This window comes from Arvicanthis niloticus, chromosome 11 (assembly GCF_011762505.2).
Source record: "Arvicanthis niloticus isolate mArvNil1 chromosome 11, mArvNil1.pat.X, whole genome shotgun sequence".
Taxonomy (NCBI): Eukaryota; Metazoa; Chordata; class Mammalia; order Rodentia; family Muridae; genus Arvicanthis; species Arvicanthis niloticus.
In genome coordinates, this window is record NC_047668.1 from 7,070,557 (window position 1) to 7,142,645 (window position 72,089).

Here is a 72,089-nt window from a genome sequence, read left to right on the forward strand (position 1 = left end):
TATGAAACACCCCCTTCCTTTTTTAATTTAAATCTAGCTTTTTTGGTATTGTGTGTTGAAATGTAGGGATGAAGATTGTTTAGAAGTTGAGCAGTACTGAGGGGTTCAAAGACACTTGTTCCAACATTCCAAATTATGGCAATATGTGTGGTAAAGTCACATTTCTTCCAAGTAAGCCATGCATTATTATGCTGTGCAAATAATGTTTACTAATAGAATGTGTAGACTAAAGAATGGTGGAGATGCTATGACCATGTTGTGCATTCCAAGGACAGCTGGAGTGGACCTCACCAATGAGAGGGGCTATGTGTACTTTAGTCTACAGAACTGGTGGGGATAACAGTTCATGTCTTTGAAGGCCAGAGTTTCCATCATGAGTCTACAGTGATTTACATGGAACATGGAACTGTATACTTGATCCTCTCTCTCTCTCTCTCTCTCTCTCTCTCTCTCTCTCTCTCTCTTTCTCTCTCTCTCTCTCTGTCCTTCTTCTTCCTGCTTTAGGAATGAGGATGTTTAGTTTGTGTCTGTAGCATTTAAATAATGTAAGATGATTTTAATCTCATAATAATTCACAGTTAAGAGGCAGTATGGATTCTCAGAAGATATTTGGAATTTCCACTTTTATTTTGATTATTCATTTTCTGCATATGTGTGTGTGCTTATATGAGTTTGTGTATATCAGCTGCATGCCTGATGCCCAAAAGGACTGTAAAACATTAGGTTTCCTGAAACTGGAGTTAAGGACAGATGTAAGCTTCCACATAAATTCATGAGTCCAGCAGTAACTGTTTTTATCCACTGAACCATCTTATCAGCCCTGAACTTTCAACTCTTAAACAGAGTTAGAATTACTAAAATTATAGGAAAATTTCAAGTTGGACTGAATGCATTTTTGTATTTGATATACCTATGAATCTTTGGCTATAATGTAGTAGTTTACAGTTCAAAACTGGTAAAATTTAATATCATGTTGACAAGGAGTCAGCTTAAGTTTAATATCAACTTGAGATTATCAACTTGAGAGATTCAGAATTACTAAATAGACAAGCCTTTAGATCTTTATGTGAGAGACTGAATTGGGTTAATTAGAAGGAGAAGGAGACCCACTCTAAGTGTCTGGCACAATAATGGGCTGAGAAACAGTACTCTCTCATTATGACTTCAGGTACAATGTGACCCTTGTTTCTGCTTCTGTGACATCCTTCTTAGAAAAGATTGTACCTCAAAATATGAGACAAAATAAACCTTTTCTCTGTGAAGTTGCTTTTGTCACTTATCATAGAAAAGAAAAATATAATTACATGCACCAATTATTAATCATATATTTATTTAAGCATAAGGAGGTTCAGTATCTTGGCAATTTTTTATAGTTCCACAGAAAACATAAATTCTTTATTTGGTATGCTCACTAATCTTTTTTGGAACTTAGAAATATGACAGTTGTACTTTTGTTATTTTTTTTGTTGAGTTGTGTGTTGCTTTTATGGTATATCTATGTGATTCTTCGTGTCTGTAGCAAATTACATTTGCAATAGAAATGCACAAGGGATCACATTTAAAAAAATTTTATTGGTTATTTTTTTCTTCTTTATTTTGCATACTTATTAATTTCAGAACAAAATAAAACAAACAAAAAGACCACAATACACAACACTCAACCCTGCTATTCTGTGGGAGGGGAATCTTCCTGCCTTAAGGCACAAGGACAGGATAGAGGAGATTCTTGTAGACATGAGCCAGGTGGGTCAGGGCCAGTCAAGGGTATCTCCCTTACCAGTTTCCTCTCTGAGAACTCCCTCATCCTACCTCCTTTCCCTGTCTCTACAAGGGTGCTTTCCTATCCACACACCCACTCCTACCACAAGGGATCACTTTTATTCCCATGTCTTTCCCAGTATTTGTCATTTTTTTTCTGTAATAGTCATTCTGACTATTCACTATGATAGTCCACTGTAGTTTTGATATGTGTTTTCAGAATATCAGATAATATTTATTTTTTTAATGTTTTAAATGCTCCAAAGGCTAGTTTATACCCCAAAATTTCTAAACATGAAAACTTGAGAGATTATATTGACTGAGAGCCTGGTTGCTTTTGTATAGGACCTGAGTTTGGTTCCTACCAACAACAAGGTGTCACACAACCATCTGTAACCACACCCATACCATGTATTCATGTGGTATACATACAATCAGACAAAGCATTATTCCACATTAAACTATCTAAAGATAAATTCAAGGAAAATAAAACAGTCCCAAAAGCAATCACAAATTTGGAACCTGAAGCAAAGTTCAATACTGACAACTTGTGAGACAGAGAGGTCTACCTCATAGGACTACTTATAACATTTTTAATTTTTTTATTTTAATTTACTGTTTTACATTCCATATTTTATTCTTCCACCTCTCCAGTCCCCTCCCACTCACTGACTGTCTCACATCACATACCTCTTTCTCACCACCCTGTCTCCACAAGGATGTCCCCACCCCCACCCCCACCCCCAACCCCCCCATCCCCAGCCCACCAGACCTCTAAACCCCCTGGGGTTTCCAGTCTCTTGAGGGTTAGGTGCAACATCTCTGATTGAACACAGACCCAGCAGTCCTTTTCTGTATATGTGTTGGGGGCCTCATATCAGCTGATGGGAGAGGGGAACCTGATCTGGTATTGGATGAGGGAAAAGGACTGAAGCGCTGAGGGCCAGCAGAAAGAATAGAAATGGGCAACCTCGGGAGCTAGGAGGTTGGGGGAACCCTCCAGAATATATCAGAGACCTGGGAGGTAAGAGACTCTCAGGACTCAATGGGGGAGAGCTTTGATGAAATGCCTGACAGTAGGAAGATGAAACTTATAGAGCCACCTCTAGCAGGAAGACAGGGCATCAAATGAGGGAGGGGGTTGCCATCCCACAGTTAAAACTCTGACCCATAATTATTCCTGTCTGAAAGAAATACGGGGATGAAAATGGAGAGGAGCCTGAGGAAAAGAAGGTCCAGGGACAGGCCCAAAGTGGGATCTAGCCTAAGTAGTGGGGAGATCTCAAGGCCTGACACTATTACTGAGGCTATGAAGTGCTCACAAAAAGGGGCCTATCATGACCGCCGTCTGAAACAGGGCAGCTCTGAACAAGCAGCTGAAAGAGTCAGATGTAGATATTTGCACCCAACCAATTTGACAGAAGCTGCTGACCCTTGTGGTTGAATTAGGGAAAGGTTGAAAGAAGCTGAGTAGGAGGGTGACCCTGTAGGAGGACCCGTAGTTTCAATTAATCTGTACTTCTGAGATCTCTTAAACACTGGGCCACAGTCTCTTAAACACATCACACTAATAACATTTTTATAGTCTAGAACATTACTTTGTAATGTAGACTCTGATGGGCTTGTGATAATGAGAGATAGGACCGAATTTACATAGATTGAATAGCTCTAGACCTAAAATTTGATTCCAAACATCCTAAAGTTCACAGGGGATGGTGATGTAGCACACTTTGAGCAAATCTGCCTAGATTGTGGCCACCTCATTTCAGGGATAAAAGTTTTTAACATCATAGACATACTACATCATGCAGAATATTTATACTTATGTTGAAGAAAATAAAAAGAACAAAAGAAGAAGAAAAAGACAAAGAAACGACCATGTTCTTAAAACCACTGTGGTAGAACAAAATCTTGCTATTTCCTGTGGATGAAGAATGTGATATTCATAAATATAATCTTGTTTCTTTCTGATCATCTGAGCCGTTTTTTCTTTAATGATTGTGTGTAACTGTGCTTCTTGTGCTCTTTTTCCCCTTCATGTTTTTTTGTTTTGTTTTGTTTTGTTTTATTTATTTGGTTGTTTGTTTCGTAGAATTTAGTTGCCAAATTGTTTTCTAATGATAGGGAGAAAGACAAGTGTGGATTTTGAGGAAGTGGTGAGGTTGAGAGGATTTGGGAGGATTTGGGTGAGGGAAAATCAGGATAAAAGTATATTGTATGAAAATATATGTTCCAATAATATAAAAAAAATACATTTTAAAGCATAGAGAAAGGGGGCTTAAATATCTTTTTATTCTTTGCATCAATGTCAATGTGAAACAAGGTGTTTTAGAATTATAAAACACTTAATAACATTTACTTAACCCAGTAGATGATGTAAGAGTTGAGGAGTATCATGAGATACAAATAAACTAATTAAAAATAAGATAAAGAGTTTATCTTCAAGTGGTTAATAACCATATGAAAAGGTGGTTATTATAGGTAGAAAATAAAAATCAAAACATCAAGTAGATAATATTTATTCATTTGATAGGTGTAATTACAATGATTGAAAATAAGTATTTGTCAAAATGTGAAGTTGAAAACACTTATGGAATACAAAATACAAATACTTTTAGAAAATTGTTCAGTATTTTGCTTTTAAAAAGATAGAATTTCTATATGAATTTTTAATTCCAGAAATCTTCCTTAGGAGAGGTGTGAGGATCAAACAATCACTGCAAAATACAATTTACACACAAAAAACATAAAATCAATACAGAATGCAATATATATAAATGACATTCAAGTTTTATAAAGACAGTTAAAATAAAGAACACAAATGTGTATACATTCAATAATTACCATAATAATTAATAAACAATTAACTAATGAAAATTACCTATGTTAGGGATTGTCCTTTTTACCTATAAGAATATGTTGAAACTTTCAATTAAGGTACTCGAGAATGTGACTTTATTTAAATGTATCAATTATTTTTCAGTGTGGCTAAGTAATGATAAGGCCACTAAAATATAGGAGAGACTTGAGCATCATATAAACACAAAAATACTCAAGGACAAAGTCACATGATCTTCAGTAGAGATGAGGATAATTCCTTGAGATCAGGAAAGCCATGGCCCTGTGGCCTAGAATCTAGTAAGTAGAAAAAGTGCGACCCAAAGTTGTGGAGGGATCGCAGCCTTTAATACAAATTTTAACTCTCATAAAAGTGAGACTATATTTTTATTTTAAGCCACTCCATTTTTCCCACACACATGCCTAGGAAACTAATATACTATACAAAGGAATGAACTTAACCACAAAAAGACAAATAGTGACAATTCCAAAAATGCATTATGCATGACTCCACTGATACAAATTTTCTCCGTAAGACAAATTCTGTGTTTACAGATACAAGAGTTGTATGCAGCGTGATATGAGGAGGAATGGGAAATGATTTGGTGATGATAGGTGTACGATTTTCTATTGGAATGTTGAGAATATTCAGTAATTAGTTCATTAGTTAATGGTCATGGTTGTATACCTGGGGAAATATTAAGGCCTGTGAAAATTTAAGTAACACTATTGTGGTATAGAAATCTAATCTCGATTTAAAACAAAAAAATGGTTGGAGTATGTGTGTATGTGAGTTATGAGTGTGCAAGAACACCCTCCCCATTCCTCAGATGTGCTGTGGTTTTCAAGTTTGCTTGAATTTATCTTGGGGGAAGTAGAATCCTGGACAAAGTGCTAGGTGAAGAAAAATTTTCAAAAAAAAAAAAAAATGGCCATGGACTTGTCTGAACAACAGGAGGAAAAGGTTTAAGTGAGGGAAAACCTGGTTCCAGGAGCCTGCCCTCTAAAACAGCAGGTGGGATATGTGGGAACACTCATATTCCAATAGAAAAGCACATCTATGCTTTGATGTCATTGGTCTTCCTCCTTATAGAAGCTCTGTCACATCTGTGGACAAAGCAGTGCAGGCTGTGACCAATGGAGAAATTCTGGGTATCATCTGTATGGACTTAGTAGTTATGTTGTGAAACAGGAGCCAGACATTCTACAGCACAGATGGATCATGGACCTTCAGAACTGAGCCTACCACTGATGTTTCTGAGGACAGTACTTATACACTCTGGCCCTTCTAAACAAAGGTATTATGCACATTTTCACAGGCCAAGTTCAGGCATCAGCCAACAGTCAGGTAATGATGTTTCAGAGTGTGTGCTGCAGAAAACCTTTACCTGAAGAGTCTTGGCAATGCTTCAGGAGACCTTGGCTGTGACATCAAATTCTCTGTGGCATATGATCCTTTTATACCCCTTGAGGGTAAGTACTGTAGGCAATGACTACTAGTTTGGTAGCTCCCCATGGCAATGACTATCAGTGTAGTAGCTCCCCATGCAGAGTCCATCCAGGACCTGAACTTTATGAGCTGTGTCTGAGAGGCAATGACCCTTCTAAGCAGATCACAAGGATCTAGACCACCATTCCAGAAAATTACTGATCTCTCTCACTCTCTAGTATATGGAGGACCAAGAGAACAGTGTCTGATTCAATGCAACATGCCCAGCTTCCCACAGAAGTTACTTCTTATCCATGATGGCATGTTTCTTTCTCTGTCGTTGCCCTGGTCTATCTTTCTGTCTCTCTGTCCCTGTCTCTGTCATCTTCTCATTCTGTCTCTCTCTCTCTCTCTCTCTCTCTCTCTCTCTCTCTCTCTCTCTCTCTCTCTCTCTCCTGGTGTATTGGTATTTTGATGAGAATTTGCCATTCTAAGACATTTGTGACCCACTAGGTAGGAGTATTTGGGAGATTTAGGAGTTGTGGTAACCCTATACAATGTATGTCACTGTGGAAGGCTTTAAGACATTAACAACTCTATTTATTCATTCACTTTCTGTTCTTCCTGATTGCAATTTAAGATGGAAGTTCTGGGATGGCTGCACCAGCTGGCATTCCTGCCTATTACCAGGATTCTGAGATGAGAGTGTAATAGACTTTTATATCTGTGGAACTATAAAGCTGAATACATCTCTTCTTTCAATAAGAAGTCTTAGTCATGATGTTTTGTCATAGCAATGGTGAAATAGCTAATATCTCTTTCATGCCTATAAGAATGTAAACAAGATAGAGGATACTCATGATCCTTCTTGCATTCTCATGTAAAGGAAGCTCAGGCCAAAGACTAACTTCATATCTCGAGAAAATTTGAACTCCTATCTTGACCAATATGGAAACACTTAGAAGCCAACTCTGAATTTAACTGGGTCCCAGGCCAGTTCCCAATGAACAGACAAGGCAGCAAGTAGCATCTTGGATTTTGCTGCAGAATAAGCAGAAGGAAGCAGTTGAGGACCAGGCCCAGGGTACAGCTCTCAAGATATCACTTATCATTTAAATAGTTCAAGGAGGACAACTGCTAGCAATGGGACCAATGCTGCTACCCACTCAACCCAGAAGTACCTGCAGACTCTTTCAAAGCTTCCTCATAAACTTTCTAGACACCCATAAGCACATCTCCCTGGGTGGACTGAAGCAATCTTTCACAGATTTATGTGGACTGAGCTAATTAAGAGATGGGACATTGACTAAATGCAGACCTGGCAGTTCTATGCTGTATATGTGTTGGGGGCCTCATATCAACTGGTGTACTGTGGTCCAGTGTTTGAGAGATCTCAGGGATCCAGGTTAATTGAAATTGTTGGTCCTCCTATAGGGTCGCCCTCTTCATATGCTTCTTCCAGCTTTCTCCTAATTCAAATACAGTGGTCAGCAGCTTCTGTTCATTAGTTGGATGAAAATATCTGTATCTGACTGTTTCTGCTGTTTGTTGGGTCTTTCAGAGGGCAGTCATAATAGGTCCTTTTTTGTGAGCACTTCATAGCCTCAGTAATAATGTCAGGTCTTGGGGCCTCCCCTTGAGCATCTAACCCTCAAGAGACTGGAGGCCCCAGGGAGTTTAGAGGTCTGGTGGGGTCAGGGGTAGCGGTAGGGACATCCTCATGGAGACAGGGGTTCAGGGAAGAGGTATGGGATGTGAAACAGTCAGAGGGTGGACAGGGGTCTAAAATTTGTTATTTAAAATTAATTAATTAACTAAAGAAAAAGAGATGAGACTCAAAAACAATACATTCTCTCAAGTGTTTAACATAAAGGTTTCATTATGGAGATCAAAGTTTGTAGGCTTTTAACCTTCAGATCTCTTACTTATTTAGAGTACATATACAAAATTTCATCTCAAGAGAACATCTTTTCATACTTTTATACCATTCAACACTCTTGTTAGTGTTTACACTGAGTTGAGATTTGATTCAAGAAAAATGATTCTATTTTGTATAAACTATGTGAATACGGACAAATTTTTGTTCTTCAATTAGAAACTGAGGCTTTATTATATTAGGTGCTGTTATATGTAAAATACTCTTTCATCTATAAATAAAGCTGCAACTGACATAATAAATTTTGGGTTGGTTAGTTGGTTGATTGATTGGTTGCTTGCTTGCTTTGTTTATTGTTTATTGTTGGTTTGCTTGGTAAACTTCATTTTGTATTGTTTTTCTTCCTTCTATGTAAAAGTCCTTGAAGTCACCTTCTCACGCTTAATTAAAATAGGCTTTAAGAACTGGGGAGTTTTTCAGTTAAGGATGATTGGCAGTTAAAGATGATTGCTTCTGTTGCAGAAGATCCAACTTCAGATCCCATGTTGGGCCACTCACAAGTTGGGTAACTCAAGCCCCAAGTAATCAGACATGTCCTTCTGGCTTCAACAGGCATCTGCAAACATGGAGATTCCACTAACGCCCATACACAAAAATTACAACAAAATTTAAAAATTAAAAATTATAAAAGATGTACTGAATTATCCCACGTTTGTAAATGATGAGATTCTGTAGTCTTTCAATTGGATCTTATTAATGATCCAACTCTCATCTTCTCAGACTTCACATTAGGTTTCCTTAAAAAAATGTAATTCCCTTATAACAAAAATCGTAAGATTTTACTTCTGAAGGCAGCTCTTTTTTTTTTCATAATTGAAAATTTTATTTCACATACAGCTTTTCTCATTACCAGCAAGATGAAGCTTTCCAGCTGTGGCTCCAGTTTTGAAAAATCCCACAGCAGCTCAGAATCTTTTTTTAATTAGAAGTAAGACCTGATATTGGTAGGGTTGATATTTTTATTTAGTTTATTGTTCTTAAATATGCTTACCAAACTGTATAGCACCTTTAAAATATTAATATGGCACATCTGAGTTCAAGAAAAAGAAACTTCTATACCTCAAGTGGTTATTTTTAGAATAAATATACATTTCCATAGAAAGCTGAGTTCAACTTTAGGAAATTTTATGTAGAAACATGATTGTAGAAATTAGTGGGTAGAGGGTCATTAACTCTCAACTGAAAGTACTTCAGGGTCTTTCTGGTGACTCCTCAGTTCTCTGCTTCTATATTCAGCCACAGATCCCATACTTGCTTCAAAAAGAGTACATCTTTTCTATATAATTCACAAACCTCTTAAAATATTACATTTTGCATTTATAGCCCATCATTTTTTGTTAATCTCTTTTCAATAGGAGCAATAATATAATTGGCTTCACTCCTAGCTCACACAATGCACTGTTGTGTTTATATATGTGCATAGACATACACATGCACACAAGCATGCACATATACACATAAACACATGTACACAAGTGCAGAAACACAAATGCATGCACACATAGACTCATCCATCTGTACAGGCATGCATTCACATACACATGCACACACATGAATACCCATATATGCAAATACACAGAAAGACCCACATATACCAATATCTAGTAGAGGCCCTAGATGCTCAGAAACCCTCTCAACTGCTATACTTCTCCCTGCTCAACTGCTCCCTTCTCAACTGCTATACTTTGCTGGTTTTACTAAAAGTAAACCAGCAGTTTACTTTTAGTAAAACCAGCAAACCATGAATTATGAGTTAAGTAATCCATAGAAGACAATTTAAACACAATCTCTTTAACCTGGTGGTATAAGAACTGCTTTCCTTGGTATATCATGACAAAACATTTATTTCTTGTTGCAAATAGTTTTGACAATGTGCATATAAAAGTGTTCAAATATTGAAATGAGATACCTTGAAACCCATCTTCCATTCACTCATTAGGAAAAGTCAATGTTGTATCTCAAATTTTCCTTAGGGATGCTGTTTTAAAGTTCTGTAGAGTAAGGATCCTTAAGCATCATTGATGTCCTAGTAATACTTGGGTAGGTAACTAAAAGTAATGATGGCTAAGCTGATTCCAAACCTACTAACTAGCACCTCTTAGGGTGTAGCAAGGTATTGATATATTTTTAGAGCTCTCCTAATGATATTGATCGACAAACTTTTAGCTATCAATTTCCTTAATTTGCAGATAATGGCTATGTTTTACATAGCTTATAATGATTTATTCATTCTTCTTTTCAGTGGCCAAACAAAACACTACAAGGTAGCATAAATACAAATGTAAAAAGAAAAATAAATTTAAGTACTCAATTTATTCAATTTTAATACTAACATGCAAATGCCCTGTTTAGTCATCAGCCCTAGGCTTGGAATAAAATAATAAATAAAAATGAAAAAGTTAAAATCTAAGAATCAATAGAGTTTCTTAAATCTACCAGTGAATATTTAAATGTACATCATGACTCAAAATTGCAGAAAAAGAAGTGCATTCAGGAAGAGAGTGCTGAAATCAGACCTAATTACCAAGAGCAGAAAATTTAAAACGGACAAACTGATGAAAGCATTTACATGATGAGTGATGGGCAGCAGAAGCTTGCATCAAAATTAAGAGTGGGAATGGACTAAGGGCTGTAACCTGTGCTTTCATCTACATTCACTGCATTAACCTACTATGTTGTCAATTAATTATATAATGCTAGAAAATCCTATTCTGCCTATACATGTAGAGGGTGAGAATAATGAGCAACTTTCTGTGTGTGCATTCTACTCATTAGGCTTGCTGATAGTTTAAAGGCACTTAGCAACTGTGAAACCTAAAATAAGCCCTGACTACTTGTAGCAATGTGTATCACTACACCATGACCCTATTGCTATCTTACTCTTGTAAGGAATGAATAGACATCATCAATGAGATAAGTTCTGAAGGAAATGCATTATGAATAGTGAGGTCAGAGAAAAAGTAGCAGATAAGGGGGAAAAGACAAAACAAAACGAAATGGTATAGAATGAGAAGGAAGCTGAAACTGCATTGCAAAGGCCAAATCTCCTAAAACAACTCCATTAACAGATTCAAACTTACTGACTATATTCTTATTCAAAATGTTCATCAAATATCTTCTAACTAAGGAAACATTACAAATGAAAGACTTATAAGGTTCAGAATCAACATGGAGGCACCTGTGGGAGAGAGTAAAAGTCAAAGAAAGACATCGACAGAATTAGAAGGAATTAAAACTCATAGTAGTCCAAGGTTAGTCTTAAACATATTCTACATATACTAAGATGAGTATAAATTATAAATAAGAAGGCACATTTATGTTATTTATGTTCTGAATCCATAACTTCTAATTTTCAAACAAAAATTACAAAACATGTCATATAATAGAGCAACAAGAAAAATGATATTTATGATGTTCATGTTCTAAAGCATTGGACAGAAAAAATAAAATATAAGTAATATATAAAGAATTGTATGAGGAGAGAAAACCTGTACTACTAGAAGAATAATATAAACATAGAATAATATAAACTTCCCAAGTACACTGGGAAGAACAAAAAATAAATAACAGTAGTCTGAACCAAGAAATGAATATATAAAAAATTTTCAACAATTATGAAAAGAAACAAAAAGAAATAAACACCACACTCACTACATCTCATTAGCTGCTGTGCTCTGAAGCCCAGGCCCTTCACCTTACCTGGGCAGCACAGTAGAGCTGATCCTAGTGACAGAGGTATCAATGAGCTGGCCTAAGACTCATTGACTGTGGGAGAGTTGACCCCAACACTCACCTGCTGTGAGGTGGTGTAGGAGATGACCCCTTCACCAACTGAGGCAGTCATGAGAGATGGTACATACAATATCCTGAGAGTGGAAGATCTGGCTCTGCTCCTCATTTGATGCATCATTGGGAGAGTGGCCTAGCACCTCAAGTGAGCAGCACACTAGAGATAGCTTTGATGGCATGGGTGCAGGTGAGGCAGCCCAGAGGGCTAGAGAGTTGGGTAGGTGATGTTGTCCCTTACTGGCTCCAGTGTTGGGTGAGCTATCTGGATTAAAATCTGAAGAGCTCTGTTGGTGAAAGTTTGGAAATCTGCAGGGTTGACTAACTATGCTACCACCCAGGCCCTGATCTATAGCTTTGAGTTGGTGCACTGCAACACCTATCTCATCTCTGAACTGCTAGAGCATTTGAATGGGCCAGACCTACAGATCCAAAGCTGCAGCTTCTAGGACAAGAAGTCTTCTATACTTTGCTATGTTTGTTTGTTTGTATTTATTTATTTTGGGAGAGAGGTTGTGTTGGGGGCCGACTTTTAGCAGAAAGCGGCTATCAGCTTTGCAGCCATCTTGAGCCATATACCCTGACAAGAGACTTGAATTACAATAGCCTACAACAGCTGAGAACACTCCGATAATCTTGGTTTAGATACCTTGAGATTAAAGGTGCGTGAGATTAAAGGTGTGTGAGATTAAAGGTGTGTGACTTAGAAGTATAGAGATCAGAGTTAGAGACAAGACCTAAGGGCATGATTAAAGGTGTAACTTAGAGGCGTGGCTTAGAAGTCAGACTATAGAAGACAGAACCGGAGATCAGAGAATATATAGACGAAGATCAGAGAATACAAGGGATCATCAGAGACGAATCTCAGACATTAGGTAGAATCTGCCCTCACCCTCGCTCTTGCTGGAACCTCTACCCACAGACCGGAGTTGCAGCTTGGGCCGGGATACAGTGGCCGCCCAAACGTGGGTCAGCTCAGGCCTCAACATTTTGCCTGGGCTGCAACATTTATTTTGGCCGCCCCAACTTGGGGCTAGTGCGGTCCCCAACAAGGTTGTAACAGTAGAGGAAGAATACAAAGGGACAGGAAGGTGAGTGGCATTGGGGTGGATAATGTGAAATTCACAGTCAATAGGAAATAAAAATAAATAAATGCCAGAAAGCATACAAATGAACTGCCAGACAGATAGACACACAGGCACTCACTAAGGCATACCCACTGAAATTTCAGAAAAAATGTTGACCATGTTTAATATCAAAAGGTGAAATATATGTAATCTATAAATATTATCCTTTACCAAATACATTTGAGGTGATAGAAAACTGAAATAAAATTACTCATAATATTAAGTAAGGAATGTAGAGATAAAAATATACATCTGTGATAAAAGGCATTTCTCTTACCCATAATTAATCTAGAGTAAACTCTCCACTTCAATGCTGGCATTATATGATGAACAGATAAGATAAAAGAAAGTTGTTTTACAACAGAAAATATCTATTGGGAATTTGGAGCTATCAATTCCTCCCAGTAGAGATGCAACACCATGATAGTAGTTGAAATGAGACGTTAGTTTAGAATTTTAACTTTAAGACCAACACTATTTTTATGTTGAGATACTATCATTCCTTTTTAAATTTTAAAATCAGCCTGTCTTATAGCAGATCTCTTCCTAATATATAAAAAGTACATACTATGGCTCTCCTACCTATAATCTTCTTTACTGTATTTATTACAACATGTGCACTTGCCTTGTTTCATCCTTTCCCCAAACTCTTTTCTTTCATACCCTCTGTGTCCTTGAAATTAGTATTGGCATCAGGAAAGAGATAAAATGTAAGCATTTTAAATATTTAATAAACACCAACAAAAACATAACAAGAAGAAAGAAAACAATACAAATTGCCATAAGGTAAAATTCTGATAAACTAATATGTGGATTTTGCAAATAGGTGCAAAATCATTGGAGAATGAGAAATAAGAGCAACAGTTTAATTCATGTCAAGTTTCTACTCAGGTGAACTTTAAAAGTTTAGAATTAGATGTTGTATAAATTTGCAGAGCATATAAACGTGTTTAATGCCACTGAATTTTACAGTTAATATTGCTTTTGAGTACATGCTTAAGGATGGTATAGTTAAGTATTGAGCTAGATGATTCCAAAATTTCTGAGGAATCACCATATTGGTTTTCATAGTGACTGTACAAGTTTACACTCCCACCAGCAATGGATGAGTGCACCCTTGTCCACATTCTTATCAGTATGAGCTGTCACTTGTGTTATTGATCTTACCCATCCTGATAGTTGTCAAGTGTTATCTCAAAATTGTTTTGATTTGTATTTTCTGATGGCTTAGGATGTTGATTTTGTGTGTGTGTGTGTGTGTGTGTGTGTGTGTGTGTGTGTATGTTTCTCGGCCACATGAGATTCTTCTGTTGAAAATTCTCTGTGTAAACCTCTACCTCATTTTTATTTGTATTATTTGTATTGTTTGTTCTGTTGGTGTTTAGTTCCTGTGTTCTTTATATACTTTAGATGTCACCACTCTGTCACGTTAGGAGTTGGTGAATATCTTTTCCCATTCTGTAGGCTGTTGTTTTGTCCTATGGATGGATTCCTTTACTATACAGAAGATTTTCAGTTTCATGTGATCCCATTTATTGATTGACACTCTTAGTGTCTGAATTATTGGTCTGTTCAAGAAATTGTCTCCTTCAGTAATGCATTCAAGGCTAGTCCCCAATTATCTATCTTTTATTAAGTTCAGTGCTTCTGGTTTTAGGTTATGATCTTTGATCCACTTGGACTTGAGTTCTTTGCAGGGCAATAGATATGGATCTATTAGCAATTTTTTCTACTAGATAACATCAAGTTAGATCAGCACCATTGTTGAAGATGCTTTCTTTTTCCCCACCCTTTATTTCTGGCTTCTTTATCAAAACTCAGGTGACCATAAATATGTTGACGTACACCTGGAGTTTTAATTAAGTTCCATAGATCAGCTTGTCTCTTTTTATGTCAATACCATGTAGTTTTTATTTCTATAGCTTTGCTTAACTATCTCTGTTATTTTATTTTATTTGTATTTCTATATCTTGGGCATATATTCAAAAGATCCCTCATACTATCACAAGGAAACTTACTCAACTATGTTCATAGCTGCTTTAGTCATAATAGCCAGGCTCTGTAAACAACCTAGATGTCCTTCAACCTAAGATGGATAAAGATAATATGAGGCATTTACACAATGTATTACATAATCTTTAAAAACAATGACAACATGACTTTTGCAAATGGATGAAATCAGAAAAATTTACCCTGAGGAAGGTTACCTAGACACCAAACAACAAACATGCTATGTACTCATTTATAAATGAACATTAGAAAGTATAACTATGCCATAGTCCATAGATCCAGAGAAGCTAAGTAACAGAAAGAGCTCTATTGGGTGCACATGATCTCTATAGGAAGGTAAAATAGTATACATTTTACTGGTGGACTTAGTGGTTGTAGGGTTGGGAGTACAAGTGTCCAGGAACAAAATGAGGGGCATGGTGAAGAGACAGAATACTGCAAGAGACAACAACAATTGTGGAATATTGTAGAAAACTAAAGCAGTGGAAACTCCCTTAAATCTAAGATTTACCCAAACAAAGTCTCCTAGCAATTTGGGTATACAGAGCCAGAACTGGCAATCTTCTATAATCAGGCACGACTCCCATTGATTAATCTAACTTGAGGCCCACAAAAAGAGAAGGACCCTACACCTGATACCATGTTTTGTGACTTCAGACAAACTGAGATTAACTGCTTCATCCCTGTGCCCCAAGTTGCCTCTGCCATGTTGGGTGTACAATGAAAGCTAAAAACTGTGGACAATGTAAGCCATTTATTGTGGGAAGCGGCTCCACTCTCACCATTACAAAGTGGCACTTGGCATAGGCATTGCTTGAGAGAAAAGACAACTCCATATATGGAGTTGTATGTGCTGAGAGGTGTGGTTACCCGATCACCCCACCTTGCATCATTGAGAGTGGCCAATTAGCAGTGACTTCGTGGCAGTTGCTGATAGGATCAAGACAATGCTTATAAGGGGCTGCAGGAGCTGGGGAGAGGAGAAGACAAGAGAAGGAAAGGAGAGAGAGAAGAAGCTCACTGTACAGGGATAGCTGAATAAACCGCTTGAAGAAGAACACAGTTGCCGTTGCCTTATTCCGCTGGTTGGACATGAGTAGCGACAATTTATCCCTTAAGTGATTTGTATTTGTTTGATTAATTAGTTTTTTTGTTACAAACATTTAACAAATGCAAACCTAGAATATCTTACCGTGTCTGAAAGCAAGCTAATGTTAAGATAATAATATAAAAGATTATGATGTTGTTTGTTAAAACAGAAAAGCCAGCAAAGTCTGTATTTGGAGCAATTTTAATAGCAAAGTCAATGAATGGAGTGTTAGATTATATCCAAATGTAACACCGTATTTATAATGGCATACAAGATTTACTAAATCCGTAAGTGGAATGGAATAAATATGTACAGAAAGAGTCTGAAGGACTTCATAGGCAATGGACACTCGAGGGAGTGCAGACAAGGACTTCTATCAAAGAATACAGAATGGAAACAGGGTGTAGCTTGAAATAATTCCCAGAGAAAAACCTGGTGTGCACATTTCATCAAGGTGATAAAAGTAAATACAGCTGGCACATCTGATAAACTCCAAAGAGGTTCAGGCTTTATTTCTCTCTGAGAAGACATTCTTCTCCTCAGATTATACCTATATACACGAGGATGATGGAAATAGCAAATACATTCTACATACATATCCTTATTTCTTCTCCAAAGGGTAAAGGGGATGAACAATGTAAAGCTCATAGAGCATGAAGAATAAACAAAATGCAAAGTTCTAAATAGGATCTTAGAAAAGATGTACCACAGATAGAAACAGAAATATGATAATAAATATACTCCAAGGAAACGATCACGTTAATGCTTGCCATCAGTTTTGTTTTACTGGCTGTGGCAAATTTATCCGAAGGTTTGTGAGGGGTGACTAGACATGAGTTTTACAGAAACTCTCTGATTACTTCTGTTGTATGTCTGTGGTTCACATGCAGTTCTGTCACATAGAGGTTACAAGATTTTTCAATTGTTCATTTACTGGTAATTCAAGAAGTAACTCTTCAGAGGTTCTTCTCGTGAATACAAATCTACTGCTAATCGTTATTTGTGATTAAAGGCTTGTGAAAATACACGTGATTGTTCTGGGTTCTTGATCACCATAGATGTGAATTTGTAGAGAACAAGATATTATTTTTAAGACTGATGCCACAAGACTGACACTGTGTGGATGGCCAGGCACTAGAGGCTTGATAGCCCAGAGACCTAAGATAAAAACAAACACTATTGGCAAAACAATAAAATCTAAAAATTTCCTAATGATATTTTCTGTACTCAGAGATTCGAGTCTAGCATGATCTTCATCTGAGAGGCTTCATACAACAATGATAGGAGCAGATGCAGGGACCTGGAATCCCAGTGCTCTTGGAATCCCACCAGAGAGGGGCAGGAAGAACTGTGTGATGCAGATTAGTTAAGGATACTACAAGAACATAGCTCACAGAATCAACTAACCAGGGCTCATACGGACTCACAGAGACTGACCTGGTAATCATGGAGCCTGTATCAGTCCAATCTTTATCTTCCGCATATATGCTGTGGTCATTCATGCAGCTCGGTGTACTTTCTGGACTCCTAAAGGAGGGAACAGAGATTTTCTCTGACTCTTTTGCCTGCTTTTGGGACCCTTTTTGTTCCTATTGGGTTGTCTTATCCAGCATTGATATGAGGATATGTGCCTAGTCTTATTGTGACTTGTTATGTCATTTCTGGTTGGTATATGTGGGAGGTCAGCATTTGTCAGAAGGAAATGAATTAACAGTGGATCTGGGTAATAGTTGGGAGAGGGTCACAGAGGAGAGTAGAGGGTGAAACCTGCATTCAGGATATAGTTCAAGAGAGAAGAAAGAACAACAGGAAGCAAATACTAAATACACATTTAATGAATATTGTTTTAGATAACATCATGTGAAACACAAAAGACATTAGCAGTAACTAAAATTGTCTTTGATTTTGTTAATAGTATTGTTTATTTATTATGTTTCACAAATCGGTAAATTGAATGAATGAAATTGTCAATAATCATCAGATAAATACTCTATATTTTACTCCAACCCATGGTTTGGATATATGAGGCTATCTACATTGTCATTATTTTTTAATATCAGATGATTCATTCCATTAACATATAGTTATAAAACAGAAATAATAACACTTGTTCCCTATAATAATGTGCTTTTTGAATCTAAGTGAAGAATGGGAATTAAAGATTAAGACAGAGGATAAAACTGATGACTTACTGTAATATATTGACCAGTGTCACACTTGGAAAATTATTCTTTTTATGTTTTTCTCTCTTTCTTTGTTTCTTTGTTTGTTTGTTTCTTTCTTTTTTCTTTTTTCTTTCTTTTTCTCTCTTTCTTTTTTTTTTAAATTCTAGCTTCTTTTTTCTTTTTTTTTTAAGGAAAAACTCTGCAGTCAGGTCCTTTATTTCTCTTTTGTACACTAGGCCATGAATTCTTATGGAATGGGCTCCAGCAACTCAGGCTCTTTCCCGTCAGTCCTCACAAAGTGTGCTTCTCTGGGTGGTTCAGGCTGGCACCTCAGCTGAATCCAGGTGCCCTTCTCTTTGGCTTCCTTCTTCTTCTGGTCATTCTCCTTCCCCCGCTTCAGGAAGCTGTCTCTGCTCTTCGAGGGCTTGATGTGCTCAGTCCGCATACTGATGCTCTTGGCCAGAACCTCGCCCTCAACTTGCTTGTTTACAATGATGCCCACGGCATGCTGGGTGACATTGTAGACTTCTGTTTTTGCCATGGTAACACTTGTGGGGCATTCCTTTTTGAACATTCCTTTGATGTCTACAATGTCACCCTTCTTGTAGATTCGCATGTACGTCGCCAAAGGAACAACTCCACGTTTCCTAAAAGGCCTAGAAAACATATACCGAGTGCCTCTCCTCTTTCCCTTTGTGTTCGTCATTTTGGCGAGTTAACTGGAAGATGGCTGCAGAGGCCTCTAGCTTATCTTTAATCACCAAATTTATGTTTACAAACAACCTTAGAGGAGTTCAGGTGACTAAGATTTTGAAGGACAATTACATGTTCCAGTTCTTTTTCCTGTAACTATTAAGGCACATTGCCTCTGACGCAAAACTTAAAGTCATAGATCGCCACACTTATATTTACATAGAGCCTCGAGCAGACATGCTTTTCTCCTTCAGCTGAAGGGAGTAAATGGATGCTTGAGTGTTAAGGCAGTGCCAATTCCAAACTAGCAGACCATCTAAGTTAAGGCCTTATGTCTGTTCTGAAACTCATCACAGGAGAGCACAACCACTGTTTAGCTCCTGGGCGTGTTCATCTGCTGGCTGTGTATTTCAACCAACCAAAAACCAGGAAGAATGAAAAGGCAGCCATAGGTAAACCATTGGTCTTCAGATGAAGTGCAAGTATTTTATTGTTTGGTAGACTACAGTTTTCTGGAAATATATCTGCAGTACTTTAAATGATTTTTAAAACTATTATTGCTTACGTTATACCAAAGCCTAGTATTCATAGAATTAGCATGGCTGGTCAAGGGCAGATATGTTCAGTATTGTCTGCAATATCCATGTATTCTCCAGACAACGATTTTCCCATTTAATACCTCTTTTTATAGCCTTGTCCCAATTAGCCAATATTAGATTACTAAATTCAAATGTCTGTTACCATAGATTAATTTCATCCACCCTCCCTAATATAACCTTGTAGAATGTGCTATTTAAAGTTTGGTTTTATCAACCCACCTATGCTCATATTTGTGTAGTTGGGTCTTTGCTTTAACTCACAGGATGCCAACAGTAAGTTGATTAAGAAATTCATATATATTTAGCAAATGTTAATGGTCTCTGCTACAAATTTCCATGGCACAATGAGGCAGAATTCTAAACTATTCCTTAACAAATTTTTCTAAGTAAAATTACTTGGGGTAATACATCTGTATTCTAAAATATTAGTACCATCAAAATGTTTTAATTTTTCTAATCATTTTAAATTATTTATGGTTTTGCATTTCCATGTCCACAAATATTGTCTCCAAAGCTTTTGTTTAATTTCTGCCATTGCAGAGATCTGCAAATTCATATCTCCAGCTAATTCCCTCCTGTGCTGAAAACTGTAGATTTCAACATTTGAGATACCTTCACCCAAACCAAAATGTGTCTCCAACCCAGCATAACTATCAATAATTAAATAATTTTCTTTATCTTTATTTTGTAAAATGATGCTGCTAAATTCGTATTCAAATATCACATTTCAATTTTACTGGCATTGTGTTCTGATTGTTTCTTTTTACTTTCTTTATTGAATGACTGCCAGGTTCACCTCATTTACGTAACCTTATTGCCATTAAGTTTTCTCATTCCCATTTTCTCTACACTGGTTCTTAAATAACTCTTTCCTGAACTATTGTAATAATCTTTTGTTTGATCTTTAATTAATTTTTCACAATACAATCAAATTAGCTATAGTAAATATGACCTTATCTGTTTTTACCGTAATCTCAGACTTAAATAAATTTCAAAAATTTGGACTTTTGAAAGAGTATAGTTATCTCCTTTATATTTGTCCCACTTTGTACTGGACTTGAGTCAAGACTCACCTTCTGTAATACCTCTGATTCCTTGTTGAGATCATATTCATGTTGTTTCTATGCATTTATGATTCAGAATCACTACCTATTTACATTCAGTATTTACTAAACTAACTCAAAACTTATTCTTCAAATGTCATTATATTTATATTAAGCCTAAACGCTCATTTTATTCCTCCACATTACAATCAAACATTTTCATTTATTTCATTAATTCTTCCAAGGTTATTAATCAGATTCAAAAATATTTCTTTTAATGAGAAACACAATTAAACTTAAAATTCATTTTTTAAAATTATTTAATTATATCTTAGATTTGTGGCTATGCAGTCTCTGATTTACAATTCTACAGTATAGTGTTCACATTTGATGAAGTGATACTATATATTAAACAGCACTAAATATACACACTCGAACAGTTTTTCATACAAACACGTACAAACAGATGTATGAGTAATTAAAAATTATCTTTGTGGTATATATATATATATATATATACACACACACACACATATATATATACATGTATATACATATACACATATATATATAATACAAAGGGGATAGTATCTTTATATATGGAACATTTATTCTCTCTTATTTTAAAACCTTTGGGCATATATTTAGCAGACATCATTTCCCATTGGGAATTCACCATGAATTTTATAAAATCTTATTGTTATGTTCTCAATTCCATTGAAGAATTGGTCTGGGATCCTTTTTTCTCAAATCCATCCACCTTTCATAACTACCCTACTTTGTGTCTGCATTTATGTTTTTTTTTTAATTCATCAAGTAAAAACTGTGTTGACAGATTTTTGTGTGTTTGATATTTCACTGGGATTTGTTCAATCCACTAAATGCCATAAAGATAATACATAAATTATATTTATATCTGTATAAATACATCATATAAATTTTATATGAAAATAAACAAGTATTACACACATATAAGTATAGTTTATTACTTTCAAAGACCTGTCAATTATTCACACATAAAAAGAATTATTGTATTTGAATTAGACAACGTTAAAGCACTGCATGTGATCAACAATTTTGATAATCAAAAATTTTTTGTATTGCTTATTGTAAGTGAAAAGAAAAGTACAATATAAAGGTTATCTTTTAAAACACCTTAAAGATATAATAATGGAAAATTTGGAACTGCAATATATTTCTACAAGTCAGGTGCTAGTATTAAATATGGTCTGAATTCTGCTTGGTTATTATGAATTTTCAAAATATTTATGATGCTATATAATAATTCATTTCTATGAATTTTGGTTGGATTTTAATATGTTACAGTATGTACAAATGTGAGATATAGTTTCCAGAAAGATTCATGCTTGATGCTATAAATGATACTAGGGAAGAAACATGATATCAATTTTATCCAGCTATGAACTTTGAGAACAACAATAATGACTGACCACTCTGGTAAGATCAACTGATGTAATAGGACCATGGATGTCATTGAAATAACCAACTACCTTTTGAATGAACTCAATGCTTTCTCCACAAGGTGAAACTCATATTTAACATCATTACCAGACCAAGAACTTGTAGCTACAAATGTCATAGGTCCTTGAAGAGAGCCTATAACTATTACTCTGCTAAATGAACAAAATATTAAACAAAAATCCTAATGGCTTATTTTTAAACACATAGATAACTATGTTTTTCTATGTTTAACCCTCATCAGAAGAACTTTTTGTCCCTCGATGATGATTAACACAGAAAATTACAAAGGTCAAGTTGCAATCAATAAGAGGCTTAATAATACTCAGCACTAAGGAGGGCATCTATAGTACACCCTTTTTTCCCCAAGGCTCAGTGATCACTTAAATAAAAAGGTGGAGAGGTTTTAATAATCAGAAATTGCAGTAGGATATTTGCACATACAATTTCACAGCATTTGTAATATCATGCACTAGACCTGTGCAAATTCAAGCAACACAAAATTTCTGTATGAATAAGAATGGCAGGCATCAATGCCCACCTCCACCTGGTGGGAATTTATTTACAAATTATTGGGAATTGATAACTGCTGGAAGAGGGTAATCTTTGCTTTAAGGTCTTTAGTAAATTACAAGCTCCAATGAAAAATTACACATCTAAAAAATATGTCAGCACAACTGTACTTGAATGTCAGACAGAAAGTAGGTTATGTAGGGAATGTGGGAATCTTGACAAAAATAGATTCCAGGAAATTCTTCAACCGAATTGATAAAATAATGAATATATTAAAGATGATTCATGATGAGTTACTACTGAGAAATGATGTTTTATAAATGTACACCTGAAGATATTAAAACCAAATAAATACGCTATATCTAAAGACATTTCCCTTTTTTGTAGTTTTACAGAACTGGTCTTTTATAGACTATTGATAAAGTTATATTTCTATAGAGTATATTAAAAGATATTAAAATAATATATGGTAAAGCATATACTATGGTATATAGGAAATGCACTCAACTTTTAATCACAAATAAGATGGTTATAAGAAATACATATCAATACCATCCACCATGTTCCATCAATATTTATTGCAATTCAAAACCACAATGGATGAACGGAAGAGCTAGTGTTCACTGATTAGCAGAAAAGACATAAATGGTTTGGAGAATTGAAGAGAGGTGACACAAAAGGACAAAGTGAGTAGAGCAATACTGTGAGAGCTGTTAAATTCTTCCCTAGACAGGCTGTCACTTTCTCTACCCGGAAGTAGTGACCCCAGCATGGAAAGCTGAGAGTCAATAAGTTCCAGTCTGATTACTAAGAGTAAAAGTAACTCTAAAGAAATGGAAGCTCAGCGTTTTACAGCAGAAAATTTCAACTTGACACCGAAAGACCATTATTATTGTCAATTGACAAAAAATAGAGTTCACAGCAGTAGGTGTCCTTGAAGACTTGAGAAACCAATGAAAACGGGGAGAGTTAGGAGAAAAGGTATTTCTAGAGGAAGAATGATAGCAGTGTGCTTTTGCCTTATGACTTCATAAAACTTTCACGTTAGACTTGCAAGATGATTGGGGAGCAGATATCTAAGTATCCTTAGTGTGCTCTGAGAGACAGATGTTTCTTACTATCTAGATGAGATGTGTTTTCAATGTTGCCATAGAACTTGCAGAAAAGCCAGCATTATAGACTAACAGGAGATACAGTATAAATGTTCGGTATGAGTATGGCAGTTTCTGCTAGTTTCCATTTTTACAGAAATGATCGATAATGAGAATAACAATATGCTATGGTTGTTACATAGAAAGTTTTAACAGAGGTTTTCTTCCTAAAGATGACTTTTCAGAGTATAACAGTGACTCCACTGCATGTAATCATCATGCCCAGGTTTCAGGCTGATTACTTAATGTACAAAGTGCCTACATTTATGTTTGGGAATAGTACTAAAACAACCTCACACATGATTTTGTATATGTTAAAAAAAAATGGAGTACAAAATAGTATACATAGTACAGTTTTCCAAACAGTTTTCTTAGAGTAAGCACAGATGCAGAGCCGTTTTAATGAATTAGTAAACAAGTGTCTTTTTAACTCAAACAATAGATCAAACACACTAGACTATACACTAGGTAAGTTGGAGGTAAGGGAATATACATATACATATGCGTACACATACCTCACTAGTCAACCTGTTTCTGCAAACCTTAATTACCCTTATCTACCTCAGGAGGTTTGCCAACATTCAGTAGTTTCCTATGTGTTTTCCAGTCTCTTTGAGTCTTAATTTGTATCCTTTCATTTTTGTTTGTTTCTGTATTCTAAAAATTTCCCCCTTGTGCTTGTTTGATGAATGGAAAAAATCAAAGATTTCTATTGTATTTCATTAGCAATAAATTTAGTAGTAATATATGTCTTAGCTTTTCTTGTTATGAAACTATGACAAAATGAGAAAAGCGTTACAGATTATAGCCTAATATGAAAATAAGTCAGATCAGGAATGTGGAAGTAGCAACTAAAGTATAGACCTTATACTTTATAAGAGCTTATAATTTATAGACTTACTTGCTCCATAAGGCTAGCTCAGTTACCTTTCTTGCAACATGTACTCACTTGCCCAGTGTGGGATACTCACAGTGTGTGGGACCCTGACACATCAATATTAATAAAGCATAATTCTATAGGAATTTGACAGCAAGCAATCTTGTGAAGAATTTTTCTCCATTGATGTTCTTCTTCCAAATGGCTCTCGCCTGTTTCAGGTTGGCTAGACACTAGCTAAGAAAATATATACATAACACTTAGAAATTAAGATGCAAAGTTGACAAGTAGTAGGCAAATGTCATCCACATTCCCAACCTATTGGCTATAAATCTATCACATTATTTTATAAAATTCTTTTTATATTTCAAAATGATTTTTTATTTGTTAATTTTTTGTGTATTTGGAGAGGGAATTTACTGCAGTGCACTTGTATATTTCAGAAGACAACCAGTGAGAGTACCCTTTGAGCCTTTTCACAAGCACCACTACTACAACTTAACAAGAGAAGGATATTGTTGTCTCCTGAGAGGCTCTGCCAGAGTCTAGCAAATACTGAGGCATATGCTAGCAGTCAACCATTGGACTGAACAAGAGGACCCCAATGGAGGAGTTAGAGAAAGAACTGAAGGAGCTGAAGGGGTTTGCAACCCTATAGAAAGGACAACAATATCAACCAACCAGACCCTCAAGAGCTCCCAGGGATTAAACCACCAACCAAAGAGTACAATTGGTGGGACCCATGGCTCCTGCTGCATATATAGCAGAGGATGGCCTTGTCTGACATCAATGAGAAGAGAGGCTTCTGGTCCTGTGAAGGCTCAATGTCCCAGTATAAAGAAATGCCAGGGCAGTGATCTGGGAGTGGGTAGATGAGGGAGCACCCTCAAAGAAGCAGGGGAAGGGTGGGATGGGATAGGAGATTTCAGAGGGGATACCATGAAAGGGAATAACATTTGAAATGTAAATAAATAAAATATCCAGTAAGAAAAGGTAGTAAAAACAAAAATAAATATTGAGCTTTATAGTGTGAAGCATTTAGTGACATATTCAGAACAGTACACAAGTTATAATAGAAAGTTATAAATAAGATTTGTGGTCAATAATTAATTTAAAAACCAGCAAAATATGCCTGGCAGTGGTGGTGCACCCCTTTAATCCCAGCACTTGGGAGGCAGAGGCAGGCAGATTTCTGAGTTCGAGGCCAGCCTGGTCTACAGAGTGAGTTCCAGGACAGCCAGGGCTACACAGAGAAACCCTGTCTCGAAAAAACAAACAAACAAACAAACAAACAAAATCAGCAAAATAGACTATAACAATCATAAACCAATTAAGTGTTAAGAATACCACTACTTTAATAAACAAATTGTTGACCATTTCAGAATTTCATAGGAAGAAAGCATTAGCATCTGTGGGTTTTTTTATGAAGATAAACAAAATCAACTACTTTAAATCTAAAACTGTAACATATTGACCTTCTTAAAAATACTGAAAAGTACATTCATGAGTGCAAGAATATAATATTAAAAACAAAATTATGTTAATATATCTAAAATAGTCCTGGAGAAAACATTGATTGTGATAGGTTCTCTAAAAGAATATTTTACCTCCAACATCACAAAATGGCAGGTGCTGCTTTACAACCAATTCCCTAAGGTATTGTAATGCATTGCTGCAGGTTTGTGTGATTTTACTACATGAGGCAGGGGTATGAATCTAAACAGGGATGCTAAGTGAGGTTACAGTTGCCCTGCCAACTAAATGTTCCACTGGCATTATAGAATATTTTATTAGATTTGCTTTTCCTGAAAAAAAAAAGTATTATAATCATATTGTTACTGCAAGTTCTAACTCTTGTCCCCAAAAATACTGACAGTGAAACAACATCAGGACATGAATGGTTTCTAAAACTACAGAGAAAATAAATGAATTATAGTAGCAACAGTACTAAGATCTTGACATACATTGAGCATAAGATTAAAGTTTGAGCTGGGGATTTGCAGAGGATCTCAGGTAATCTAAGTTGATTTCACTCTAATTATGTAGCTGAGAATGACCTTGAACTCTGAATTTTCCTGCTTCCATCTTTCAAGTGCTGGGAGAAGAATCCAGTGTTGTGAAAAGAAAAGGAGAGAAAATACTGTGTTTATACAAAGCATAAGTACTTCCATTAATATGATTCTGAAATTCTCAGAAATTCATGAGTTAGGATGGGAACAACATATGAAGGACCATCCCTTGAAACATATTCATAGAGATAGCTGTATGTGAACTGAGCAGGTGCAAAACATATATATGAATATATGTTTTTATATATGAATATATATGAATACATATATATTAATTTATATATATTTATATATAATACATATAACATATGTATTTATATATATTATATTATAATATAATAAATACATATAATATATGTATCTATATATGTTTTTATGTATATATGTGACCTGATGTTTCTCCTTTCCCATCTTCTTAATGTGCTATAAATCAAGAACAGACAGTGATGCTTGTATCTACTAGCATTACTACACCAATTTAGGAGTTATCTGCACTGATTTAACAAAAATCATAATCTACAGGGAAAGAAATCATTAGAAAGGTGTGTGTAATGACTAGATAATCTGACTAATAGATAATAATAGAGAATCTGACTTTCACAATAATACTGAATGAAATAACAACCAGGTCAAACCCACTGGTTCTAGTATATCATCAACTTAAAGGAAACACATCAGGAAAAATAATGTTTCAGTGCATGTAACAATTTTACAGGAGATCCATACACACCATACCCAAATTAGAACATATCTTACCTAAGTGCATAGAGCACCTTGTTTTACAAACTGAATAAAAAAAGAGCACTTAACATTAATGATTATAAAGAAGTTTAATTCAATCATCCAAAAAATAATTCAAATGATTCAATGCTGTAACTTGTTTAAAACATTCATTGAATTACTTACATGAACTCTGGCTTCTATGTTCTTTCAGACATGAGATCATACATGTTTTTTAAAGATCTTATCAAATCCTTACCAAATTTTTAAAAATAAAACTATGAACAAAAACTGTTTTAGCTTAATCATTTAATGTTAAATTACTGTAACTACGTAATTTCTCACATACACTGATAGAGGATCTGTATCTAAGTGTTTTTAGCCAAGATTTTGGGTTTTTACATATGAAAATTAATATATTTCCAAATTTTACAGTTATTTTATCTTATTCATTGGCCTATTTAAAAAAAACCTAGAAACAATTTTAGTGAGCTGTTTCTGGAAAACAGATGAAGAAAGCAAATTTTGTATATTACATCTGATATCTTTGTTGGGAAGTCATTTGTAACAATATGCAAAGGTTGAGGCATTAAGTTAAAATGTTTGATTACCAATAACTTTTTGAAGTAATAATGCAGAAATCACAAAGAAAACTTCAAATTTTAATATCTTTTAAAAATTATTTTATTCTGTGTTCTAACTGCAGAACTATAATAAATAGTAATTAACTGTGATAATTAGAATAAAATTTACAATTAAATAATTTTACTATCAGAATCTATCAATACAAAGTGGCCAGTCATAATATATTAGAGCATTTCAACAGAAAGACATCTGAATTTTGTAGTTGTTGTTGGTAGTTGGTTGGTTGGTTTTTGTCTGTTTTTTAAAGAGACAAAAGAAAGTGAGGAATTGTAAGAGCAGACAGGTAAGGGGTGTTGGGAGGACATGATGCAGAAGAAACCATGATCAAAACATATTTATGAAAAAATAAACTTTATTTTCAAGTAAAAAGAAAAGAAAAAATCCAGGTTTTCCTTAGGCTTGACAACAAATACCTGCCCTTGATGTGCTGTCTCACCAACCTGGCTTGTTCTTAATATGTATTACTGTGTAAGTTTTATTTTTTGTATCTAGAATAATGTTGATTATATGTTTTTATCACAGGATGTACAGTTTCAATGTTCACTGTGGGGAGCCAACAGAAAGTGGCTATCATCCTTGCAGCCATCTTGAGTCATATATCCTGATAAGAGACTTGATTACATCAGCCTACAACAGCTGAGCACACTCTGATAACATCTTGTTTTAGATACCCAGGATTTTCCCTTGGATGTGTGAGACTTAAAGGTGTGTGACTTAAGGGCGTGACTTAGAGATCAGATTTAGAGACAAGACCTAAGGGCATGATTAAAGGTGTGACTTAGAGGCGTGGCTTAGAAGTGAGACATATAAAAGGCAAGAGGCAGACAGAAGAGTGTAACAGAGAATCAGACACTTCAGAGAGTACAACTTGGAACTAGAAATTAGGTTAGAGAGAACAACTTGGAGTTAGTTATTAGACATTAGGCACTTTGCACTTGGAAGAAGAAACTTGGAACTTGGAGGCACTAGGGATTAGGAACTAAGGACTAGGAACTCAAGACTTGAGACTTGGAGAGAAGAAGAGAGACTGAAGAATAAATGGGATTGAATCACACTCTGTCTGGTCTCCATTCCTTGAGTCCGTCCTCACTCTCTCTCTTGCTAAACCCTGACCAGCAGACTGGAGCTGCTTGGGGCAGTGTGGGCTAACAAGTTAGTCCCCAAGGCTTTTGGCAACATTGATAGAGCAGCTCTCAACATTTCTGGCCCCCCAAGTGTGGGACAGCTCGGGCCGCGACAGTTCACTAGACAGTGTATCTGTTCTACCTGAAATACACATTTATATTATTCTGTTTTGTCTTAAACTGATTAATTTCCTTTTCTGACAAAGGTAGTAATTACTGCTTTATAAGTGTTCTGTTTCCTTTTTTCTCTATTTGTCTTCAACTACTCTCTATAAAAAACAATTATATTATCAATATAATATCAAATGTGAATATTGAAGAAAAATTTACTACAATGTATTTTATATAATATATCTATATATATATGTGTCAAGGTATGTTCCTCAATATACTATATTTCTATTTCACAAAGCACATAAATCCTAATGAACAGAAAATAAACAAAGGGGAAGAAGTGTCTAATTAACTTTCAAAATTTGTGATTTTTTGTTTTGATGTGACTATTTTAACCATTGATTTGCCTTTGTTTATCAACCACTAATAACATGTGTGATATGTAAATAACTTTCTTATGTCCTTCAGCTTATCTGATACTCTGTGACATTGATATATCTACTTTGTCATTGATTGGATTCATTTGCCAATATTACACTCCTTTGTGTGACAAAATTATGTTCTTTCTGTGTCTCTGTGTCTCGGTATTGCTATGTCTCTGTCTCTTTGTCTCTTTCTCTACCTCTCCAAATCTCTGTGTCTGTGTCTATCTCTGTTTCTCTCTGTGTGTTTTTCTCTCCCTTCCCCTCCACTCCCTCCTCCATCTTAATTGGAATTTTTATATCTTCCCAGGTAGGGCATGAATTGCATGGTATCTCAGTTCCTGAGGAATCTGTCATCCGGCCTATGCCATTATGTCCTGACATGGTAAATCCTACCCATTTATCTTGCTTTTTTTCAATATTGATATGGATATTGTGGTTATTTTGTCTTTTATTTGAGTTTGAACTCAGTTTACACTCACTCATAAAATATATATCTAAATATTTTAATGGCATTACATTGATCTATAAATCAAACTGTCAAAAATTATATCTTTGTAATATAAACTCTTTTTTATAAATAGACTATTGATATGACTACTCATTTAGAAATTATAAGATTTATTTCAAATATGCCTTTTAGTTTTCTTAATGTCTATTGTAGATATTTTAAAAATCATAACGAGGTAATTCACTTATGATGTTGCTTAGTGTCAGTAGTAATGGGATATGAGTAAAAAATTCTACTCATTAATTTCTAATTTATGGGAAAGTAACCAATAATGTATGCTATTATTTTAGTCTGCTTACACTATGTATGCTCATACTTAATTCAAGAGAAATTTTAAATTTGTTTTGTTACATATACACTGTAGATACACATGCAAACAATTCACAAACAGAAGCAGCTTTATTTCTTCCAGAATATGTGTCCATTATATTTTCTCTACTATTCAATTAGATAAAATTTCCAGTACCACTTTTTAAAGCAGTTGTGAAAGGTTAACACTTTTCCTTTTTGCTAATATAAGGTTTTGAAAAGTTTTTTTCTTTGCTAACAATTATGTTTACAGCCAAGCATGGCATCCCATACTTATTATAACAGTGCTCAAAAGGTAAAGATAGACAGATAAGCAGTTGTAGGTCAGCCACAGCTTTATAGGAAAGTTGAGAAGAACCTGAGTTTTATTAGACCTTGTTTCAAAAAAATAATTATATTTTATATGTATTCTGAAGAATATATATATATGTATATATATATATATATATATATATATATATATATATATATATATATCTGAAAGAAAACATCTAACATTTGTCTTTCTAGACCATAGTTACTTCTTGCTGAATAATTGTTTGCAGCTCTGTAGATATACTTATCATTAATTTTATTTTTCTTAACTGCTGAGTTATGTTCCATTTTGTAGTTGTATTATTTCTTCATTTCCTATACACTAGTTGATGGACTTATAGAAAGTTTATATTTCCTAGTTGTTGACTAAAATAGTGATAGACATGGATGGTCAGGTACCTCTATAGAAGTACTTTGGTATACGTCCATGAGTCTTCTAGGTTTATTATGGGCTACATCTGTCATTATCATTTTGAGGAACCTCATGACTGAACTCTAATCCAGTTTCCACTCCTACTTGCAATGAGTAAATGTTCCTCTTTCACCACATCTATGCCGGCATATTTAATACTTTATTTTCATTTTTTCATTCTTATCCCCCTCATCCCAGGGTGCAAGAATCTCTGAATAAGATGGGGTAGAAAGATTGGAAGAGCCTAATATGGTGGATTTCTACAAGTAAACAGTATTTCCAGGGGTGTATTACACATGAACACAGCCATTGTGATAGCATGCACAGGACATGGGCAAAGTTAAGCCAAACAAAAACCCATCCAGCAATGGAAGATGAGAACTGAAGGGAGAGTGTAAGCCACTCTATTTTAAGGATGACTACTTGGGACACAGTAGAAGGCCACACATCCAAGAGTATAAAGGCAGTAATAACTGTAGTTTATCAATTGTACTTTAAATCAAAGATGAGGGTGAAGTGATACATCTGACAGGAATCAGGGAATTTTGGGATAACATATATTTTATGAATTTCTCAATGTACTAGTGTAAGAATATAAAAAATGAATAAAAAAATAAACTCCCCTCCTCCCAAAAAAGATAATCATGCTTGTATCATACTGGTCTGCTGCTGCCTGCTCTGCCCCACTCTTGGGGGCCAAAATGTCGGGGACCGCTCTATCAATGTTGAAACCCACACTGCCCAAAACCTTGGGGGCTAAATTGTTAGAGCCCCGACTGCTGCAGGCTGCTCAGGTCCACGGGTCGGGATTCAGCAAGAGAGAGAGTGAGGATGGACTCGAAGAATGGAGACCAGACAGAGTGTGATTCAATCCCGTTTATTCTTCAGTCTCTCTTCTCTCTTTCCAGGTCCCTAGTTCCTAGTACCAAGTCTCAGGTCCTAATTCCTACTTCCTCTGTAATAAATCTAAAGTCCTAATCTCTGTTCCAAGTTACTAGTCTCTTTCCCATTCCAAGTTCTCTTCCAAATGTCTTTCTAATTTCTTCTGTCTGCCTCTCTCCTTTTATATGTCTCACTTCTAATCCACACCTTTAAGTCACGCCTTTAAGTCACACCCTTAGGTCTTATCTCTGAATCACACCTTTAAGTGTCACAAACCCAAGGGAAAATCCTGGGTATCTAAAACAAGATGTTATCAAAGTGTGCTCAGCTGTTGTAGGCTGTTGTAAACAAGTCTCTTGTCAGGGTATATGGCTCAAGATGGCTGCAAGGATGATAGCCTCCTTCTGTCGGCTCCCACATTGGTCTACATGAGAAATTTAAAAAAAAAAAAAAATGAGAGTAGAAAATAAACCACAAGCAAACAAGAAAAAACAAATCAAATACAAAATTACACTGTTATCATTTTCTGTTGTTAATAATGATTTTTTCTTTTTTTATATGTTTTATCACTCCATGAATTCCATTCTCACTGTAATTAACAGTTTTCTTTAAGTTTCACTTCTTACATCATGATTCTGTCAGATGCTTCATCTACCTATGTCAACATGATTACAAAAAAAGAAAAAAAACTCCTCTTCAGCATGTTCTGGGATGGATTGTACTTACTCATTTCAAATGTGGAACTGCTTTTGTTTGGCATTTCTGTGCTCTATAAATGCTTTTCAGCATGAAAACCATGTATTTGTTTGGTTTTTATTTGAATTTAATTACCAGAATACAAATGTTGGCAGTAACATAATTAATTATTTTATTGTATTTTACTAATAAGACTGTTTCTACTAATTAGTTTTATTTATTTACATTCTAAATGTTGCCCCTATTCTCTGTCTCCACTCATAGAAATCTTCTCCGTTTCTCTATTTTTCTTCACCTCTGAGAGGGTGACCCTCCCCCCCCCCCCCCCGCCACCAAGATATCCCCCTTCCCTGGAGCATCATGTCTACAGGATTAGGCACATCATTTCTACTGAGCCCAAACAAAGCAGACTTCTAAGACATATGTGCCTAGGGCCTTGGACCAGCCTTTTATGCTCTTTGGTTGGTGGCTCAGTCTCAAATAGCTCTGATGGTTCAGGGTCTTTGACCATGTTGGTTCTTCTATGGGGTTGCCATCCCATTTACTTCCTTCAGTCCTTCCCGTAAATCCTTCATAGGGGTCCATAACTGTGGGGAACTGACAGAAGGTGGCTATCATCCATCTTGAGCCATGTACCCTGATAAGAGATGTGATTACAATAGCCTGCAACAGCTGAGCACACTCTGATAACATCTTGTTTTAGATGCCCAGGATCTTCCTTTGGATGTGTGAGACTTAAAGCTGTGATTTAGAGCCGAGAGTTAAGGGCATGACTAAGAGATCAGATTTAGAGATAAGACCTAAGGGTGTGACTTAAGGGCATGGCTTAGAAGTGAGATATATCAAAGTCTCGAGAGGCCGACAGAAGAAAGCAACAGATTATTAGGCACTTGGAAGTACAACTTGGAACTAGGAATTAGGTTACACAGTACAACTTGAAGTTAGTTATTAGGCATTAGGTATTAGGCACTTGCCACTTGGAGGAAGAACTTGGAATTAGACATTAGCCACTTAGCACTTGGAAGAAGAAACTTGGAACTTGGAGGCACTAGGGACTAGGAACTAGGGACTAGGAACTCAAGACTTGGGACTTGGACTAGGAAGAGAGACTGAAGAATAAACGGGATTGAATCACAGTCTGTCTGGTCTCCATTCTTCAAGTCCTTCCTCACTCTCTCTCTTGCTGAATCCAACCCGTGGACTGGAGCAGCTTGGGGCAGTGCGGACTCTAACAGTTTAGCCCCTAAGGCTTTTGGCAGTGTGGTTTCCAACATTGACAGAGCGGTTCTCAACATTTTGGCACACAAACTTGGGGCAGCTTGGGCCACAACACATAAAGTCAGTCCAATACTTGGCTGTGTTTGCAATTGTGTCAGTCAACTGTTGGTAGGCCCTGTCAGAGGACAGCCATGCTAGTCTCCTGTTGCAAGGAATAATAGCATCAGTAATAGTGTAAAATATTTGCATCTATCCATGGGGCAGTCATTGGTCAGCCATTTTTCTCTCTACTCCATTTTTGTCCTTGCGTTTCTTTTAGACTAGAGCAATTTTGTGTCAAAAATTTTGTAGATGGAGTGTTTTCCTCATTCCTCCACTGGGAGCCCTGCCTGGCTATTGTAGGTTATCTTTTCAGGTCCCATATCCCCAGTACTAGGCATTTCAGCTAAGGTCACCAACATTGAATCCTGAGAACTTCCTGTATACCAGGTCTCAAAGCCTTTGTAGAAGTTCCCCCCATTGTCACCTCTAGCAATTAATAACACATATCTCCTATTATAGTAACATACATTATAAGGAAGAAAGAAAACAGAAGTAAAAGCAGGGTAAAGAGAAAAGAGTGAAAAAAATATTGTTTATATTCAAGAAAAGTCTCATACATGCAATAACCTTACACTAAACTCAAAAATTATCCATTTCTTAGAAGGAACTTTCCCTACCTTGTCTTTGATTTTAGATATTGAAAACAATACCTCCAGTTCATGATTATGCCTGCCTAATGTTCAGATTGACATATTTTTTTCTCTTAACATTTACAGAATGGTTTGTGTTTTTGGAAATAATGAAGACATTTGCATCTATGAGAACAACAGTGTCTCCTCATAATGTCAGAAACTATACCCATAAACACTCACCAACGCTAAACATATACCTAAACATAATCTGGACAAGGACAATAACAGTGGACATAAAAAGTGGGCAGGAATATCTCACAAGACCAGGACTACATACAAAGACTTAAGGCAAGCAAAGAAATGCTGAGAGCAGTATACATATTTTTTTCCAGAGAAGAACACACCTAGTGGTTATCCAATACAAAATGGCATCACTAAAATATGCATAAAAGTACATGTATTTCTAGATATAATCAGCTCAGTCTGTATACTGTTACATGTGCATGTGTATGTGTATATATATATATATATACATACACATGCACATATATCACACATATATATGTACATATACATGTACATATGTACATACACATATATATACATATATGTATGTGTATATATATATATATATATGTATACATGAGAACAGAGGCTATACATTTCTTTTTTATTATGTTTTAAATTTATTTATTTATTTATTTATTTATTTATTTATTTATTTATTTTAACTCCAAATTTTACTCCCCTACCGGTCCATTCTCCAATTGTTCAACATCCCATACCTCTTCCCTGCCCCTGGTCTCCATTAGGATGTCCCCACCCTTTCACCCCCCCCCCCCCATTCTACCAGACCTCTAAAGTACCTGGGGCCTCCAGTCCCTTGAAGGTGAGGTGCATCTTCTCTGACTGAACACAGACCCAGCAGTCCTCTGCTGTATATGTATTGGGGGCCTCTTATCAGCTGGTATATGCTGCCTGGTTGGTGGTCCAGTGTTTGAGAGATTTCTGGAGTCCAGGTTGGTCCTCATACATGGTTGCCCTTCTCCTTAGCTTCTTCCAGCTTTTCCCTAATTCAACCACAGAGGTCAGAAGCTTTTGTTCATTGCTTGAGTGCAAATATCTGCATCTGACTCTTTAAGCTGCTTGTTGGGTGTTTTGAAGGGCAATCATGATAGGCCCCTTTTTTGTGAGTGTGCCATAGTCTCAGTAATAGTATAAGGCCTTAGGACTTCCCATTGAGCTGGATCCCCCTGTGGGTCTGTTGCTAAATTTTTTTTTCCTCAGGCTCCTCTCTATTTCCATCCCTGCAGTTTTTTCAGACAAGAACAATTATGGATTAGAAATGTAATTGTGAGATGACCACCCCCTTCCTTGCTTGATGCCCTGTCTTTCTGCTGGAAGTGGGGTCTATAACTTCACTCTCTCTACTGCTAAACATTTTATTTAAGGTCTCTCCCTTAAAGTCCTGAGAATATCTCACTTCCCAGGTCTCTGGTGCATTCTGGAGGGTTTCCCAACCTCCTGCCTCTCAAGGTTGCCTATTTCCATTCATTCTGTTGGCCCTCATGGCTTCATTCCTTTTCCCTTACCCAATACCAGATCAAGTTCCCTTCTTCCCCAACCCCTCATCCACTTTCTCTCCCTTGTCCCTTCCTGACTCCCCACTTGTTATTGCTTTTTTTTCTCCCTCTCAAGTGGTACTGAGGCATCCTCATTTGGGCCCTTCAGCTTGTTGATGTTTTTTAGTTCTGTGGACTCTATCTTGTATATTCTGTACTTATTTATTAGCAAATAACCACTTATTAGTGAGTACATATCATGCATGTCCTTTTGGGTTTGAGTTACCTTACTCAGGATATTTTCTAGTTCTATCCATTTGACTGCAAAACTCAGGATGTCCTCATTCTTAATAACTGAGTAGTATTCCATTGTGTAAATGAACCACATTTTCTGTATCCATTCTTCTGTCACGGGACATCTGGATTGTTTTCAGCTTTTGGCTATCAAAAACAAGACTGCTATAAACATAGTGGAACATTTGCCCCTGTTGTATAGTGGGGTGTCTTGTCTTTTGGGTATATTGGCAAAAGTGGTATTGCTGGGACTTCAGGTAAATTTATTTCCAGTTTTCTGAGAAACCTCCAGATTGATTTCCATAATAGTTTTACCAGTTTGCAATTCTACCAGCAATGGAGGAGTGTTCCTGTTTCTCCACATCCTCAACGCATGTGCTATCACCTGAGGTTTTGATCTTAGACATTCTGATTCATGTAAGGAGGAATCTCAGGGTCATTTGGATTTGCATTTTTCTTATCACTAAGGACTTTGAATATTTTTAAGTGTTTCTTAGTCATTAGATATTCTTCTGTTATGAAGTCTCTATTTAAACCAGATACACTGGATCTAATAGAAGAGAAAGTGGGAAAGGGCCTTGAACTCATTGGCACAGGAGGAAATTTTCTAACCAGAAATCCAATGGCACATGCTTTAATATCAAAATTAATAAATGTTGATGTTGTTGAAGGAGAGCTTTAACACAATGGGCAGGAATAAATGTAGTCCCAGGACAAAAAGGGCTAGCTTAATCAAGCTATATATGCCATTTTTGAAGCTTAACCAAAATAGAAATACTGACCTCAGGCCATATGTAATTTTATCTGTTGTATCTACTGCATCTGGACCCCCCAGACAGAGCTATTAAAGTAACATGCTGGCAAACCAAGAATAGGTAAGATTCTGCATGGAGCCTTACCAACCTAAGACATAAGTGCACTGCTTTTGATAATGCATATTCCATGATGGGTAAGAAGGCATATTTGGCATAACAATCTAAGACAGGCTCAGTCTTGTTAATGAAATAAAAAACAGGGAGAGGCAGAGAGCCTTTGGGGCTACTTGGCAAGAATCTGACATGGGCCAAGGAGAAGAAAATGGGCTACAGGCAGGAATATGACATTGGTCAAGGATAAGAAAGTAGGCCTCCCCCAGGAATCTGACATTATGCTAGAAAAAAATAAGTAATTTCAGGTAGAAATCTAAATCTTAGGCTAGAACAAAGAAGTAATCTCAGGCAGGAACCTAAATATTAGGCTAGAACAAAGAAGCAATTTCAGACGGGAATCTAAATTTTAGTCTAGAAAAAGGAAGTAGGATTCAGACATGAAAATGACCTTGGGCTAGCACAGGGAAGTAGGCTCAGATACTTTGGTCCTTCTGATAAGCCCTTAGAAACAGTGATCATTGGAGAGTTCATGTAATTTAGTGTAATGCGTTTCTTTTTCTTTGACTATTTGTGTTTATTGTATTGCTTGTTACTTGACTATTTGCATCCACTGTTTGGTTAGAGCCTCAACCTAGAACTGACCTTAATACATGCATGTAATAAAAATGGTATAAAAATGTAAAGGTGGAGTAGAATGGGATAGGGGGTTCTAGGGAGAAAAAAATGGAGAAACAGGATGGCATCTGTATTGTAAATAAATAAAGTATCCAATAAAAATTAATAAATTGTAGAAAAATATAATTTGTAAATAAATTGGAAAAATAATTAATAAATGGGACCTAATGAAACTCAAAAGCTTCTGTAAGGAAAAAAAAATAGCCAATAAAACAAAATCAACAACCTACATATTTGGAAAAGTTCTTCACTAATACCACATCCAATAGAGGGCTAATATCTAAAATATATAAAGAACTCAAGAAGCTGACCACCAAAAAACCAAACAACTCAACATTTTTAAATTTTTTTGTTTTTGTTTTTTACACTTAAGCTTTTATTCCCCTTCCAGTCCACCCTCTGACTGTTCCACATTCCATACCCGCTTCCCCCTGTCTCCACCCCACCAGACATCCCCATTCCCTGTGGTCTACAGTCTCTTGAGGGTTAGGTACATATTCTCCGACTATATCCAGACCCGGCAGTCCTTTGTTGTATATTTGTTAGGTGGGTCATATGAGCTGGTGTATGCTGCCTGGTTGGTGGTCCAGTGTTTGAGAAATCTTGGGGGTCCAGATTAATTGAGACTGCTAGTCCTCCTATGTGGGAAACAGCTCTTCTCTCACCATTCCAAGGTGGCGTTTGGCATAGGCATTGTTGGATATTTCAGGAGCAGTCATGATATTGATTGGATTCAAATGAACTAGTTTGGAATAAGTAGTGACTCTTCACAGGAAAAGTAACAAACCAAAACCAACTGAGAGAAATTCAAACAACTAAAAAGAGTCAGTATATTTGTGTTTCTTTCAGTTTAAGGAAATATTTTTAATTTACATTTTCTTATTCCAAAACATATATGTTAACACAAATCCAAAATGTATGTCTATTGATTGTTCATTTCATTAGTTAAAAAGAAGGCTTAAAATATGAAGCAGATAATTTAAACATTGTTTTGATGTGTAACACAGAAGAGAAAGGTGTTTTAATTTTATTACTCATAGGACAGTGTGTTCTTATCCTCAAATCTGGAGCTGCCCAGAATGGATTTCTGTTTGAGGGACTTGTATCTATGACTGGTTCACATAAGATTGGGGTCAATGATTTGTACAGTTATCAAAGGTATTTGCCTTAGTGATTAAATGAGGAAGCAATTCCTGTTTTCAGTCATCTCCTCCTTAAAAATAAAGTAGTACATTTACTAGAGGCACTTAAGTGTCCTGTGTGACTACAGTGAATACCTCTCATAGCAAAATGTGTAAAGGAATCAAAAAAAATGCATTTTAAACCTAAATCTATCATTTAAAATTGTGCTACATTGTGCTAAACATGAAGTGTTTCTTTATTCTTGTTTTATATATAAAATGAAGATCAGTACATCCATATTTTTCTATCACCAGAAAATTCCACAAAATATTTAAAAGACCTAATTAGGTTGTCTAAATCACTAAAATAAGTTTGACTTTTAATTGAACTTCTGTCTTCACTCCTTTTATGGAAGGAAATATTCAACAGTACCAGTTCAACTGATCTGTTTGTAAGTTGTAGAAGGTATAACTGGTATTATAATATCATACCTGTGGACAATGAAGAGTGTGGCTGTTTTTCTCACAACATCCAGATGAGATGTGGATTTTATAATATTTCTACTACTGATTCTTAAACTGAATTGAAGGGACAATTTCCATTTTACCTTCCAAAACAATCTGAGAACTTTAAGGTATTTTTGTTCACATCATAATTATAACTGCAATTGTCTATATCCCTCAATATACTGAGTATTAGAAGGCTGAATGTATAGAAAATACTTACTTAGTTAATCATGTCTTTTTGTATTAATATTAGCTAACACTTTCTTTGTGACTTTCCATTAAATTGTCCATAAAACAAATCTTTGTTTTAATCATTCCTTGCAAATAATACTAAAACTTTTAGAATTTTATTTACTAAACAGAGGATGTCCTGACAATAAGTCATAGAAAGTGGTAAAGGAAAGCATTGTGGGGGTCAGAATAGATAATGATTAAGAGATTAAATCTTGGACTTGGCTTTCCTTCTGAACCACTCTTTAAATAAGAAGATTTCTTAATTTCATTAAAATGAAGAATCTCATCACATCTTAGAATTATTGTGAAAGTCCATAAGACTAATTCTAGAATTTAATTGCACTTAAAGGACATTTAAACAGCAAACTCACAGTAAAACAATTACATAGCAGCATGCTTTTATGAGCTAAGATTTGAAATAAGGTAGGTTGTTTGAAATGTATCCTTAATTGAGTTAAATTATGCCACTGAGGCCATCTCTCTAAATATTTTTTATGTTCAATATGTGGATAGCATGACATTAATTAAATGAAAAATTTAATTAAGATGATCCATGTGTAGAATCCAGAACAAAGTAAGATCTCAATAAATAATTGGTATCATAATTTTTTTCCTAAAATATCTATTACCAACTCTAATTCTTTATTATAGTCATTGAACACTTCAGAAAACAACAGCTTATGTCATCATATCTCTTCTCCTAAATATTAAAGTATCACCTAAGATATTTTCTCTAGACTCTAACATGCTGAAAACTGAACTTAAATACTGAAGGACTTAAAAAAAAAAAAAGATCAATCTCTCCAAAATAAATTAAAACACTAAGTTAAGCAAATTTCTGTATGATGTACTGTTACCTCATGGTTTGTCACTTGATAGGAGGTAACGTATGCAGAATTATAGTTTTCTTTTGGGTATTTTCTTAATAAATATTCTAGCTACACATGATGTCAGTAATGAACAATTATGCATTTTAGACAAGACTTGGCTCCATAAAAAGACCCTACCTCCAATACACACACATACACACACACACACACACACACAAACACACACACACCACTAACAAAAATTTCAAATTTTGCTATTCTAACTTGAGTGAGGTGGTGTATTCTATTTTGATTTGAATTCTTCTAATAAATTATCTTGTTACATTGGAACTTTCAAGCTAGCCTGCATTGCACAAGACTATACCAAAGCAATCAAAGCAAACCAAATTCCATAGCTGGGTTTTGCTTTTCTGTGTGCTCATAATTGTTTCTATTTTTTATAGCTTGTAAACTCACATAAATGTTAAATATAAAGAAATATAAGAAATATAAGAAAAACAAACAAACAAATAAATACTTACCATACATTGAAAATCTTCTAATTCAAAAATATTTCCATGGCCGTAACTTACCAAACAACAGGGTTTAGAAACAAAGTGCTCTCTGGTATACGGGCATTTGTCCAGTGATTTTCTGGTTTTCTGGGTATGAGCCTTATCATTGCCCAATTCATAAGACTGTTTAACATTATGTCCCAAGCCAATAGAAATATAAAAGTTATATTTGAAGTACAATTTGTTAAGGAAGAGTATCTTTTTGTAATATTTTAAATTTTTAAAAATTTAAAAAGAATAGAAAGCTAACTGAAAATCTGTATTTTGTCTTTATTTTGGTTCTCTGTGTGTGTGCCTGTTATCTTAAAGTTAATTTGAATATGCAGTGGCTTACCCCTAATAATGTGTGTGTGTGCACATGTGCACGTGTGCGCGCGCACATGCACACACTATATTTATTTAGTAGCTTTGGTTTCTATATAACCTATAAAAGCATAGTTTTTATTTTTCATTTTTTTGCATGCCTTGTGATTTTTTCTTGAGAGTTAGATATTACAATCTTAAAATGGAGTATTCCAGGCATCTCCATTATTATGGGGTCATATACATGATAGGCAAATAGTAGGTTCTGTTATTGTTTTAGTATTTACTGTTGTTTATTTTTCTTTCTTTATGGTAAAAAAGAAACATGAGATTTAACACTAAGGCTAACTTTTTTTTTCAAATAAGTCCCTCTCATAACTTACAACTTTCTAGTAGATATGGCTGATGCTTTAGTTGAGTGTCTAATTCTTGCAGGTCTGTGTCACAGTGGAGGAAAAGAAAAAAAAAAAAGAAAGAAAGGACAGAAAACTTAATTGGCCTAGAAGTTGTTTCAGCAGGATGGGAGAGGGTTTCTGAGCTCAGGATGATGTGGGGCTACAATGACCTTATCTGAAGATACCTATGTTAGCATTATTTGTCTGTCTGAGAGGAGATCTCTCAAATCTGAAGCACTGAATATACCCATTCTGGCTCCCAGGTACTATTGTGTGTTTTCCACAGTGAATATTCGATCCAGGAAAGTGTATGTGGAAATAATAGTTCTTAGTAGGTTTAAAGTTCACTCAAACATTTGTAATTTACTCTCCTGGCCTTCCTCTAGAATCGTCAGTCCTACAGCAGTATTTAGAATTTCAGCATCGGTGCATCAGAAGAAATTTGATTATGCCAAAGTTGCCTGTCCTTTACCTCCATAGAGTCCTTTTGTGTTTCTTTCTACTTACTACCCTACTTTAATTTAGTTTCTCAAAGTCCTACCTCTATGCCACTTTCCCTTAATATAGCTTATACTCTACTGCTTCTGTCACACTATTTACAAACTTTATACCTTGCAGTTACATTTCTTTTTTATTTCGATCTTACATTAGCCCCGGATAATAATAATTAATATATTGCATTCTTTTCATACTGCTGGTATCTCATTTTTTGAGAGAGTCCCCTGAGACCAATAGCAATAACAGTATGAGAAGGAAAGCTATGCAATTTAACAAAGGCAGAGTCCTATTCTTGCCTCAGGCTAATGATGTGACCTATACAAGAAGTTCAACTTCTGCTGAACTATTTTATTATAGTATTATCTGTATGAAAATGAAGGCTATGCCTTATTAAACTAAATAATGTTTAAAGGATTCCAAGTTCTCAGTTATTATTATTCAGTCTCATCTTGGAAGACTCAATGGCTCTGATAATGGTAATGATATGTATTATAAGTCACCTTCTGCAGTAGAGGGCTGTGGGACACGGCATAGAAATAGCAAGAATTCACTTGAAGTCTATGAGGTTGCTCAAAACAATCTGGGTATTCACTAAATTTTTTCTTAAACACAGACTTGTTAAAACACTGGAATTTGGAAAGAAGAAAGGAAATAAAAAGACAGAAGTAAAACACAAACTACTAAATTGGAATATAAAATGGATAGTTTGAACATGGGTGAAATGAAGACTTAAGTGAGGTCCTAGCTATTGATGCCTTCTCTTCAGCAGGGGCTACTTATTTTGAAACAGTGATAGATAATTTTTTTTTTGCTGGGAGGGTGGGGGCAGCCCTGGCTTGGGTGTGAGGGGGAGATGCAGCTGCTGCTTCTTTCTTCTCCTCCTCCTTCTTCTTGAGGCAGCCCCTATGCTACTGTAGCTGACCTGCAGGCACCCCAGCCTTAAGATCAGCAAGGAGTTAAGTAAATAGCCTTGTACTACCCTAAAAACTTCTTCTGAGGGTAAGAGACTGCAGGCTAGGGTGATTAACACCTGCAGCCTAACAGCAGAGGATTAGGCAATGTGGCCTTTGTTCTATCTCAGCAGGAACTGGTGGGCTCTAACTTGCATCTGCTCGTCTGAGGTCTCAGAGAGAAAACACACTTTAAAAAGTTGCTATAGATTTATTTAAGTGTAAAAGGTATCCTATGCAGCTGTCTGAGGGGAAAGGTGGAAGAGTCCTGAGTGGGAAAAAGAAAAGATTCTAACAAAGTAAAAATTCTATGGGAGAAAAATTCTAGGCGGTGAGAAGAAAAGAAAAGGACAAATGGCTCCTAACTAACTAACTGACTTCATTCTAACTTCTTTGTCTTTGTCTTCAGTATTTATACACCATTCAGAGTACATGATCACATGTTACAAAGTTCATCACAAGTTCACACCAAAATTCAAATCATAAATTAAAATAAAAGTTTACAACACAGAATGTTTACATGAATATCCATTAGGATATTCTAATTAATAATTATCTAGCTAGACATTCTTATTTTATTTTATTTTTTTTATTTTATATTTTATTTACATTTAAGATGCCATCCCCTTTCCACATTTCCCATCCCTAGAACACCCCTGTCCCATGCCTCCCATTTTCCTTTTTGCTTTTATACGATTTTTTAAAAATGTTAATCAAAGGATTTATAAGTTTGGTAATGCTCAATCAGAAGCGTAACCCAATACGCAACCTAGATATAAAAACTATCTTTGACTGGTGGAGACGTGAACATCTGCCTCCATGCCCCCTCTCTCTTTCTCTCTCTCATCACCTAGCTTCTCCTCTTCTTCATCTTCTCTCCTTGTTCCATCTCTTCCTCTCAGTACTCCTTCCCACTTAGCTCCTCCTACATATCACACTTCCTGTTAAAGTAGAACTTTTCTCTCAAAATACAATTAGAGCATACTTATTCCTAATTGTACCAGTGAGGTACAAGTTAGTCCTAATACCCAGTCCATCATTCTGCTAGCTACACATTCATCACCTGTCTAGCTCCAGAGGTTCGCAGAAATTTTGAAACTATAACTTAAGAAATTAGTGAAGTTTTGTATAGATAAACCCAAGCAATATTTTCTCTTCTGTCCTGGTACTTATAATAAATCGTGGATTTCCTCTAGTGACCTAGGTTAATTGTTTTACAATCTCTTGGAATGTGCTCTGAGCAGGAGAAGGTCCAGTTACTATCTCTGATAACACTTTGACATAGTTCTCATTGCAGTTTGACTATGCCTGAGGGACTTAATAGCAGTCCTGTTATAAAAGAGCTTAGTAATCATTGATATAATTTTAGGAATTCTTTTAGGATCATCATTAAGACTTAAGAAGTCATCTATTTGCCTATATAGTATCTCTACAAGACAGTACATCTTCGTGGATCTGCAGAGATCTGCTACAAAGGGGTGTGCTATTGCTTAGTTATAGTGGCATATGTATAATAATAATAATAATAATAATAATAATAATAATAATAATAATAATAATAATGGGAAAAGCATATTAATAGCAGGAATCTTTCCTAAAATCACGTCCACCACAGCCTTGCTAATGAAGCACACTCGTCGCAGATTATATAATAATCCGAGGCAAGCATTTCAGGATGATCATCTGCCAATTATTAGCTTGTCCCATTATGGCTCCTGACATTTTTTTTATTTTATAATTAACTTCACAAATAATGCTTCTGAAATAATAAAAGAGTATCCTAAGTAACACTATTAGGGGAATAGATTTTTTTAATAATAACTTTTTTCCAGGCATTGTTCTATGTTGCAAGTGTTTCTTCTAGGTCTTTCCATAAAATTCCTTATACTAGTATACATATAATAAATGATGTAGATTTCTGCCTCAAGTGCTAAAATAAATACACTCACCTAATGTCTTCTATTAAGTATACTACTGAAATAAAAAATGACTATTGCATACTTAATAAATTTTACACCATGGCTCTCAAAGTATTACAAATGACAAAGCAATATACAAAATTGAAAGACAGTAATAGATACATTATGGAATGACAGAAAACGATTCATTCATTCGTAGCTAGTGAAAATGAAATTAATATTATTGCTTATTATAAATCTGTATATTAAATGGTATTGCCTCAATAAACACTGTAAGGTAAATGCATGTGAAGAAACTAATAACATCATAATGAATACACTCCAAAAGACATTTTCATGAAATTTGACAAAGGAGATGACTTTTTTATTAAATTATTTTATTTATTTATTTTCCAAAAGTTGCTCTGCTGTCTGATTGCACCATTGCAAGTTTTTCACCCCAACCCACTCCACCTCTGTGATGGTGCTCCCCCATCCACCTACCCATTCCTACCTCACCCCTACCAGCATTCTTCTACCCTGAGGTATCTAGTTTCCACAGGTTTAAGCACATCCTTTCCCACTGAGGCCAACAAAGCAGTCCTCTGCTACACATGTGCCAGGAGCCACAAATTTGTCCCTATATGCTCCTTGGGTTTTGGCTTACTCTCTGATAGTTTTCAGGGATTCCAGTTTGTTGACACAATTGTTCTTATGGGGCTGCAGTCCCTTTCAGCTCTTTCAGTCCTTTGTATAACTCTTCCCTATTGGTTCTGACCTCAATTCAATGGTTGGCTGTAAGTATCTGAGTTTGTCTCAGTTAGTTGCTGGTAGAGCTTTTCCGATGACAGCCATGTCAGGCTCCTATCTGCAAACACAGTATGGCCTCAGTAATAGTGTCAGGATTTAGTGTGCACACATGGGATGGATACCAAGTTGGGTCAGTCACTGGGTGGCCTTTGTTTCTGTCACTGCTCCATTTTTGTCCTTGCATATCCTTTATAGAGGAATAATTCTGGGTTAAAAACTTTGAAGATGGGTGGGTGGAATCCTGTCTCAACTGGGAGCTATGTCTATTTACTGGGGATGAACTATTCCATTTTCATCTCCCCACTGATGGGCATTTTGGTTAATATCATCCCCACTGAGTCCTTGTAGTCTCTCATATCACAGGTCTCTGGGACTTTCTAGAGGTTTACTGTTCTTCCCTACCCCCTACTGCTGCATATTTTGATTAATTGTCCTGGCCTTCTGGGCATTCCTCCTGTCTCTCTCCATTCCTGATACTGCCCCTTCTTTTCTCTTCCACCCTCCTCTCTGCCACCCAGTTTCCTCCCTCCTTCTGCCTCTCATGATTATTTTGTCATCCTTCTAAGTGGGTTTCAGATACTCACACTTAGGCCTTCTTTCTTGTTAAGCTTCTGACAGTCTGTGAGTTGAATCATGGGTATTCTGTACTTTTGGGCAAATATCCATTTATCAGTGAGTACATACCATGTCCTTTAGGGTCTGGCATACCTCACCCAGGATGATATTTTCTAGTTCCATTCATTTGCCTGCAAAATTCATGATGTCTTTGTTTTTAATAGCTGAATAGTATTCCATTGTGCAAATGAACCACATTTTCTCAATTCATTCTCTGGTTGAGGGACATCTGAGTTGTCTCCAGCTTCTGACTATTACAAAGTAGCTACTATGAATATAGTGGAGCATGTGCCCCTGTGGTATGGTACAACATCTTTTGTGTATATTGCCTGTAGTGGTATACCTGCGTCTTTAAGTAAAGCTATTTGCAATTTTCTGAAGAACCAACAGATTGTTTTCCAGAGTGGTTATACCACTATACAATCCCACAAGCAATGGAGGACTGTTCATATTTCTTCACATCTTTACCAGCATGCATTGTTGCCTGAGTTTATTTTTTATCTTAGCCACTCTGGTATAAGGTGGAATCTTAGGATTGTTTTGATTTGTATTTCTCTGGTTATGATGGATGCTGAACATTTGTTTAAATGCTTCTAGCCATTGAAATTCTGTGTCGAGAACTGTACTCCATTTTTAAAATTGTGTTATTTGATTTTTGGAGTTTAACTTTTTAAGTTCTTTGTATATTTTAGATGTAGGGTAAATGACGATCTTTGTTCAATATGTAGGTTGTTGTTTTGGACCATTCTACCAAAAGCAATCTACAGACTCAATGCAATCTACATCAAAGATCCAAAACAATTATTCACCAACATGGAAAGAGCAATTTTCAACTTCATATGAAAAAACAAACAAACAACAACAACCAAAATAGTATATCCAAAACAATTCTCAACAATAAAAGAACTTCTAGGGGAAATCACCATTGCTGACTCAATCTGTATTACAGAACAGTGGTGATTAAAACTTCAATGTACTCTTACAGAAACAGACCGGTCAATCAATGAAATAAAATTGAAGACCCAGAAATAAACCAACACACCTATAGATACTTGATCTTTGACAATGAAGCCAGAACCACACAGTGGAAAAAAGAAAACATCTTCAACAAATGATTGTGCTATTCTAACTGGTGATCTATATGTAAAAGAATGCAAATTGATCCATGTTCATCTCCTTGTACAAAGCTCAAGTGCAAGTGGATCAAGGATCTTCACATAAAATCAGATACACTGAATCTAATAGAAGAGAAAGCAGCAAACAGTCTCAAACACATTAGCATGGTGGAAAATTTCCTGAACAGAACACCAATGGTTCAGGCTATAAGATCAACAATTGACAAAAAAGGAGATGAGATTTTAATAGTCTTCCAAACGAGGTTGACAAGCATGCAGTAACAGATGAGGAGAACATATAGCAAGAAGAAATTATAGTAGCTAAAACCATAACAATGTAAGTATAGAGTAAGAGACTAGGGTTGACAAATCTTATTAGGTAAGAGAAAAAGTATAGATAGCTACAAATGGATAGAAGGAGCTAAAAAGGAGAACTGAGTAAAAATGGATGGGTAGGAAAGCAAGGCAGGAGAGAGGGAATATCGGAAGATATAGCTAAGATTAAAGTGACATTAGAAGAATAGTATAGAAACCTAATATAGTAGATGCTTCCTAAAATATATACATATATGAAGACAATCTAACTGAATTTGCCAAATATGGAGGAAATAGAGACCCAACTGAACATTATTTTTGCCACCAACTGAAGCTACCTGTCCTGGGATTGGTTGGATTTCATCTAATTGGTCCTTCCTTCCTTCCTTCCTTCCTTCCTTCCTTCCTTCCTTCCTTCCTTCCATTCTCTCTCTGTCTCTCTCTCTCTGTCTCTCTCTCTGTCTCTCTCTCTCTCTCTCTCTCTCTTCTTTCCTTATTTTTTCTTTTTTTAAGATTGTTTTTCAAAAATTTATTCACTTTATGTCCTAATCACAGCTCCCTCTCTTCTTTCTTCCCAGTGCATCCATACTTATCTCTCCCACTATCTCCCCCTCTTCTTTTCCTCAGACAAGGGGGCCCTCCTAGAGTACCATACCACCTTGGGATATCTAATCCAGCATGACTAGGTACATCCTCTCCCATTGAGGCACAACCAGGTAGTTCAGGTAGGGGGAAGGGTATGCAACGACAGGGAGCAGAAACAGAAACAGTCTCTGCTCCACTTGTTAGGGGTTCCCCATGAAGACAAAGCTGTACATTTGCAAGATCCCTGCCCTGTATGCTCCCTAGTTGGTAGCATCTGTTCAGTATCATCCTCACCTGTCTAACTATGCACTCAAAGTCAGACTATTACAGAAACATGACAGGAGAAGACTAGACTAAACTTAGATGACACACTATGCCACAAGGAAGATAGGAGACAAACTAAGGTAGTTATAAACAATGACAAAATTTTTATTTTAGTTACACTTAACTGATTGTTTTAACAATGTTTAGAAACATTATTTATTTCCACAGCAATATTTTAAGTTTTATATTTTGTGGAAGCCATTAAAGACTTTCTTTTTTTATTTATTTATTTATTTATTTATTTATTTTTTATTAGATCTTTCATTTACACTTCAGATACCATCCTGTTTCCCCATTCCCCCCACCCCCTTAGAAAACCCCTATCCCATGCCCCCTTTTCATTTTGCATTTATACATTTTTTTAAGAAATGTTAATCATAGGCTTTATAAGTTTGGTATTGTTCAATCAGAGGTGTAACCCACTACCCAACCTAGATATATCAACTATCCTTGACTGGTGGAGATACATGAACATCTGCTTCCCTGTCTCCCCCCTCTATCTCTCTTTCATCACCTAGCTTCTCCTCTCCTTCTTCTTCTCCTCTTCTTACTCCTTTTCTTCCTCTCAGTACTCCTCCCACCTTAGCTCCTCCAACACATCACCCTTCCTGTTAAAAGGAAACTTTTCTCTCAAAATACAATTAGAGCATAATTATGCCTATTTGTACCAGTGAGGTACAAGATAGTCCTAATACCCAGTCCATCCTTTTGTTGACTAACCAGCACCTCTGTCATCTATCCTAACTAAAACACTTAGTTCTGAACCTGGCTTTTTCCTTGGCTTTAGGATGAATGTCAGCTGATGACCATACACTCAGATCTTTTCTCTCAAAGTAAATAGCTATAAGTTTTCAACCCCATCAGAAATCCAGAATGACTGAGTTGACTATAATTGTGGGAAGCACAAAGCATAGCTTCTAAAACTTAGCCAATTTATAGAGACCTCTGAACACCTGGACACTCGCTCTACTTCAAAACGTTGGAGCATCTGTTCTTCTGCCTTCTGGCCCAGGATCATCTGACAGACCTTAGTGCTGCAGAATTATTAAGGGCTGATTACTCTGTCTAGGCAGATATAATCAGTCGACTATTCTGCAAGTGTGTCCTTTTCTGGACAGTAATTTGTCTGTAGAAGGAAAGTGGCAATTCTTGCCTAGTGGCTGTCTCACCACAACTGGAGTAGCTCCAAGGATGCTCAATTTCTTCTTAGAATTTAACATAGGAAGCTGTCCGGAGCAGACAGGTCTCTAATGAAAATGAACATTAATACTGAAATGTTTGTCACATGACTCCAGCTGTATATGTAGGGGAGGATGGCCCTGTTGGGCATAGGTGGGAGACAAGATCATTGGTACCCTGAAGGCTGAGCACTGAGGGGGGAATCTGAGGGTGGGGAGGGAGGCTGGGGGTAGGTGGGTAACACCTTCATAGAGGCAGGAGGAGGGGGGATGGGATAAGGGGTTCCTGGGTGGTGGGGGAAATATGATAAGGGGATAAAATTTGAAATGTAAATATTATATCCAATAAAAGAGGGGAAAAATAGAAAAAGCGGTTAGAACCAACATTCTTAATAAAATGTCAGCCCTCTTTAAAAAAAAAAAAACTATCTGGATACTAAAATTTGTTTTGAGAATTGTATATTGCAGAATGATCAGCCTTGGTGTATCTACTCAACAAGCAAGCTGGGCAGACCTGCTCAAACCTCTGAGGTCCGTGAATTCCATCTGGAGGCAACGAAGACACAGCATCAGAGGATTGTCAACTTGCTCTCCCCCCCCCCCACTCCTCTTCTAATATCTCAACGCCCATAATCAGCTTGAAGAAGCTAATGATGAGTCAGCGCCCCTATTCCCTGGGCATGGGGACTAAGGTGGTAAATGTTGGGCTGTCTCCCTAGGGAAAAGTAGTGGTTTTGTCGGAATAGAGAGGATTAGCTAGGGTTTATTGCATAGCCATAACCTATTAGTAGAAATCTGTATAATTAATATCAAGATGAAGATATAAATTCTTAAATGGCACCAATTTACTTTGTTTACAAATTTTAAGGTTTTCATTGGCATGAGCTTCTTAGTGATATAAGAGTGAGATGAATATTGTTACTCTCATAGGCATTATACCAGTATAACACACTTAGGAATACAAAGCTTAGACCCAGTCCTTCTTTAACTTTTTTAACTGATTTGAGATGGTCAGCCTGTGAGTTAAGGGACTATAGCAAATTCATGACTTGGAGTTTATTATAAGGGTGTTCTCTATGTTTTATTTAGAAATAGCTGAGTGGAGTTAACAGGCAACAGTCCAGATTACCTTACATGGATAGCTGGTTTTCAAAACATCAGAAATCCTTAGAATTGACATTAAAGACTTTCTTAAAGACTATAAGAAAGAAAGTAACACTGAATTTTACAAAGCTAACTAAGCTATTTATAATGGCAGACACATACAATCTCAACACTTCAGGCTGAGACAGGAAGATTGCTGAAAGTTTAAGAGTGTTCTGAAGCAGCATGAGATCAAGTCTACTAAAACACACTTTAAAGGCAAAACTCAGGAGAGCAAATGAGGAAACAAAACAACAAACAAGTAACTAATATATCAGAAAAGAATTGCCACATTTAAAGAAGATGTTGAACAGGAAAGAGAGAATATGTAGAATATGTTATGTTTATAATAATCTTTATTGGGATTTTCCATGACTAAAACTCTCTTCCTCGATGGAACAGTTAAAATGATTGTAGAAACTATTAATGAGAATCTCTGTTGTTTCCATATTCCTTTCTTTTCCTTCTGTTCATTCTTTCTTTCTTTCCTTCTTTTCTTCTTTCTTGGTTTCTCTTCCCTTCCCTTCCCTTCTCTTCCCTTCCCTTCCTATCCTATCCCTTCTCCACTCCCTCCCCTCCTCTCCCCTCCCCTCCTCTCTTCTCTACTCTTCTCTTTTTTTCTTTTCTTCAACTAGTGCTATAATGAACATAGGAGTCCAGATGTTGGTTTCTCAGCCCTGTTGGTGGGGAATAGTTTCCAATTATAATCTCATTCTGAAAAAATTTTCGCCTGTTTAAGCATGCAAATGTGGCAGGGGATACAATTAAACATTAAAATTAAAAACAAAACATTAAAAGACTTCTGAGAGTTTTGTATAGTTTCTCTACCTAAAGAACTTTTTTTTCTTTCTGGAATTAGAGAAGTCTTTATGAAATAAAACAACAAAAGAACAAATCAAGCTTAGATATCTCTTTATGAAAGAAAAAATATAGGTGTATATTGTAGCAATAGATTCTACAGTGATAGTAAAAGCTGTATAAAGAACAAGATTCTAATCCATGTTCATTAAAAATAAATTGTTGGTATCAGTAGCTTTACTCTATACAAAGGATAAATGGGCTGAGAAAGAAATTAGGAAAAGAACACTCTCCACAATAATCATAAATAATATATTTCAAAATTTCAATTTTTGAAGCATGTGGTATATTTAGTCACATTAGCTATTTATATAAATGTACTAATTTTCATTTTTCATACCAGAAGCAAATTTCAGGGGTATCTGAATTAACACAAACTGGCTGTATAGTGAATATGAAAGTTTGGAAAGCTGACTAACAGGGAATGTTTGAGAAATATTTTCCTCAAATGAGAACATAAAAGAAGATATTCCATAGGGATAAGGAAACAGAAATAAGTGAATGAGTCCAGTATTATAAAACCTCTCATTTCTAATAGTGCCTTTCAATGACAACAAAATTATTGAGACTAAAATCCTAATGATAAAATAATCCATTTATCAATTGTTCAAGTAGAGATTAAGTAAGTCTCCAACAAATTAAATGTGATAAAAACGATTAAACAGTTGCACCATTCACATGGACAGCTATATAGCTATTCAGAGGGCATACCTAGACATGTTTGTTTTTACATTACTACTTCTTTCTAAGATATTTCCACCCATTGCCATGTTTTCAAGTAAGTTTAAAGATATATTTCTTCTCTAGAACTTCATGATTCAGTCATATATCCCCAGTGTTCTTAAAAATACAAGAAAAACCACTGGAGTGTAAACTAATAAATAAAATTCATTTGAGACAAAAAATAAGCCTCATGCTCTAAATTGTAATGTCTATTGGCTGATAATCTATCATATATTATTTTATTAATATTATCATTTAATAAACTAAGTATATTTTGTTTTACTATAAAGTTATAATGTAATTTTTTGACCAGGTGGGTCAAAATTACTTTTTATATTCCTTTAAAATATTAATAAATTTTCTTTTGTCTACAAAATAAATGATAGATGGAATTTTATATTGAAGTGAAGGCTCACTAGATCAATATGTAAAGAAGTAATGATTGAAGCAAGATAAAATATATTGGCAATGAATAAATTTTTTAAAAAATATTGTAAAACATGATTAATGACTGATGATTTTGGACACAAGTAATATGAAAGTCAATTTTTTATGTCAAAGATTTAAAAAGAATGTTCAGAGCAGAGCAAGAAATGGTTGCATTGCATGGCAGTGGTGGCGCACGCCTTTAATCCCAGCACTTGGGAGGCATAGGCAGGTGGATTTCTGAGTTTGAGGCCAGCCTGGTCTACAGAGTGAGTCCAGGACAGCCAGGACTACACAGAGAAACCCTGTCTCAAAAAAAAAAAAAAAACAAAAACAAAAACAACAAAACAAAACAAAAAAAAACAACAAAAAAAAACAAAGAAAAACAAAAAAAAAAACCAAAAAACAAACAAAAAAAGAGAAATGGTTGCATTTTTAGAATTTTGAAGATTAAATGCTAAAAATTAATTATCATGCAATATTATCCTGTTGTGTTGTAAAAATTTTTTATCTCAATCCATGGTTTTTAACCAGCCTTGAACATTCAGTTCCCAGATAAAAGTTACACACAACCTTTATATTTATAATAAGCTCTAAGCAGCATAAGAGCTGAGCAGATATCTACCCTCTATTCTAGGACAATCTACTTTCCTATCCATAACCCTAAGTTATTACTTACTATGTTTTATCTAGGTTGCTCTTAGCTCCAATTGGCCAACCCTCAGGGTCATGTTTTCTTGACTCTTAACCCAAGGTGACTTTTCCTTCCTCCTCACCTTCTTCTCTTCCTCATAGTTCTCCTCTGACCCCCAGGACCTAAAGCCAGTCTATGTCTCCTCTGCACAGCTATTGGCTATTTACATCTTTATTTACCAATCAGAAATAACTTGGAGACAAGGTCACTTATTATCACTTAAGTTTCCTGATAACTCTCTAGTCTCTGAGACAACCAGATTTTGAAGGCCTGCACTTAACATTACAGTACATAGCAAAAGACAGAATCTCTACTATAATCCAAAGAACAAGGAGAATAAAAATTACATAATGTAGAGAAAAGGAGTAAGAATTCAGGAGAATGCCTCCATGACAAAAAATGCAACAGAATGAAAGTATCAATTGCTCCAGGCACCTGAAGTAAAGTGTCTTCTGCCATACAAGAAACCTAGATGTCCTGAAACGTCAAATAGTTACAATTTTCCTTTTATTTTATGATAGCGTATTGGGCAATTAAAGTACACAGTTTAATTCTGTGTCAAATAACAGAGTTAGAAATAAGATGTATATTAGAAATGTGCATGCAAGGGAGGTTTGTTGACCTTGATGTTGAGCACCTTTATAGAATATGCTTAACAAATGAAACCACCTTTGGAAAAAGTCTCCGCCTATTATTATAGACTGAGCACCATCTTACATCATTCAGAGTTTTACATTTTCCCACAGACACAAATGGTGTGCACAATACAACATAATAATATACACAGAGTAAATTAAGGAATAAATTCCTTAAGTCAAGTAATTAAGTCTACAGATTTCAGTTTTTTCCATTATATCCTTTTTTTCTTGACTGAAAGTGCTCAAATTATAATATAATTGAAATTTTTCTTCTACTTTATACATAGCTAATTGTTTTATTTCTCTATCTGAGTAGATTTTATATGACAGGAGATATTCTACATGTCTATTTCCCAATCATCTCCAATGGCATTTTTTCATTAGTTACAAATTAAAAATTAGAAAATAAAAGGCATTTCTAGTTCTGATCAAAGAAACTGTGATATCAGCATAAAATGATCCTCATCTGACATCAATGGGGAGGGAGGCCCTTGGTCCTCTGGAGGCTTGATGCCCCATCTTGGGGGATACTAGAGTGGTGAGGCCGGAGTGGGTAAATGGGTGGAGGAAGACCTTCATAGAGGCAAAGGTGAGGGGGGAGAAGGGGGATGGGATTGGGAATTTGTGGGCTAACTGGGAAGGGGAATGCCATTGTAATATAAACAAAACGATTAATAAAAAAACAAATGTGTCAAGTAAATTCACAGATGATGGAAAGATCAGACAGAACAGAAGTCTAATGCTTCTGCTTCCCATAATAATTACAAGAAAGAGACACAAATTTTAAAGACTATGGAAATTTGAAAATCAAACAAAAGAAATAATTTTCTAATAATGCACATAATCAGATTATGCTCAAGAACCTACTCATAAACCTGAAAAATGTGTAACTAATTGTTGTGATAAAATGATGTTTTCTGCATTAAAGTGTTTGATAACTGCTTCACTAATCTCCTGGCTTCTCTTATAATTCAATTTTCAGTCACTACCTTATCAGTCCTGTCTCACAGTGTTTATGAATTGTAGGCTGACCATGCTCCCTCGACAAACACAGCAATGTGTCTCATTTTACTTAATTAAACTCTTCACATAAAAGAACTTCCTTAATGTCAGTTTTTCACACTTCATGTGGAATAGTTACTGGCACCTCATGAAACATAAACCACTAAGTTTGTTGTACAAATGATATACTAAATGAGAAGCATTCATAAGTTACCCAGGCAATGTGATCATGTAGCATGTAAAACCAGGTTAACATCATGTCAATAGATAAAACATTGGAGACATAACGAGGTAGGAAGGTAATGTGGGTACTGTATTTAAAGTAGCTGCTCACAGTGATTACAGGGGCATCAATGCAGAGAAACTATGTAAAGATAATATTATCTGAGAAAGTATAGTTTAAAAAATAATGATGGAAGAAAACTTTTCCTCCTGGAAGTAAGTTGTGGGAGGATGGAATTTCTGTCTGAGATTATAAACATTGTCAAAATCAAAGCTAAGAAAGCTGTAGGTCTAGGAAAGATATATATATATATATATATATATATATATATATATATATAAAATATATATGCTAATATATATATTAGTTAAAAATTATATGCATAATATATATGCTAAATAGTCATATTGCCAAATCACCTTCTAATTATTATGTTTACACATGTCAATGCCCCTCTTTACCTTGGTCAGAGAAACTTCTTATTTCAGAAGGTAGTGGTTAATACAGAAACTAGCAAGTATATAAAATGCAGAAACTAAGTGATTATGAGCTCTGGGCTGTAGATGGACATCATTATCAATGCCTGTACCCAGAACGGCTCAGGGAACATAGCAGAAAGGCGAACAGAGAGAATATAAATACTGCAAAACCATGACATGTGTTGTGTAATTACATGGCCATTACACACATGAACTCACAGCAAATCTGGCTACTATCTCTACAAGAGCAACATAACAAATTCTATCAGATACAGAAAAGATAACCAAAATTCACTTCTATCTTATAAACTATTGATAGTTGAAGATGTATAGTCATTTAAATTTAGGGAATGTCCATTTCTCTGTTTACAAGGGCAGCACTAGTTGGATTCAGTAAGCTGTAAAATTTGACAGGAGCCAACAAGCTAATAACTAGCAGGTGATCTTCCTGAGATAACTTCGCCTAAGATTAAAAACCTACAATGGACCTGCAGGTCAAGACCCAGGAGAAAATCATTTTAGGAAAGATTCTTGATATTAATATTCTTTTCCTGCTATTATTAAACATATGTAACAGTCACTACACGTTAGTTTACCCAGCCTTTTGAGTAGATTTCTGCAGAACTATTTTTTTCATTTTTTTATTGGATATTTTATTTACACTTCAGATGCCATCCCCTTTCCCCATTCCACCCCTTAGAAGACCCCTATCCCATGCCCCCTTTTCCTTTTTGCATTTATATACTTTTTAAAAATGTTAATCAAAGGCTTTATAAGTTTGGTAATGCTTAATCAGAGGTGTAACCCACTACCCAACCTAGATATATCAACTATCTTTGACTGGTGGAAATACGTGAACATCTGCTTCCCTGTCTCACCCCTCTTTCTCTCTCTCATCACCTAGCTTCTCCTCTCCTTCTCCTCCTTTCCTTACTTCTTCTCTTCCTCTCAGTACTCCTCCCACCTTAGCTCCTCCTACATATCACCCTTCCTGTTAAAATAAAACTTTTCTCTCAAAATACAATTAGAGCATAATTATGCCAATTTGTACCAGTGAAGTACAAGATAGTCCTAATACCAAGCCCATCATTTTGTTGACTAACCAGAACCTCTGTCATCTATCCTAACTAAAACACTTAGTTCTGAACCTGGCTTTTTCCTTGGCTTTAGAATGAATGTCAGCTGAAAACCATCCACTCAAATCTTTTCTCTCAAGGTAAATAGCCAGGATTGGCTATGAGACTATAAGTTTTCAGCCCCATCAAAAATCCAGAATGACTGAGTTAACTATAATTGTGGGGAGCACAAAGCATAGCTTCTAATCCTTAGCCAATTTATAGAGACCTCTGAACACCTGGACACTCCCTCTACTACAAAACGTTGGAGCATCTGTTCTTCTGCCTTCTGGTCCAGGATCATCTGACAGATCTTAGTGCTGCAGAATTATTAAGGGCTGATTACTCTGTCTAGGCAGATATAATCAGTCGACTATTCTGCCAGTGTGACCTTTTCTGGACAGTAATTTGTCTGTAGATGGAAAGAGGCAATTCTTGTCTAGTGGCTGTCTCACCACAACTGGAGTAACTCCAAAGATGCTCAGTTTCTTCTTAGAATTCAATACAGGAAGCTGTCAGAGCAGACAGGTCTCTAATCAAAATGAACATTAATACAGAAATGTTTGTCACATCAGTTCTGTGGATTTCTGATGTTTTGAAAACCAACTATCCATGTAAGGTAATCTGGACTTCTGTCTGTTAACTCCACTCAGCTATTTCTAATATCATCCTGAGTGAGGTAACCCAATCACAAAAGAACACACATGGTATTTACTCACTGATAAGCAGAGATTAGCCCAAAAGTTTGAAACAACAAAGATTCAACTAACAGACCAAATGAAGCTCATGAAGAAGGAAGAACAAGTGTGGATGCCTACATCTTCCTGCAGAACTATTAAGGTGTACTGTCTCTTAGTGGTACTATATATACAAACAGATGATTTATTAATTCTTTTTGTTCCCCTCAAGAGACTTGAGGACCTTAGGAGTGGGGAGGTCTGGACGTCTGGCAGGGGTGTTGGTATGGGGGTGTTGACATTCTCTTGGATACAGTAAACAGTAGGGAGGATAAATGGGATGAGGAAATGTGGGAGGGCAAACCAGGAGAGGGATAATGACTGAACTGTAAAAACATAAAACAAAACAAAAAAACTTCTTTAATTCTTAATGATGAAACTATAAAAATTCAGAAAATTCTATCAGTATTTATAAAGCTCTTTTACACTGGAACTGATATTAGGTCATTCATGATAGTCAAAACTTCAATGAGAACTCTGTCAGTCTCTGTCAAGAGTTAATTCCTTCTACTACTCAGAGCACATTCTAGAAGGTTGTAAAACCATTAACCAACGGTCATTAAAAGGGAAGAACAATTTATTATAGGTGCTAGAACAGAAGATAAAATATTGACTTAGTTTATCTTTATAAAACTTTACTAATAATTTAGTTCTGTCTTTTAAATCTCCATGAACCTGTGGAGCTGTGACAGGTGATGAATCTCCAGATAATTATTCCTAATGGATATGCATGTAAACGTTTTTTGTTGCAAACTTATTGGCCTTACAATTTGAATTTATATGTAAACTTGTAGTAAACTTTTTACCATTTGATGATGTATTCTGAATGATGCATAAGTGCTGAGGACAAAGAGAAGAGGCAGAACTGAGCTGAGGAGAACTTTTTGGACAGAACATGTTTATACAAACAGGTGATCATTATGCTTTTCTTGTTTTCCTTACAGAGCTTTCATAGGAAACATTTTGCAACTTAGAAATAAATGCTAAATTTACTTTTCAAAGTGTCCCCTTTTCTTCCTGTGAATTAGGCTTAAAAAGTTAGAGACCCTGCAATTCCTACAGATAGAACAAAGGATACATTACTTAATCTCCAGCTGTTAGGCTACAGGTGTTAATCTCCTAAACTAGCAGCTTTTAACCATCAGAAAGAGCAAGACAGGTTTTAGGACTTTTTAGAAGTTATCATCAGCGTTCAGTATAGTGAGAAAGCTAGAACATCCAGACACCCTCAGTCTTTAAAGCTACACCACCAGAGTCCTACTCTGTGTCTCATTTCAACCACCTCCAGTAAAGGAGGAAATAAAATTGGGTTAGAGATATGAGAGAAAATATTTCATTCTTCCATAGGTGAGTTGAAGGGGAGTGTGAATATGAATAAGAACAAGATATATTAGCTATATGTATAAAATTAGGACACAGGATTTTAGCTAGATCTAAATTACTATATAAACTGACCACAGATAGAAGCAATTAATAGTCTTACCTCGTGGTAACATCTATGAACTAACCCATGAATAGCATGTAATGGTACCTGTAAAGGTGTAATAAGTGATACTCACATTGGTGGTAAGTAGCAGCTGCCCAATGGACATGAGGCCCATTGAACATCAAGGAGATTGTGCCTGGTATAAGAAATATATTCAACTCCTTAGATGAAAGACATAAAAACCAATCTACTTTCAGAACTTTTCGAGGCCAACATAATGACTTAATACATTCGAAATCTTACCTTTATACACATAGATAAGTATATCTACAACCACTGATCAGTGTAGTATCTCTTTATAACAAATTGAGACAATCACAGAAGATCACAACAAACTGAACAGATAGAATCCTGGGGAGCATGCTTCAGTACCTACATCAATACCACAACTCTTGGTTTTGTGGCTCACAGAACATTTAAGAAGAGGGGTTTGAAAGTCTGCAGGAGCCAGAATAGTAGGAAGTGTCTGGTGAAATTTTTCTCTTAGAAATGACTGAGAAAAAGAAGAAATAACAATGAAAGTATCAATAGAAATGTCAACAAGAGACAGAAACAATATCATAGGGTCTCATCTCTAGAATATATCTTCCAGGGATGAACTTCTTTATTGGTTTTCAAATACAGTGTTGTCAGTCATTAAATTATGTACACACACAAACAAGGAAAAGGGACTAAACAGGTTGTATTCATATATTTGTGTGTCTCTCTAATAATAATCATAATCATCATCATAATAATAGAAAAGAGTATCAAGTTGAGAGTAGGCAGGGTCTGGAAACAGTTGAAGGACACATTGCAGGAGCAGTAGAGAGGAAATATAAAGATAAAGATTATATTTTTATATTTTAATTAAATTATATATTTAATAAGGACAGTGGAAAAAAGTTACACTGTTCCACAAAACAACTTTTTGCAGTATTACATGCTTCCAATATGATGATCTTCTTTGTTCTATATGTGAAGGTACTTGTAGAAGATAAGGATGTTAAACATATGCAGATTGTCAAACTTCTCGACGGCAATTGCATAAATTCTCAGGAAAAAAAATATGTCACTATTGCTGTTGATGTCCTACCTTGTTGTTGTTAAGTTAAGGTACTCTGTAGTCTTCATTGTATGACAGACTGTATAATGATTTGCTTTTTATGTGTAGCAGCTAGACAGGAAATAGTCTCATTAATGTAAATTTAATCCCAATGTCACCAACATAAGCTTGTCTGCTAGTTAAGCATTTCTATTGAGTCGGAATATGACACAAGTAGTATTGGAGAAATGGTGTAACACAGAGAGACCAGCTTTTCAGAATCAGGGTAAATGCATTATAATCACCTGAACTCTAGTGAATGTGCACAGTGCAATATTGCCCATTATTTGATTCAAATGTTCAGATGAATAGACATACAAAGTAAAGAAAATACTGGATATATTTCCTCACATATCCAGTGCTCTAACTCAGGAGCAGAAGACAGACTACTGTCTGTAAGTATAAGATCAGTTTGGTCTACATGGTAGGTTCAAGACTAGCCCAGGCTATATAGTACAAACCTGTTTCAAAAATAAACAAAAAGAAAATAAAAAATTTTAAAGAATAAAAATCAGGAAAGAGTAATTTATATACATGTACATGAGTTACCACACACTTGTTCAATATAAGAATGAATAAGGTTTTAATAAATTATGAAAAAGAGATACTGTATATCATGTAAATAAATCAAATAAAATTATTTAATGTAGAATTTAGATAAGAATATCAATAAAAGACTCTAAATCACATTTTATGTGACATACTTGTATCATATAAATTTAGAGAAGACATAAATCACATAGATAAAAGCAAACATTATATTTACCTTTAAAAAAGCATAAGAATAGTTCTCGCTATCCTGGTTTTTTAGTTATTCCAAATTATTTTGCAAATTGCTCGTTCAATCTCTATGAAAAATTTATTTGGAATATTGATGGGGATTGCATTGAATATGTAGATTGCTTTTGCAAGATAGCCATTTTTAATGAATTAATCCTGCTAATTCAGGAGCATGGGAGATCTTTCCATCTTCTGAGATCTTCTTCGATTTCTTTCTTCAGAGATTTGAAGTTCTTGTCATACAGATCTTTCACTTGCTTGGTTAGATTCACTTAAATATATTTTGTATTATTTGTGACTATTGTGAAAGTTGTCATTTTCCTAATTTCTTTCTCAGCCTGTTTATCTTTTGAGTAGAGGAAGGCTACTGATTTGTTTGAGTTGATTTTATATCCAGCCACTTTGGTAAAGTTGTTTATCAGGTTTAGGAGTTCTCTGTTGGAAGTTTTAGGGTCACTTAAGTATACTAGCATATCATGTGCAAATAGTGAAATTTTGACTTCTTCCTTTCCTATTTGTATCACTTTGACTTCCTTTTGTGGTCTAATAGCTCTGGCTAGGACTTCCAGTACTATATTGAATAGGTAGGGTGAGAGTGGGCAGCCTTGTCTGGTCCCTGATCTTAGTGGGATTGCTTCAATTTCTTTCCATTTAGATTGATGTTGGCCACTGGTTTGCTGTATATTGCTTTTACTATGTTTAGGTATAGGCCTTGAATTCCCGATCTTTCCAAGACTTTTAACATGAAGGGATGTTGAATTTTGTCAAATGCTTTCTCAGCATCTAGTGAGATGATCAGGAGTTTTTTTTTTTTCTTTGAGTTTGTTTATATAGTGGATTACATTGATGGATTTCTGAATATTGTACCATCCCTGCATTCCTGGGATAAAGCCTACTTGATCATGATGGATGATTGTTTCAATGTGTTCTTGGATTTGGTTTGCGAGAATTTTATTGAGTGTTTTTGCATCAATATTCATAAAAGAGAATGGTTTGTAGTTCTCTTTCTTTGTTGGGTCTTTGTGAGGCTTAGGTATGAGCATAACTGTAGCTTTATAGAATGAATTGGGTAGTGTTTCTTCCATTTCTATTCTGTGGAATAGTTTGAAGAGAATCGGTATTAGGTCTTCTTGGTAGGTCTGATAGAATTCTGCACTAAAACTATCTGGTCCCAGACATTTTTTGGTGGGGAGACTTTTAATGACTGCTTCTATTTCTTTAGGAGTTATGGGATTGTTTAGATGGTTTATCTGTTTCTGATTTAATTTTGTTACCTGGGATCTGTCTGGAAAATTGTCCTTTTAATCCATATTTTTCGATTTTGTTGAGTATAGGCCTGTGTAGTAGGATCTGATGAATTTTTTAATTTCCTCACTTTCTGTTGTTATATCTCCTTTTTCAGTTCTGATTTTATTAATTTGGATGCTGTCTCTGTGCCCTTTGGTTAGGCTGGCTAAGGGTTTATCTATCCTGTTGATTTTCTCAAAGAACCAGCTCCTGGTTTTTTAGATATTTTGTATAGTTCTTTCTGTTTCTACTTGATTGATTTCAGCTCTGAGTTTGATTGTTTTCTGCCATCTACTCCTCTTGGGCATATTTGCCTCTTTTTGTTCTAATGCTTTCAGGTATGCTGTCAATTTGTTAGTGTATGCTCTCTCCAGTTTTTTTTTTTTTTTGTTTTTTTTTTTTTTTTGTAGGTACCTAGAGCTATAAGTTTTCCTCTTAGCACTGATTTCATGAAGTCCCACAAGTTTTGATATGATGTGTCCTCATTTTCATTAAATTCTAAAAAGTCTTTAATTTTTTCTGTATTTCTTCCTTGAAGAAATGGAGTAGAGCATTGTTTAGTTTCCACATGTATGTGGGATTTCCATTGTTTTTGTCATTATTAAAGACCAGCCTTATTCTATCGTGGTCTTATAGGGTGCAAGGGATCATTTCAATTTTTTTTATCTGTTGAGGCCTGTTTTGTGGCCAATTATATGGTCTGTTTTTAAGAAGGTACCATGAGGTGCTGAGAAAAAGGTATATTCTTTTGTTTTAGGATGAAATGTTCTATCAGTTAACTATTCTCAACAATAAAAGAACTTCTGGAGGAATCACCATCCCTGACCTCAAACTGTACTACAGAGCAATAGTGATAAAAAAAAAAAAAAAAAAAAAAAAAAAAAAAAAAAAAAACAAAAAAACAAAAAAAACAAAACTGCATGGTATTGGTACAGAGACAGGCAGGAAGATCAATGGAGTAGAATTGAAGACCCAGAAATGAACCCACACACCTATGGTCACTTGATCTTTGACAAGGGAGCTAAATACATCCAGTGGAAAAAGGACAGCATTTTCAACAAATGGTACTGGTTCAACTGGAGGTCAGCATGTAGAAGAATGCAAATCAATCCATTCTTATCCCCCTTGTACAAAGCTCAAGTCCAAGTGGATAAAGGACCTTCACATAAAACCAGATATACTGAAACTAATAGAAGAGAAGGAGGGGAAGACCCTCAAATATCTAGGCACAGGGGAAAGTTCCTCAACAGAACACCAATGGCTTATGCTCTAAGATCAAGAATTGACAAATGGGACCTCATCAAATTGCAAAGCTTCTGTAAGGCAAAGGACACTGTCAATAAGACAAAATGGCAACCAACAGATTGGGAAAAGATCATCACCAATCCTACATCTGATAGCAGGATAATATAAAATTTATACAAAGAACACAAGAAATTAGACTTCAGGAAACCAAATAACCCTACTAAAAATGGGGTACAGAGCTAAACAAAGAATTCTCAACTGAGGAATCTCAATTGGCTGAGAAGCACCTTAAGAAATGTTCAACATCCTTAGTCATTAGGGAAATGCAAATCAAAACAACTCTGAGATACCACCTTACACCAGTCAGAATAGCTAAGATAAAAACTCAGGTGACAGTAGATGCTGGAGAGCATGTGGGGAAAGAGGAACACTCCTCCATTGTTGGTGGGATTTCGAGCTGGTACAACCACTCTGGAAATCAATCTGGCGGTTCCTCAGAAAATTGGACATAGCGTTATCTGAGGATCCAGCTATACCACTCCTGGGCATATACCCAGAAGATACTCCAACATATAACAAGGACAGATGCTCCACTATGTTCATAGCAGCCTTATTTATAATAGCCAGAAGCTGGAAAGAACCCAGATGTCTTTCAACAGAGGAATGGATACAAAAAATGTGGTACATTTTCACAATGGAGTATTACTCATCTATTAAAAATAATCACAAAAGAATACACATGGTATCTACTTACTGATAAGTGGATATTAGCCCCAAAGCTTGAAATACCCAAGATTCAACACACAGACCACATGTAGCTCATGAAGAAGGAAGACCAAGTGTGGATGCATTGATCCTACTTAGAAGGAGTAACAAAATACTCAAGGGAGCAAATATGGAGACAAAGTGTGGGACAGAAACTGAAGGAGTGGCTGTCTGGAGACCATTACACCTGGGTATCCATCCCATGTGCAGTCACCAAAGGTAGACACTGATGTGGATTGCAGGAAGTGCATGCTGACAAGAGCCTCATATATCTGTCTCTTTAGAGGTCTGCCAGAGTCTGACATATTCAGAGGCAGATGCTCACAGCTAACCACTGATCTGATCAAGGCTTTCCCAATGGAGAAGTTAGAGAGAAGACTGAAGTAGCTGAAAGGGTTTGCAGCCCCATGAGGAGAGCAACAATACCAAACAACAAGAGCTCTCCAGGGTCTAAACCACTAGCCTGGGAGCATATAGGGAGGGATCCATGACTCCATCTGTACATATAGGGGAGGATGCCCTTGTTGGGCATAGATGGGAGAGAAGATCCTTGGTTCCATGAAGGCTGAACACCGATTTGGGGGGGGATTTGTGGGTGGGGAGGGGGGAGTGGGGGTATGTGGGGACATATCCTCATAGAAGCATGAGGAGCGGAGATGGGATAGGTGGTTCCTGGGTGGTGGTGGGGAATGGGGTAAGGGGATAAAATCTGAAATATATTATCCAATAAAAAAAAAAACAAAAAGAGCATGAAAAAAGTGTTGAAAAAATAATGTTTGCAAACTTCATAAAATAAGAAACAGTTCATTAAAGTAAATGGATAAGAGTTTAAACAAGAGTAATTCTTTAGTATAATATCAGAGCCTACATTTAATATTAATTACCATTATACAATTACATATAAATATTTAATATAAATAAAAAATTAATATTAATATTATTAATGTTATATATTTCAAAACCAATAGAAAAATTAATGTAATTATTTTCATTACAGGAAAGGAAACCTATGTGAAGTGATAAGTCCATTTACTTGAATTTTCTTCTTCTGTAATCTATATGTCTGTCTGTTCATTCATTTATCTATATCTATCTATCTATGGATATATAATATGTATAATATATGGTATTTAAAATATTATACATAAGAAAAATAATATCTATATTACATAGTAGGTAATATCTATATTATGTGTATTATAGAATATATTATAAATTTAAGTATGCCTTCACACTGTGTTGTATCTTTTTAGGTATGTATATATGTGTATGTGTATACTTACAAAATTAATCATTTTTAAATATTTAAAAATACTAACAAGTAACTGTGGAATTAATATCATCACAAGAAATTGTTTCTATTCATATTGAAGCATAACAGAAGTCTATATCTAGTGTATAGTTAAAATAATGATAGACTTTCAAGCAATAATATTATAAATATAACTGCAATTTAGAAGTTAGTAATTTCAGTAAGTAATAAAAATATATTATATTGACCTACTAGTAATCTTCCCATGCAAATTTCCATGCAACATGACACAAATTAGATATAACTAGAAAGAAATCAACTTAATTTATAAAATACCTTCATTTCAAATATTCATATGCCATTTTCTTGATTATTATTGATGTTGGGTTGCTCAGCTCATTGTGTGTGGTTCCATTTCTGCGAAGGTGGTCTGGGATGCTTAATACAGCAAACTCAACTATCCAGGAGCCATATAATGAGCAGTACTCCTCCACGGCCTTTACCTTCAATTATTGTCTCCAAGTTTGTGAACCAAATTCCTGTCATGAATTTCTTAGTTCATGGTGCCTTTCCTGAGAGTTTTAAATAAAGAAATAAACTTGTTTCTCCTGAAGTCGTGTTTATCACAATAGAAACCCTAAGAATGGTAGAAATGGTTTGTGGGCTATTTCTGTGAAAAACATCACCATGTTTTAGGTATGATCATGAAAGGACTTTAGTACTTTGGGTAGAAAAAAATCACTGAATATTCATAGGTTAATAAGATACTGTGGGAACACAGAAGGTCATGCCAAGAACAGCACAGATAATAGAGACTCTGACTGTGAAGTTGCAGAGGGAAATTTGAATGAACCTTTAGATTATATCGAGGACATTGTATAATTTGAGTAAAGAATCTGAGGTTTTCATCAGCTAGGACTGAACACCTGGTTAAGCCCTGATGGTCAGCAGAATGAATGGAAATTATGCAACCTTGGGGAATGGCAGGTGTGGGACCATCTAGAAAGTACCAAAGACCTTGGGGATGAGACTTAAAGGGGGGGGTACCTTATATGAAGGCCCAACAGTGGGAAGAGGGAACTCTTAAAGTCCACCTACAGTAGAAAGACAAGGTATTGAGTGGAGGGATGGGGTTGCTATCCTTCAGTTAGTCAAAAACTCTTACCCGGAATTGTTCCTGTCTAAAAGACCTGTGAGGATAAACATGGAGAAGAGACTGAGGGAAAGGTGGTCCAGTGACAGGCCTAAATTGGGATCCATATCAAAGGGAGGATATAAAGCCTGACACTATTATTAATGCTATGGTGTGCTTACAGACAGAAGCCTATCAGGGCTCTTCTCTGAGAGGCCCAACAAGCAGCTGATTCAGACTGATGCAGATATTTATACTTAACCTTTGGACTCAAGTCAGGGACCCCTGTTCTTGAATTAGGGAAGGGCTCAAAGAATCTCAGGTGGAAAGTGACCTCATAGAAAGACCAGCAGTTGAAATATCCAGGATTCCTGAGATCTCTCAGACACTGAGCCATCAGCCAGAAAGCATACATGATCTGGTAGGTTCCCCCAACATACACATGAATGTACAAGTACACGCACATGCACACACACACGCATACATATTTATATGTATGCACACATATGTAAATATAAATAAAATGCACTGAGTCAGTTTTGGTTTTGTGTGTTTATGTTTTCAGGGCTGAAAACTTCATACTAGGTAACCAATAATGGTGATCATACCTGGAAAAAGTTATCTCTGTCTCCCAGAAGTTATTACATGCTCTGTCTGGGGTATGACCCCATCCTTTTGTGTTCCCAAATCTTTTGATATAGCTATTGTTCATCTCTTGTTTATGCACCCATTTCTTGTGAAGTCTGGTTCACAACAGACTTCCTGGTATCTTGACTCTTCCTTCTATAACCTCTTCCATAATGGTCCCAGATCATAGTTGCTGCAGATTTGATTAATATTATCCACTGCTGCTGGACTTCTCATTATTTCTTCATTTGTGTATTGTTTCTAGTTGTGGTATTTTGTGATAGTCATTATGGTGCGTTTCTACTTCTCCAAAAGAATGTCCCTCCATCCAGCACTAGGCTTCCCCACTTCCTGAAGTCTCAAGACTCTTGAGGATTAGACGTATCTTCTCCCACTGCCATACCAGGCATTATATCTGATATATATAATAAAAATTTTAAAAAATGATGTTGTGACCTTGAAAGTTGGGGATCATGTGGGAGAGGTTGAAGCAAGGGTTCCTGGAAGAGACTTTAAAGACAAGAGTGAGGGGTAGGCTGGGCAGTGGTGGCACACACCTTTAATCCCAGCACTTGGGAGGCAGAGGCAGGAGGATTTCTGAGTCAAGGCCAGCCTGGTCTACAGAGTGAGTTCCAGGACAGCCAGGGCTACACAGAAAAACCCTGTCTCGAAAAACAAAAAAACAAAAAAACAAAAAAACAAAAAAACAAAACAAAACAAAAAAAGAGTGAGGGGTAAGTTGATATAATTCTACTTATTTAAAAAATATTTACTCATTTGAATAAAAAAATCTTTCATAAAATATATTTTGATCTTAATTTGATCTTCCCCACTTCTCCCAGATCCTTCTGCCTCCTCACTTATCCAGTATATGCTTCATGCTCTACCTCTCAAACAAATACGCAAATAAAATAAAAAAATTCATACACAACATCTCAGAAAAATGAACACCTAAATATATAAGGAACAGAAAAGTTGATGTAATTATTTTACTGAAAAAGTATTTTTTAAAATACGACTAAAAGAAGATACCAACATCATTGAGGCAAAAATCTTCTGTGAAGTGTTTCATTAGGATTAGCACTAATTCAGGGGTAGACAAGGCTTTACCACCTGCTGACAACCAAACTTGGTAGTATGTAAACATTTCCTAGGAGGCCCTGGTTTTGAGCTCATAAATGAGTCATAAAGAACACCTGAAGCTGAGCACTTTGAAAGACCAGAAGAGGCCTTTCATGAAGGTAGTAACTTATTTACAGTAAAAACCAAACAAGATTGGAGAGAAGGACCATGTTGTAGGGTCAAAGTTCTTGACAAGAGTTCACTAGAGGATATCAGTGAGAGTGTAACCCAGTGGCAAAGTCCCTGAAGCTTTGGAGATATCTGTGTCATGGGTTGATCAACAAGGAGTAGCAGTTATGGAATGATGCTGTCTTGATACTACTATACAAGTTGTGTAAGCTACAGGTATAGAGCAGAGAAGTAGAACTGCATAGGCTCTTTACAGCCCAGAAGATCCCACGTCTCAGATGTCTGCCACTGAGCTTTACACTGTAAGATGTTAGTTTGCTTTGATCTGATCATAACTGTGTCCTGGATCTTCCTTTTGGAAATAAGATTATATAACTTATTGATATTTTTCAGAGTTTTTGAACTTCAAAATAGAGTTTGTATGATTTAAAGAAACTGATATTTTATAGTGTTTACATTTTTGAAAACTGGAACTTCTAAAACTTGGAATATATTTCATATCAAGATATTAATATTAATTTATCTTTGACATAAACAAGAAAACAAGAGTTATAGTTCAATACTAATATATTTTTATGTCAAGTTGACAGAGGTCTTTGTCCTGTTTTTTTTTTTTTTTTTTTTTTTTTTTTCAACTTAACACAAACCTAGTCATATCCAGGAAGAAATATTTTAATTGAAAAAATAGATCCAATCAGATTGACTTTAGGCAAAACCAGGGGGCATTTCCTTCATTAGTGATTGATTTCCTTGATTAGTGTGTTAAGAATCAGACCACAGAAGTTTGTGCTATTCCAAAGCAAACTGAACTAGCCAAAAAGAGCAATCAATACTATATAATTTTTCTTCATAGCTACTGCATTAGTTTCTGCCTCCAGATTGTCCTAACTCCCTTCAGTGATGGTGCATGACATGTGAGATGTAGAAGAAATATCCGCTGTCCTCCCTAAGTTACTCTTGGTGATGGTGTTTATCACAGAGTAGAAACCCGAACTAAAAGACTGAAGACAGCCCATGTGTTTTAAAGCTGCCTTTTCCCCACTGACTTATATTGATTAATATATTAACATTGCACACAAATGTGTAGTTTAATTCAGAACAGTAAATTAGGTAACTTTATAAAGTGTTAGTTAAATCATGCAGGATTAGTCATATACACTTTCCTGTGCTGCTCTGACCTTATGTGCGTTCTTTTTTCCCCCAAAGTAACATTCATTAATCCACATCTAATCTATAAACAAATTTAAGTCAAACTGACATACAGTCTATTGACCCATGAATGTACTATGTCCTCATTCACTAGTACATTCTTACACCTCTTTAAGAATACAATAATGTTTGTATATATGTTCACAAACATATTTTTGCTGCTTCAATTTCTTTTATTAGTTTATTAATTTTATTATATAACATATTGCTATCAGATGGATCAAGTTACAGCTCAGTTTTATTTTATGTCTTTAAATTCTGAAGAAGATTCTGTTTTCTAGGGAATATGATTGTATTAACAAATTTTCTCTCCTTTTTTTCCTTTTGTTTTTATTTTTTTTCAATATAAATGTTGTTTTTCTTATTTAATTTTGCTGGACAAAACCATCAGCTCACAGTTTCATTGCATTTTCTCTTAGTGTCCCACTTAGTATTATACTGCTTAACACAAAGAATATTTATCTCTTCTCTTTTCTTAAAGGTTTTGCATTTTATCATTTTTGTTTTAATGTATTATACATATAACATTGTTTGTACATTTTAAAGTAGAGTTTAAACATAATACTTTGAGGCATTTTTATCTTTAACCTTTTGATTTCTAATATATACATGTTCTTTTACAGACACTTATTTGTAGTTGCCAAGATATAAACACCTTTTACATTTTAATAAACTTATCAAATACATTCCTCTTTTGGTTTATAAAGTTTATAATAGATCTGTTTACAAAACAATATTCAAAGTCAAAGTTTACTAGATTACTATGATTTTTCATTTGAATAAAAAGTTCTTTTACTCAATTTCCTATTTTCTTACTTTTTAAGCTGGTGTTCTGATTTTTATGATTCATTTTAATCTATTCTGGTAGTACATGTACTAAAATGTATAATTATCATTGTAAAAATGAAAGATTGTTATTTAATTTAAAAAGCAATTATATTGCCATAATGATATAACAATCCCCAATAAGAGTTTCCAAACCTGTCAATGTTTGGCAAGAGAATAACATATTATTGTAAATCTTTTGTTGCTGTTATAAATGTAGAATCTTGTCATTTGTAAGCTGCATTTATCAACAGGAAAGTGAAACATATAGTACCTTTTAAAAAATATTCCAGAAATAATATAAAGTTCACTGTGTGACATATTTGGCATAAGCATGTAACTGGAATATATGAAGGTAAAACTATCAGTTTTGCTGGAATGCACAAATGCCTCTACACTAGAAAACCCTATCAGAAAGTGGCATGAATGTTCATTTTTATACCACAAAACTGATAGGTAGTAACCTTAAGCTAAGAGAGTAAAACTGGAACTAACTTGAATTCTAGGAAATAACTGAAAGCCTGATGCTGATTCATAGCACACGACTTACCAGGAGGACAACTGTCTCTTGCAAGACTTACAGTCTCATACTGCGTAGTCTTTCAACTGCTCATATTAAAAATAAGCTTCCATAGAGATGTAACATAGAGAGATCCAGGTATTTCATCTGATTGCGCATGTCTCATTCCATATTGTACATGAGAAAACAAACCGTAAGCCGAGGAAATAAAAAGCATGGGAACCAGCTGACTGTGTTCCAACCATGTTATAGCATTTCCTGATCTGATTTAAAAACAAAGCAAAACAAATACATTTCACTTTCAAACCAGGGCATTCAATATTTTCCATCATTCTGGAATAGAAACCCTTT

General features: G+C 35.6%; 1 long non-coding RNA gene across 3 annotated transcripts; it reads right to left on the reverse strand.

Moving 5' to 3' along the window:
* Window positions 1-4,261: 4,261 nt before the first annotated feature.
* On the reverse strand, window positions 4,262-41,312 carry LOC143443949 (uncharacterized). Of its 3 annotated transcripts, none has more exons than XR_013113405.1 (4): window positions 41,219-41,312; window positions 35,472-35,675; window positions 17,412-17,501; window positions 4,262-4,475 (listed from the first exon to the last, which is right to left on the reverse strand). It is a non-coding gene; the product is annotated as an uncharacterized LOC143443949 (long non-coding RNA). The 3 variants fall into 3 exon arrangements; XR_013113406.1 differs by lacking the exon at window positions 4,262-4,475 and adding an exon at window positions 7,073-8,517; XR_013113407.1 differs by lacking the exons at window positions 4,262-4,475; window positions 17,412-17,501 and adding an exon at window positions 31,896-32,441.
* Between the last annotated feature and the right edge of the window lie 30,777 nt (window positions 41,313-72,089).